This window comes from Vitis riparia, chromosome 5 (assembly GCF_004353265.1).
Source record: "Vitis riparia cultivar Riparia Gloire de Montpellier isolate 1030 chromosome 5, EGFV_Vit.rip_1.0, whole genome shotgun sequence".
In the NCBI taxonomy this organism is placed as follows: domain Eukaryota; kingdom Viridiplantae; phylum Streptophyta; class Magnoliopsida; order Vitales; family Vitaceae; genus Vitis; species Vitis riparia.
Genome location: NC_048435.1, coordinates 5,525,072 through 5,592,243, shown reverse-complemented (window position 1 = coordinate 5,592,243; position 67,172 = coordinate 5,525,072). Strand labels below are relative to the sequence as shown.

At 32.1% G+C, this 67,172-nt stretch overlaps 6 protein-coding genes across 6 annotated transcripts; 2 read left to right on the top strand and 4 right to left on the bottom strand.

The window, feature by feature from the left end:
* Window positions 1–4,453: 4,453 nt before the first annotated feature.
* LOC117915374 (thioredoxin-like protein YLS8) lies at window positions 4,454–11,111 on the bottom strand. The gene is made up of 2 exons (XM_034830941.1): window positions 10,892–11,111; window positions 4,454–5,037 (listed from the first exon to the last, which is right to left on the bottom strand). The coding sequence occupies exons 1-2, from the start codon at window positions 11,009–11,011 to the stop codon at window positions 4,729–4,731; spliced, it is 429 nt and encodes a 142-aa protein (XP_034686832.1). The 5' UTR covers window positions 11,012–11,111; the 3' UTR covers window positions 4,454–4,728.
* Window positions 11,112–25,486: 14,375 nt separating this feature from the next.
* On the bottom strand, window positions 25,487–36,654 carry LOC117914485 (putative calcium-transporting ATPase 13, plasma membrane-type). The gene is made up of 2 exons (XM_034829829.1): window positions 36,463–36,654; window positions 25,487–28,905 (listed from the first exon to the last, which is right to left on the bottom strand). The coding sequence occupies exons 1-2, from the start codon at window positions 36,652–36,654 to the stop codon at window positions 25,657–25,659; spliced, it is 3,441 nt and encodes a 1,146-aa protein (XP_034685720.1). The 3' UTR covers window positions 25,487–25,656.
* Window positions 36,655–43,976: 7,322 nt separating this feature from the next.
* On the top strand, window positions 43,977–47,514 carry LOC117914860 (putative calcium-transporting ATPase 13, plasma membrane-type). Its single transcript, XM_034830365.1, has one exon. The coding sequence runs from the start codon at window positions 44,201–44,203 to the stop codon at window positions 47,252–47,254; it is 3,054 nt and encodes a 1,017-aa protein (XP_034686256.1). The 5' UTR covers window positions 43,977–44,200; the 3' UTR covers window positions 47,255–47,514.
* Window positions 47,515–53,408: 5,894 nt separating this feature from the next.
* On the top strand, window positions 53,409–56,788 carry LOC117914163 (putative calcium-transporting ATPase 13, plasma membrane-type). The gene has a single exon (XM_034829388.1). It carries the CDS (start codon window positions 53,553–53,555, stop codon window positions 56,580–56,582), a length of 3,030 nt encoding a protein of 1,009 aa, XP_034685279.1. The 5' UTR covers window positions 53,409–53,552; the 3' UTR covers window positions 56,583–56,788.
* A 1,031-nt stretch (window positions 56,789–57,819) lies between these two features.
* LOC117914813 (ATP sulfurylase 1, chloroplastic) lies at window positions 57,820–62,108 on the bottom strand. Its single transcript, XM_034830298.1, has 5 exons — window positions 61,466–62,108; window positions 59,097–59,502; window positions 58,709–58,969; window positions 58,527–58,613; window positions 57,820–58,364 (listed from the first exon to the last, which is right to left on the bottom strand). Exons 1-5 carry the CDS (start codon window positions 61,975–61,977, stop codon window positions 58,227–58,229), a joined length of 1,404 nt encoding a protein of 467 aa, XP_034686189.1. The 5' UTR covers window positions 61,978–62,108; the 3' UTR covers window positions 57,820–58,226.
* Window positions 62,109–64,635: 2,527 nt separating this feature from the next.
* LOC117914201 (pentatricopeptide repeat-containing protein At5g43790) lies at window positions 64,636–66,748 on the bottom strand. Its single transcript, XM_034829429.1, has one exon. It carries the CDS (start codon window positions 66,746–66,748, stop codon window positions 64,976–64,978), a length of 1,773 nt encoding a protein of 590 aa, XP_034685320.1. The 3' UTR covers window positions 64,636–64,975.
* Between the last annotated feature and the right edge of the window lie 424 nt (window positions 66,749–67,172).

Here is a 67,172-nt window from a genome sequence, read left to right as displayed (position 1 = left end):
AGCATTTGGCCCATGCCAACATTGTAGCAGTAAAAAGGGTGCATAGTCCATCCTTGTGTCTGAACCACTAAGGTCAAAGTCCATTCGATGATCTTGTGATCTTTGCCCCCAAACAACTGAAGTGGGAAGTCATGTTGTGCTGCATCCACCTCTCTCTTCCCACATTCCCCTACTCTTGGTGGCATGTGCAACAGCAATGCAAGAGTAGGATTGAAAATGCAAGAAATTCAGGGATGGAGAGAACCATGCGGGATAATTATTTTAGTGTCACAGAGAGGAGTTGATGCATACTCTAGATAAAGTCAAGCTTTGGGATACTTTCCACCCAGTTTATGAATTTCAACTTCAAGAGTTCAAGAAGGTCGATATTTCAGACTTGACTTGGACTCACTCCAGGAACCGCCTAAACCAGATTTCATGGATGGTACATAATAAAAATTTACCTTTGGATTTCCTGTCTTTTATTGTTCTTTCTTGAAAACTAGAATTCCTTTCTCACTGTTGGATTTGTAGCCTAGCCATAAACCAGAATCCATATTAAGGTGTAACCAAGTCTAACAAACTCAAAGATCCCTTAAGGGGTGGACAGAGGGAGCTGGTTTATATCTTTTGTGTTAAAAATCTTAGAATTCAATTCCTTTTCTAATAGAAATAATTCTTAGCACGAAAACAGGGGCAAAATTAATAAATGGACACTTAGGTATCCTTTTATCTCTAGCATGATTTCCTAACACATGGAAGCATTCAAGAACCTTGTGCACTAAAATCTACAGACAAATTTCCTACTTTTGTGTTTCTTCTGCATTATTCAATCAGGAATGAGAAGAGAAATCTTGAAAATATGAACTTGTAATTGTAACAAACATGTAGTATGCCATAAAGAATATAATAAAGAGATTCAACCCCATTTGGATTTCGGCTGCTGGAAAATATGACCAAAAAAAAATTTCTGAGAAACTGATATTGTTTTTAACGTTCCCAAAACCAAATGGAGTGTTAAGAATTCAGAAAAATAAGAAAATTCAATAGGTTCTGATCCTATTGCTAATCATTAGGGAATCGACCTGGATGAACACAGGGGAAACCTCCTTGTCTGCCAAGACGGCTCAATTCTTCTGGTGCTTCACCAGGAACCAAGAAAGGTAAAACCGATATAAAGAGCAACCATCTCTTACGATGCCTGCAAGGGTGACCATCTGGGGTACTGGTAGGGGGTGTTATTGGGCAGTTCCAATTTTACATGGAATGATAAGCCCCAGCCAGTTTTTGGGTTTCAAATTTGCTGCAATTAAAAACATGTTCCGGTCAGTAAAGAGTAAATCTGTGGTCGCATAAATCCATTTTTAACAAATGGTGGTTTGATGTACGACAGAATTTTTATATTTATTTATAGGATCACTTTTTCTTATGTGTAATCACTCTTCCATATATTCATGTGATAACAATAATCGTAATGTTTTGCAACCCCTCGTGTCTCTTTGATTTCTTCTATGTTCTCTTTTTTTATACCTTATATAAGAAAAATAATTGAAATAGAGTTAAGAGAACCGACACGGTTTGATGAGACATGTATTTTAAAATCGATATCATGTTTCTACGTTCGGTACCAACGGTAGTTGTTCCAAGAAACAATCTTAATCGACTTGCAACAATGTCTACTCTATGGACATATATCCATAAGAAGACAATGAATAATCCATCCACGATCTAATTGCTCAAAAAGTATGAAGACTCAAGAACAAAAATAACATTATGAAATTTTGAATACCATGAGATATGTGGAAGAAGAGAAAAAATGTGACTATCCTCGGAATCTCAATACCTTAAAACCATCAATTTCATAAAAGTTGTAAAATCTAAACCAATGATTGAAAAGGCAAAAGTCAATAATTATATTAGACTTATACAATACTAAAGGTATAATGTCCGAAAGCTAACTCTTCCATTTTTATAAAAGAAAGTTTTAAAGTTTTATATTTTATATTTATAATCCTACATTTCCCCCACAAAGGTTTTAAACTTCAAAAATAATAATAAAAGAGGTAAAGAAAAACGAATAGGCATCTTCATAATATACAATAGGTATAGTTGTGGTCCTGACTTGAACTTATACTTAGTATTGACAATTCCATTTGAGGATTTGTATTGAATTATGCTTTGATCTAAGCCCTTGTGCTAAACTTTAACATGTCACACATTTAGGAAACGTTTCTAATATTTTTAACACTTAAAAATTTTTATCTTTCAAGTATTAAAAAGGTTAAAAACACTTTCTAAAATCACTATCAAACACATTCTTCAAACCCGTTCGATAGTGATTTTAGGAAGCATTTTTAATACTTAAAAAAATTTATCATTAAAGTGCTAAAAATGTTAAAAACGTTTTATAAGATTACTCTCAAATACACTCTTAGTATTGAAATGAGACTAGGTTTAAAGTAAGATAGTACTATATTGCTATTAATGATTATACATTGGCATCTTGATTCTCATGAGAGTTAGTAGGAAACAATCTTATCCCATAGTCAAGCTCACAACTTTCAATTAGAATGAATCTTCAAGGGGTACATGTGACATGTATCTTGTAAGATTTCCTGTCTTAAGCTCATTCAAGGAATATCCTTCATAACATCACGTCAAAAGCACAATCATCATACAGATGAGGAGGAGACTCTCTTGAAAAGTAGTGCTACTAAGCCATGCAATATAGATAGTTTCCACCTATCAAATCACAGAGGTTATGTTATCTCCCTTAAGAACTTAAGTCTCATCCCCCACCCCCGATGATTCTAGGACAATATTCCTAAAATGACTCTTTAATCAATTGATCAAAAACTTGTTTTTCTTTTTTAAATCTTAACAAAATTTCAAAATATCACATTTTTACTCAAAATTTTTTTTACTAACTTGTATCTCACTTGTATGTTTTCATTCATCTTGTTGCTATACTAATTCACCAAACCTACTGTAGTTTTACTATGACAATGCACAAATATTACAAGTATGGACTTACTCACCAAAGGGATATCTAATAACAAATTTTTTTAATCATTTAGCCTTAATGCATATTGTATCTAGTGAAATTAATTGAGATTCCATTATGCTTTTTGTTATTATTATTTGTTTCTTAGATCCTCAAAAAATAGCAGTACCTCTTATTAGGAAAATGTATCATATAATGGATTTTACATCTAGATTATTAGTTATCCAATTTGCATCACTATATCATTGCACTACACTAGGGAATCCTTTATAACATAAAAAATAATTTGAAATTCCTCTAAGATATTTAAAAGACTCTTTAAATCAATCCAATGTTCTTTACTTAGGAGTATACTTGCTTAGTCTCCTAAGCACATATGTTATGTTAAGTCTAGTCTTATTTGTAATATACAATACAAACCCAATTATTTGAGAGTACTTCAATTGTGATATTGGTTCTCCAACTTTTTTTTTTTTGAATATATTATAAACATAGTGTAAATACTGGTTTATTATCAAAATAATTAAATTTTCTTAACATCTTTTCAGTGAGACTTGATTCATCGAAAGTTATACCCTCAATTGTTCTTTAAAATCTCATTCCTAATATTATGTCTTTCTTAAATCTTTTTTCTCAAAGTTCTCAAATAAATAATCTTTCATGTCATTCACTATTTTCATTTTAGTTCCAAAAATTATAATATCATCCACATAAAGAAAAAAGTATGTTACATTCTTTTTTATTCATCTTATAATATATTTATCATATCACTAAATCTTAAACCCATAATCTACAATCATCTTATCAAAGTTTTCATACTCCTATTTAGGAGCTTGCTTAAGACATGTAATAACTTCATTAGTTTAAAAACCTTAAATTATATTTTGTTCCAAGAAAGCACTCAAAAGAGAGAAGGGTGGGGGGGGGAATATTGTCTTATATCTGATTTGAATATGAAAAATATAAAAGAAAAATAGATAAAATGATTTTAAGTAACATATATAAATAATTAATTGACTTTGTATTTATTTTTTATCTCTCTCTATTTTTTTAAATTTTCAAATTTTGTGGAAACCAAATATCTTTGCAATAACTCTCCAGTGTTCTCGTGCTTTGATAGCCGGTACGTAAACCTTTTGAGTTGCAGCTCCTGGCTATGCTAGGAGTAGCCTCAGCAGAATAAAAAATCTTGCTTACTCTCTCACTCTCTCCTTGTCATCAGTCATCACCAACCACATCCCTTGTTTAAGTTTCCTTATAGAGCATGAAATTGAGAACATTTTGAAAAGGCAATTTGCCAAAGAAGAAATAGACAAATAAAATTTTGAAAATCACTGTAACTGCAAGAGTATGAGGCGCCTGAGTATTAGGCCAGGTTCAAAAATAAAGCTCCAAAAAAGCTTTTAAACCAGCCCATCGCTCAAACTCTTGGCTTGAGTAATACCATTCTTATGCAGTCAATGAGGAAAGTTATGAGACAACCACAAGGGACAAATATATATTAACACTCAAATGTGCTTCCATGTCCAAGATTTTAGGCAGTTTCCTTGTTTGACATTCATATATATAATGTATGTCAAACATGCACTACTGTGTCCAGACTGCACGCCATACCACATATCAGAAGCTACCTGAAACTCCTTGTGCATGATCACAATATTCTCAACAGTTCAAATGATTTATGTTCGTTACAACAGGTCTTGGAGATATCACCTTTAGTAAATCTCCAGCCAACTACAAGGGGTTTAGTATCGGTACTTGGTGGAGTAGTCTTTGGGTGCAATAACCAGACCACGACCCTTCCTCGCCCCACGGTAAACTGTCTCAACAATATCAATGAACTCTTGCTTGTCCTTGAGGGCCCAGTTGATCTTGTTGTTGTTTCCAGTGCCAAGATCAATCATAATGTGCTTGTTCCTGAAGAAGAACATGACTGTGGATGGGTCATAAAGCTCGTACATTGTGTTGAAATCAGGCACCTCTGTGATGTCTACCAGGTATATTACAGCAAAGTTCTTTATCGTCTCAGCAACTGAAGCCAGAACTTCATCCATCTGAATTTCCAAAACAAGATAGTTAATTTGCCAGCATAAGAACTAAACTAAGTCTCAAACAGTCAGCTTCCATATTAAGAGAGGAGAAAATTCAACAAAAAGTCATCAATAATCTATATAACCAAAACAGAGATGAACAATAGTGACTAGGCAAAGTTCTGTTCGGTTTAAAAGCATTTTCCACTAGCAAAGGAAAACCTGTGCCGAAACCTGGAAAGCTCCAATTAAAATATCGATATATTTCTCTCTCTCTCTCTCTCTCTCTCTCTCTATATATATATATATATATATATATATATATATATATATATACATGTACAAGCTTTTCTTTTATAAGAAAAAAATACTACCAAACAAGATTAATGATATTAACTAGCAGATAATAAAAATCATCAGCTTATCTAGCTGCCATTAGGGAAGGCATTCATAACATTAATGTACTTATAACCTGAAAAGAAATATTGAGAGCAAATCGCTGAACCTTTAGTAATAACAGTAAAGCTGATCATATGGTGCTACATAGTGGAGAACAACTTTGTAACTAAAACGAGAATTTAGGCTATGTTCAATTCATGGAAAATTTGAAGGAAAATACGAGGAAAAGAAAATAGAGAGAAAAAGTAGAAAAAAAAAGTGAACAAAAATAATAAATAGATTCAAAATCAATAAATTTCAAGATGCTATTTTAAACTCATTTCACTTATTTTAATACTTCTATATAAAAATTAAATAATTTAAAAATACATAAATATTTTACTAATTTTAAATTATATCTGCTTTTCTTTTATATTCTCCATAATACAATCAAACATGAGAAACTGATTTTTCTTAACATTTTTTTTCCTTAGTGCTTTTTGGGAACCAAATATAACTTTAACTTTCAATTCCTATCAACAACCTTCCCTCCTCACCCTCACAGTACTTCACCCCCACCCCCCAAAGTGGAAACCCACTAGCCCACTTCGCAAGGATTACAAAGAACCACAAACTCAACCTCACACCTGTTCTTGAGCAGGAGTACCTGCCAGATGGGTTGCCCATAGGGACAAAGCCTGAGCTTCAATTCCACTGACCCTAATAAGCCTAGAGGCTTTCTATATGTAAACATACTGTGTAAACTTAGTAGGAAATGGTTTGGCTAAATTACAAAACAAACTAAACTCATTTGCAGAGTAACATATGACTAAAATGAAAATGCTTCTCTTACCTCCTTCCTTTCATCACTTTCTTAGGTGGTAGGTGGTAATCAGATGGAATAAAAAAAAAACCTATCTATATCTCTGTGTGTGTGTGTATATATATCTATATATAAGCACCACTTGTCCCCTCATTAAGGTGGTAAAAAGGATGATAAAGTGGTGAAAAGATTAACAATGCACGTGACTAAAAATAAGTATTGGCCTCATCCACTCAAAAGTTCTGGTTAGACATCTCAAATGCAAACCAATTCTTAAAGCAAACATAAAGAAAACTTTACCAAGAATAAAATTTTAAATCATGCATGCCTTTTACCAATCTTTTTGCAAGGTAAATTGAATGGTAAGATCAATTGGCTTGATTTAACTATCACTATGCTCATTTTGCATGAACTTGTGAGTTCAAGCATCTGCAAGAACAAGGTCCATGCTATGTTAAAGGAGAGATAGGATCTAAATCACATAGACTGGGTAATTGACTTGTCTTTGAAACATTTTATGTGGATGAATTGGCCTATTGCATCCACTATCTGCTGGGGCCTAGATCAAGCTTATCCCATAACTCGGATAAAAGAATTAGTTGAACTTAATACTCAATTCTAGTGAGGTTCTGTATCCCTTCCTTTTTTTGGCTGTTAACTTAAACAACTGAGTTAGATACTCTTCAAGTAGTTCCAACCTTCCACACAGCTTCCTAAAGGCCTAATTAGCAACATATTCATGACAAAGTAAATCTGCTTCCCTTGAAAATTCTTAATTCATGAGTTGTATACTTATGTCACTACAAACAGTAACTCGAGCAAAAAATAGATTCAAGTAGTGTTTGCATTGTACTCCTAATAGTGCTGATTGATGAGGAAGGATCTTCTATTCATACCAGTATGCCACTCAATGTTAAACTTCAAGCCCAAAACAAGGTAGGAAACTTGACATGGGGAGTGCCAGGAAAAGGGAAAGGGGAAGACAAACTTGAAAGAAATTTAAGTTTAGCATAGGAGTTGTTCCTTACGAGGAACAGAAAAGATTGGACCATGAAATTCAAATTCATTTTCCAAATAGCTTCAAGGACAAAATGAGTGAGAAAGTACACAACAAATCAGTTTGCATGACCATAGCAAAAGAACCAAGGCTTGGGATGTCTATACACAGCCAAACAGCTAGTTGACATGAACCAGGACAATACTTTTGGCCAGTGTTTTAAAAGGCTAACCTCAAGGTGAGGCTATGCAAATTAGCCTTGTGGTTATAACCTTACTATAGGGTAATCGAGGCTAAAGTTTCAACTTGTTGAGGCTTACAATCTTGAGCTATAGCCTTGAAGCTATTGAGGCTTAGGCCAAATATTCAAAGGGTTTTGATTGGTTTAAGACCCCTATGGGCTATTCGTATATATTTTGTAAGAGGCTTAGGCCTCAATATTCAATAGTTTTGATGAGTTGTGCTTCGTGAGGTTTTGATATAGATTTATAAGTTGTCTTAAATCCAAGAGTAAGGTTAAACCTTTTACAAAGTAACAGCTTAGTTGGCTACCAATTAACATGTTGATAAGAGAGGGATAAAAGCTATTGAGAAAAGAAATAAATTTCCCACTGTAAGTCTATAATGACTAAGTTCACACAAGACATATACAATGAGCACCAAAGAGCGCAACCAAAAAAAGAGAACACAAAAAGCAACCCCCTCTCTTGACAAGAACCAACCATCTACAAAATTATTTAAAGACATATAGTCTTTATGTATCTACAGGTTTACCAACTAAAACAAATTTCTAAGAAAAGAGCTTTTCAAAGCTTGATCCAAATGCTCCTCGTTGTCAAATGCCTTTTGATTCCTTTCTTTCCATACAATCCAAAAGATGCACAATGGAGCCACTCTCTAAACCTTCTTGCATCATTTACCCACAAACGATCCATGCCACCTTAAGAGAGTTTAACGATAGAAGCTTGCACTCAAAGAACTCCAACCTAAGCAAAAAGCAACTGCCAAAGGACCCTAACCTTGGCATGATGAAGAAAGATGTGATCTATGGATTCTTTCCCAACTTACAAAGAAAACATCTCTTGACAAGAGACCACCCTCTAAGAAGCTATATAGGGTCAACACCTTTCCCTAACTAGCCTCCCAAGTGAAAAAAATGCTTTACAAGACACCCATCTTCTCCAACCTACAACCTCATCCAAATTTAACTCCGACAAAGCACCAAACACCTCTAAGAACAAATCCTCAAACTTTTCTATGTCCTACCCCTCTAAAACTTTAAAATCTAGACCATTGATGCTAGGTCTCCACTTTTTTGGATGAAACAATAGAATGTGGTAGGCCTTTGCCACCCCTTCATTTATCTTATTCTCCTCAAAGAGCCAAGCCCCATTAATTTTAATCCTAGCCATATAATTCCTTCTTCTATGAGCATTAGCCATTTTATTGAAGAACTAAGTATTTTTGCCCCCTCCTTAAACCATATCTTCCTAGATTTCGACCTCCACAAGGTTTCTTCAAAAAGAGCCCACTTGCTCTATTCCTCTATAGTTGTCCTTCTCGCCTCATTCACCTTGTGAGAAAGGCCACCCTCCCTCTCCTTTGAATCCCAAAATCCTATCTCATTGAAAGTCGTCTCCTTCCATGGTGAGACATTACCAAACACATCTTTATTCCAAATTTCCAAATCAGATTTCAACACCTCCAGTTTCACAGCCACAATGAAGCTATAAGAACCTCTAAAGTTGTAACCCATCCACCACCCTTATAAAGATCTTTGAAATCCTCCACCTTCAGCCACATATTTTCGAATCTAAAAGGGCTAGTGTCATTTCTTAGTTGTAACAGTTGAGCTCTTCTATACTAATTATTTTACTACTAATAGATAAATGAAAACACTACTATAATTGATCGATGAAGAAGAAGAATGGATACACATTAACACTGATGAGAAGGATAATAAAGTAATTAGATGTGTTCATGATTCCTAGGATGATCCTAAATATAATAGTGGCATCTAGTGCTAAAGATTATTTGTTGAAGCCATAAGACAAAATTGGATTTTAGAAGAGAACAAAAGGAACTAAATTAGAAAATATTGACAATGACAAACAATTATTCTGGTTATCGCAAATTGTATGATTTTCTTATTGTTCAATTTTTATTATTATTCAATTTTCATGTCATTTTATTAGTTTTTTCCTTTTTTAAAAATATTTTTCTTTCCTTCTTCATCATTTATTTATTTATTTGTTTAAGTTGAGGCTTACACCTTGTTGCACCTCAAGGCTTATGCCTCACCTCATTTGAGCAAACAGCCTCAAAGGTATCTGACAAGTACCCAAGAGTAAATGTATGTACACTTCATGCCTAGACCAAATGTAAAGTGTAAGGAGAAATGGTCATACTATGTAAGACATCTTTCATGCTAAGAAACCATCCAATGGCTGAATAATATGATTTTGCTTAATGAACCAAGTTGATCCAAAAGGTATGAAAACTTTGAAATAGAGAATGGAACTCAGCATACATGGACTTCCTGGACAATAATTACGTCTCTTACTACCGTCAAGGAACTCTTATAGCAGAGATGTGGGCATCAATATGATGGAGCATTGGCATTAGCAACAAGAACATGGCAATAAGTGACACAATATCTCAGAGCTGCAATTAGTTATAGAATGGCTTGTATATCTTCCATGTTACGCAAGAAAAATGAGCAATCACTCATAAATGGCATAACACGTAAGCAGCCATAGATTATCTAGGAGGCAAAACCATAGATAATGATATGTATTATAGAGAAAATATAAACAGTAAACAAAATGAGAAATATGTTTTTTTTTTATAATGACTATGGAATTAATTTTTCTTGTTTGGAGGATGCTAAGTCTCACCAAAGCCTGGGTTAAAATTAGAAGGACTGAAAATATCAGTTCAGTCAAAGTCTCTCATAGGGAGGTTGCTTTTGCATCTCCATCACTCTTTCCAGAGGATTGATCACAGAAAAAAGAGAGTGACTAGTCCCTAATTGATTTGAGAAATTAGGCAAATGCAGACACTTCTGCTCAGGAATGGGAAGGTCTCCGTATCAGGCCAGCGATTTTCCATGTTGCCAAGAAAGGAAATTCAGCCAACAAAAAGGCCAAAATTTTGCCAACCAAATTGCAAACTGAACCATAATTTCCAGAACACGTTACTCGAATTTGATCCCAACGATCCTAAATACTATCAGAACTACGAAACAGAGGAGCGTATCAATTTGCCACATCACAGGTGTTGGGCCAAAGTCCTGAATTTAGCTCAAACTAGACTACATATCAAAGCTAGAAGCAAACCCAAAACATTAGGCCCAGAAAAATTGAAACTTACCATATAAAACCAATCAAAGATCCAAAACGCCAAAACAAATATTGTAACATTTTTACACCAAAATCCCCCATCTTCTACCCATGTTTCTAAAACTAGTTACCATTTTAAGAAAACCAGGCCAACCATGCTTCAAGATTCTCAACCCTAATTTTAATTCCGCATGCAAAAACAACCAGATTGCCATGGAGAAACATCAGAATAGCAATTAAAAGAGTTTGTTTGGTTAGAATATAGGCATGCATCAAAATCCCTAAGAAAATTGGAAAAAGAAGAAGAGATGGAAAAATTTGAAGGAGGCATAGCATTACCTGCATGCAAGTTTCGTCCCAATCGTGGCCGAATCGAATAACAACGAGGCGTTCTTCTTCGGCCAGAATGGCCTGATCGACGGCCCATCCAGAGTGAAGGTGCGGTAGCAGATACGACATCTCTCAGCTGATCCTCGACTCTCCTCTGCTTTCTCTCTTCACGCCTGAAACCTAGACCTAAAACCCCCAATTCGTAATATTCGAATGAAGAAGTCTCGAGATGACTAGAACCTCCCACGCTTTGTGGTTAAAATTAAATTTATTTATTTCTTAATATTTAGACAAACTTCGTGGATATAATAAGATTTTGAGTGGGAAAAGGATTGTAATCGAGGTAATAATAATAATAATAATAATAATAATAATAATAATAATAATAATAATATATATTATTATTATTATTATATATATTAAAGACTAAAATGTTTGTTGATTTTTTTCACTTATCGTGATAACGATAAAATTGATTTAAATCATATTTTTTAAAAATTATATATATATATATATATATATATATGAAATTTTTATTTTTAAAGTTTAATTAAATAACAATTGTAAAGTCATGTTTTTCTTAATTTTTCACTAATTTAACTTTGATTTTTTTTTTTTGGAAATTTAATTCTTCTTAATTTATTTTTTATTAATTTAATATTAGATTTTTTTTATATATAATTTAATTAAATAACAACGGTGCAAAACCTAAAAATTTGTAAATCATGAATTTATGTATATGATTTTTTTTAATTTCTTTATTTATTTTCATATCAAATTATTAGAAAATTTATTTACACATCTACCTAAATTTCAAATATAAAATTTTTCAAGATAGCCATTTTCACATTTTTATTAAAACGAGGAAAAGGAATCGGATCTAGTCCACTTGCATGCTCAAAATAAAAAAACCAAACACCATCCAAATTTATAATATAAAATAGAGAGATGCCAATGTAGTCGAGTTTCTCCCATCACCATTGGTACCTTTGTCAGATGAAGATGATAGGGATGTCGTCGTGTTAGATTATTTGTTTATATTTATATTTATTTTAGGTCTATTGGGCTTTGGATATTTTTTGGGCCGGATAGGCAGGTTGTGATAGGTTATTGGTTTTAACTTTTGGGCTTCGATGGACTAATGGTTTGTTAGGCTATATATGGTTTTGGATTGGGCCATCCTGTATTGGATTGTTTAGTTGAATAAGGGTAATTTTGAGATTATTTAGTTGAGTAAGGGTATTTGGGAGAATTTATTTTTTAAACAAACATCTCACAGCTACATACTACTTTTCTTGGGAATTTAATTAAGTCACAATCTTCCAAATTCAACAAACTTAATACTTGGTGGTACACTAAATTTTGGCAAGGCCTTCAAATTCCTCAGTGGATTTTCATATTCAGAGTAGTTAGAAATCAGAATTGACCGAAGGAAATTCCACTAACACACATTTGATCAACTAATTCAATAAACTATAATTTTTTTGTAAATGGGATGAAAACCTTCAACAATAAAAACTTTTCATCGGGATATATCTTTAGTAATGAAATGTTTTGGTCAGAAAATATATTCACAATTTTCATTCTTTATATTATAATTATACAATTTTTCATATTATCTAAACATGATTACAACATTATAAAGAAAAATTTTACTCTCAAACTTATTTATAAAATTCAAAATAAATATCACATAACTTCATTGACAATATATGTAAAACCCCAATAAGTAATCATAACAAGAAATATGTGTACTAGTAATTACTTAACAAAATAAAATATTAGTCTAACAAAATGTCAATCAAAAAATAACCACATCAGCATGGACAAATGGATAAGAAAGATCCATTATATGCATATTATAAAGGATCGTTAGGACCCTTAGCTTAATCATAGATGACATAAGATCTCTTCAAAAATTATTGTTGATGTTGTTAATCTTGCAGCTATAGTAGGACCTCCAAATAGTCGATTCCCTCTTATCGAGTACATGCAACTATTGTTGAGTCTCCGTAAGTAGCTAAGTCTCAATTAATCCATGCTCCAACTCTACCTCAAGATGAGAAAATAATGGTTTGAATATAGTTAATGAAACTAGGTAAGAGTTAAAACCAAGAGTCTTGGCATATCCTCCTCTTTGCCTCAAAACTTTCTCACAAAATTTTGCCTCAATTATGCCATAATGTCCTCTACTATTGGTTGGGGTTGGACCTCTAGCGTCTTCACCTACACTTGAAAAAGAAAAAAATAGAAAAAAAAAACATAATAACTGAGTAAATTAAAACTCCTAAACTTAATTTTAAGGAAGAAGCATGGTCAGAATTAGCCAGTTAATAAATTAAAATTCATATAGAAATTTTAGCATATTTCTTTAAATTTTTAGTCATTTCCAAAATTTTATGAATTATATATTCAATTTTCATCACATTGTAAATAATATTAAAATGCAATACTTTAAAATCACTTAAAATCTCAATCTCACTCAAACAAAATATCTAATGACAAGATTAGTAATGTTAGGAAATCATGGTTTATCACTACACCAAGTTAGAAAATATGGATTACAAAAAAGGTCTTACATTTACAAGCAGCAAAACTTTGTCCAATAAAGAATTTCACCAAGGAAAGTAAAAAAAAAATACCAAAACCAATGAAAGCCAACTCAACAAAAAGAAAATCAATATTATTCAAATTACAAGTAAATCCTAACTTTCTAAGTCAATATAAAGTGGGCAATTGATAACCAATTGTTGACCCGCGTTTGTCACGTGCATCCCCACTCGACAAGATTTTTTGAAAAATATTTTGAGTCGCCACTTATTTTAGTTTTTTTTAAAGAGAAAACAAAATAAGAAAGAAAATTTTATGTGATTCTTTATTTGGAAAATATATGTCTGTAAAAATCGAATCTAGATCTGAGAATCAAATTACTTATTAGGAATGTACGATGGTAAGTCATGGTACCCCCGTATATGTATGACTCTACTAAACAAATTAAAGGAATTATGACAATTAATTAATTAGTCATGTATATCAAGAAAAATAATAACACAAACAAGTATGTACAAATCATGATAAAAAATCAAATTACAAGAATAGACAAAATAAATAATAAGAGAATTATGCTAAATGATTTATTGAACTAAATAAAAAAATATATTAAATAAATTAGTTTTCAATAAATTTCAAATGATTTTATTAAAAATGATTTTGAATTAATGATTTCAATTTTTTTTATTTACAAAAAAAAAAAGTCAATTTATTTTCTCAATTTCATATGTATTCAGTTTTCAGAAAAGTTATTTACACTTATTGTATCAAAAGAATTTATTATAAAATTTCAATTTAGATATGAAAATTATTTTTACTTGCTTTTACTAAAAATGAAAGAATTTTTATAATTTTATTTAAAAAAATATTTCAATTTATTCTCATTTAAGAAAAATGACTTATACAAATTATTAAAAATATATATATAACTTGATTTGCAAAAAAAACTTAATTAAAAAGAAAAAATTTAAATCCCCCATTTCTAAAAATTACTTTTAATCCCCTTTTAATTAAGGAAAAAAATTTATTTTTAAAAAATATTTTTTGGACAATTTTATTAAAAATTAATTTTTGTGATAACTTTATTTACAAAACAATTTTTGGACATTTTTTATTAAACAAATAAATTGTTGGACAATTATTATTAAAAACAATTTTCTAGATTTTCCTAAAAACATTTTTCTAAATTTTTATAAAATAAAATGAAACTTTTTTTTATTAAGAAAAAAAATGTTTTAGAATTATTATTTTATTAAAATATGTTTACTGAATTATTCATTTTATTTAAAAGGAATTTTTGATTTATTCGATATTCAATTCTATACATAACAAATAAACATATAAAAACGAATTTTTACAGAAACTAATAAAAATAAAACTCAATAGTAGTGAGAAATAAAACTTGTATTCCAAACAAGCTTAGTTCGATGTCTTCCTTCAACTTTTTTATTATCACTTTCTTTCATAAAATTTCGTGTTTCACTTGTCATAAATCCATACTTGGCCAATAGAATTGTAAAATAGTCTCATGCAAAAACAAAAATAGCTCAAATTTCATATTAATTCACCAAAGTTCAAAATATGAAAAATCAAGATAAATTCAATTAGACTTAAATTTAATATTTCATATTCCAACTCTAATTTAATACACAAACACAAATCCACAATTGAAATCAAATCAAATTTAATATGTAGAGCCCATATGTAATAAAAAAAAAAACTAATAAATTTAATTAAACTCAACTAGATATCCAATATGCATATCCAAATCTCAAAGTCCAAACATATGACCCATAAACAAATATAAATGTACAAGTTCAATTTCAACAATAATTATTATTAAAATAAAAAGGAAATAAAATAAAAATAAAAATAAAAACTTACAAAGTTTCGAATTTTGGAAAGATGAGAAAGTGGTAGCGGAGATGGTTGGGAATGTGATAATGGAAAATGAGAATGAAATGAAGGGAAAAATAAGGTAATAAAAATGATAAAGTGGAAAAATAATAATAAAGTGGAAAAAATGGAAAATGAGAGAAAGAAAGAATAACATAATATAATAATAATAATATAAAATAATATATAAAATAATAAAAATTAAGAATTAAATGATGAGTAAATTAAAAATATTAAATGTAATAAGGATTTAATTTTAAGGGTAAAATTGGATTAAAAAATACTATAAAATAATATTATGGTAAATTTTGGGATCTACAAAAACAAATGAATAAATATTATCAAATTTATAAAAATTTTGAGACACAATAGAGAATTTATTAATTAGGTTTAAAAATTCATGACATAAAATATATTGTCATATATTTGGTAGTTTTCATTTAATCTCCGTCTGTGATCAAAATATTTGGAAAATCTATTTTCAAACAAAGAACATCAAAGAGAAAATGTTGTAGTGAACTTGAAATATTTTATTTTATTCAAAATAAAGACTATAAACATCAACTTTATTGCAATGATGAAGTATATGTGTACTAATTAATGCCTTTTAGCAATGATGACCACCAACATTTGGCTCATATGTAGAGTTCACTTAGGTCAACAAAATATTGGTCCATTCATGACCATGCAAGCCAGTTAAATCAATATCAAGTAGACTATTATGCATTTGAGAACTCCCCACTTTTTGTGTTTTTCTTTTTTAAAGTGATGTGAAGTGAGGAAGAAGTAGAGGTAAACCTTATTTTTCCTTGTTTGTCATCATTTTATTGGGTTACTTCCATAAACCTCAATAAGCAAATGTAAGTTGTAGGGTGTTTTCTTGTTCAAAAGGTTCAATAGCTCCTCCACTGCATGTCAATAAAACATTAAATATTGTAAACTTGTTCTACAATTTTATGTAGAAAATTATTTGAAATGTAAAAAGGAATTTTTTTTTTTTACAAAACAATTTTATGTAAGATAATGAAATTGAAGTGGTTACAAAGAATTTCATTTGACAAAAAAAAAAAGGATGATAATACAATTTTCTTAAAATATAAGTGATTAAAAAACATTTGTTATAATTTTTTTTCTAATTTTTTTTAAGGGTCATAATATCATACATTGTTTCTGAAATTAACAATAGATGCCTTTAAGTCAATAAATTATCCTATGAAATAAGATTTCTTCTTTCTTGTAATGTTCACAACCAACTACAATTTATATTTTATATATTTTTAATATCTCAATTATATAATAGTGTGGACCCATGTTTTTCACGTGTGTTTCCATTCGATGAAGAAACTTGCTTTTAATTTGATGAAAAATATGATTTTTAGAAAAGAATTGAAGTCGTCACTTATTTTTATTTTATTTTTAAAGGGAAAAATAAAATAAGAAAAAAAAAACTTTAAGTGTGACTTCTAAACAAAAAACAAGTCTATGAAAAATCAAGTCTATGTTCGAGGGTCAGGTTACCTATTGGAAAGGTATGGTAGTGAGCCGTAGCACACCTCTAAGCCCATATACATACGATCTCTACTAAACGAATCAAAAGGAATTGTGACAATTAATTAATTAATTAATTATGAATACCAAGAAAAATAATCATATAAATAAGTATGTACAAGTCATGATGAAAATCAATATATATAAAAATAATGATGAAATTTAATTACAAAAATACACAAAATAAATTATAAAAGGATTATGTAAATTGATTTATTGAACTAATTAAAAAATATTAAAAATTGATTTTTTTTTTTAAATTCAAAGATTTTATTAAAAATAATTTTAAATTTATGATTTTAATTTAATTATTAAAAAAATTCAATTTTTTTGTTTTTTTTTTTAAAAAGAGAAAAATCTTACACGGTTTCAAATTTTGGAAATATGAGAAAGTAGTCGTGGAGATGGTTGGAAATGAGAGAATGAAAAATGAAAATGAAAATGAAGGGAAAATAAAAAGGTAAAATAAAATGGGTAAGGTGAAAAATTGAGAGAAAGTTAGGGAATGGAAGAATAAGAGAGAGGGAAAAGAGAGCCGCTGGTGCAGTGGCTCACCAATGGTCCTACCACTGACGGTGAGAGGTCGATGGGTTTTTGGGAAAATAATAATAATAATAATAAAAATAAAATAAAGTAAAAAAAAAATGAAGAATGAGAAGAAGAAGATGAGGTAAAAAGAGAGAAGGAAAGGAAGTGGGAAATGGAGGGGATAGGCGGGTAGGGGGTACGTGTGGGTGAGGTGGGAGAAGGAAAGGAAGTGGGAAGGTATAGGAAGGTAGGGGGTACGTCGTACGTGTGGGTGAGGTAGTGTAGTTGGAAGCTGGGTGGTCCTACTATAAGCAAGGAGGAAAATGTCAGGATATATTGCCGATATAGTGTATCAAGAGGGATCGACACAATATTTTGTGGAGAAAAATCGGAGGGGAGATATTTCCCTAAAAATCGCCAAAATATCGGCTCAGGGAGATATATCGGCGATTTTTTGAAAAAAAAAGCCTCTGGTGGCAAAATATCGATATATCGGAGATAAATTGCCGATTTTTTGGTGATATTTCCTTTCCTTCATGCAATGTGATCTGACGACCCAGATCATGCCCGTGTTGATCCAACGGCGTAGATGTGATTCCAATGGTAATATGGCAATCCAACGGCCAGATTGCTCCTAATTTTTTATCCAACGGCCAAAATTGATTTTCAACGGTAAATTAATATTCCAACGGCTATTTTGGCCCAAATTTCTTCTATAAATAACCCAAATTTCATCTATTTCATCCATTTTTGCTTTCATTCTTCATTTGCTCTCTCATTACTCCAATTTTTATTAAGGTTGCTCAATTATTTAATCATTTTAAGGTATATTTGTTTTAAATTATAATTAATTTTGTTTGCGATTGTAATTAATTCATGTGTTTTCAATTAATTAGTATGTTTGCAATATGGATGATTTAATGCTATTTTTACATTCAATTGTAATTAATTTTTATATTTTTATTGAATTAACTTAGGTTATTTTGATTATTTAATTATAAATTGATATGTTTATTTTAGATGATTATTTATGATTTATTTTCACATTTAGAATTAAATTAAACTAGTTAACTTAGCTAAATTATTTAATTAATGTAACTAACATGAACTAGTATATTTTGAATATGAAATATGTTTATTTAATGAATTTAATGTGTACCAATCATTGATATTTAATGAAATGAAGTATTTTATGTAACTTTATAATGAGAACAGTTACAAAATTAACATTTCTTATAGATTTACATCTAATATCGGAAATTATATCATATGTATATCAAATTTTTCAATAAAACAACTTTAAAATGTTCATTATACTTCTAATTATATTATTATGAGGTTTTCCTTATATTTCCATGAATTTTTAATAATTTTAATATTTTTTTCCCAAAATATCCACTAATATATCTCCGATATATCTGTAAAATCGAAATACCGATATATCCGTAATTACCGATATTTTCATCGTTTGTGGTAAGTGGTTGATGGGTTTTAGAGAAAATAATAATAATAATAATAATAAAGAAAAGAAAGTAAAGTGAAAAAAAATGGAGAATGAGAGTAAGAAGATGAGATGAAAGGGGAGAAGGAAAGGCAGTCGGTGGGGGATGGGTGTAGATATGGGTGAGGTGGTGTAGCTGGAAGTTGGGAGGAGTCGTGGAGTGTGCGGGAGAAAGAGCAAGCACAGAGAGGAAGCAAAAATGGAGGAGGAAAATGAAGAAAAAGTGGGTAGGAAAAGAAGAAATGAAAAAAAATGTAAAAAAAAAAAAAAAAAAAGTGGGGAAATGAGAGGAAGTGGTGGTCTTGGAGAGGTACGGGAAGAGAGAGAACGGAGGAGTAGGTGGGGGTAAGTGGAAAGAGAGAGGGGAGAGAAGAAAAAAATATAAAATATAAAATATAATAATAAAATAATATAATATGATATAATATATAAAATAATAAAAATTAAATAATGAATGAATAAAAAATATCATATGTAATTAGGATTTAATTTTTTAAAAAAATTTTGATTAAAAAATATAATGTAAAATTATATTAAGATAAATTTTCGGGTTTATAAATAGTTAATTAAATTTTATAAAAATAAAATGTTAGTAAAAAGAAACAATAGTTTGGAATAGCTCAGACAAAATATAATATGAAAATAAATATTTTACCATCAAAATTGAATTATTTTTAAGAAGAAAAAGATACCAATTTCCAAAATTCTTATTCCATCTCCAAATTTTGAATAATAAAATTTATTTATTTTTAAAAAATTAATCATTATTTAAAATTTTAAAAATGAATTATGTTTTTACCAAAGTTAACACTTTTAAAAATTCATATTTCAATCCCAATTTTGAAAAATACGTGAATGTTGTCATGTGATGTGGCATTGTGCCCACTTTGATTTTGGTTACTTTAATTAATTTTGATTGAAAAAAATATTCATTAATTTTTCAAAATCGATTTTCAGTTATTTGATAATATTAATTTTTTAAAATAATCACTTATTTTATTTTATTTTTATTCCCTAAGCAGTAAAGATCTATGTGATCTTAAATGTATCCCAGAGAAAATAGTCTATAAAATGAGATTAGATGTTGGAGTCCGTTACTTAGTGCAAAAATTTTAAACACTCGTTGAGCCCAAAATAAATGTACACTCAAAATGGAATTTCACATTTTAGATTAAAAAAATTCAAATGATATGATTGTACAAGAATTACAACATAGAAAACGAAAGACATTTGAGATTCTTTGTCATAGAAATTTCTTTATAGACGCTAGGTAATTTGTTTAATAAAATTTATTATTAATAATTATTTAGAAACTATATATTAATTAAAGAAATTATAATTAGGTTAAATTAGGTAATTAAAAGTTACTAGACGATTTAATGAAAATTTTTACTTCTGAAGTAAATAAGCATGATATAGAATGACACCAAATCATAAGATTATAGCTTACCATAACCGAAATAAATTTAATTCACTTATACGACCTTTATCCAATAAAACAAAAATAGTATAGTATTCTTTATTTTTGGATAATAACATAGTGGCATTTGAATAAACTTATATTATAGTATTTAATCCTACCTATCTTTAATTACTCTTATTATTTATATAAAATAATACAAATAAAATATTATAATATAGATACCAATTACTAAAATAATATATTATTTTATTTTACAATACTATTACTATTATATAAAAAAATAAGGATATATTAATTAATAATTAAATAAATCATCTAATTTTCATCACAAAAAAGTTTATCTTAGATCCTAAAATTTATTCAAATTTTAATTTTATATTGATTTTAGTCTAATTTTATCTTTAAATTTCAAATTAAGATTTTTTTTGTCCCCCTATCATTTAATTCTCAAATTTTATTATTTTGTTTTATTTATGTATTATTATTATTATTATTATTATTATTATTATTATTTTCTTTTTCCTGTCCTCTCTCCTCTCTCCTATACGGCTATACAGCCTATACCTATCACCATACCCCCACGTCCCAAAACCACCTGCTCCTCTCTCTCTCTCTCTTTTCTCATTTTTCATTTGCTTTTCCCACTCTTTTCCCCATTCTTCTTCCCTTTTTTCCTCCTTTCCACGCTGTCTTCTCCAGGAGACACTGGAACGCCCCTTTTGTCTTCCTCCTCTTCTCCCATCTTCCTCTCATTTCTTTTTTCTTTTTTAACTCTTTATTTTCTTTTCTTTGTTTTATTAATTATTTCCCCAAAGAACCCCCCATCAACCCCTCATCGCCGCCAGCAGGATCACCGGCTAATCGCCACCAGCGAGTCACTGCCGGCGGCGACGTCTTCCCTTTTCCCTCAATTTCCCTCTATTTCTCATCTCACCCATTTCCCTATTTTATTATAATTATTATTATTTTTCCTCTTTCCCTCCTCGATCCCACTTTTTTTTAATTCTCCTATGTCATCAAAAACTATGTAAGTTTTTTATTTTTTTCTTTCAAGTTAATTTATTTTTTTTTATTTCAATATTAACTATTTGTGGAATTTGTTAGTGTTGAATTAATATGAAATTTGAGTTTATTAATTAGGGATAATTGTGTTTTCAATAGATATAGGTTTGATAATTAAGATAAGGTCCTTCAACCACCCATAATTAATTATAAGAATATGAGATAGTAATCGACAAAAAAAGTCCACCTAACTCATTTTTGTCTTTATTCTACTACTCTTTACATGCCACTATTATTTCTTATTTAACCATTTTTGAATTTTTTATTATTTTTTTAAACTCTTTTATAAATAATTGAAAAATCAACATTATTTTTTATTTTTAAATTATAAATAAATAAAAATTATATTAATGATTCAAATACTATTTTGGAAAATATTTTCTAAAAAATATTAATTTAAATAAATAAAAATTATCTTTTACATTTATTTTTATCTTTTATATTTTAGAAGTAAATAATTTAATGATTAAAATACTATTTAAAATAAATATATTCACTATTTTAATTTTTTTATACTAAAAAGTATTTTAAAGTTTTTTTTTTACTATTATAAAATAAAAAGTTTAATTTTTTTTAAATCTTCTTTCTTCCTTATTTTAATAACTTTTTTAACATGACTTTTAGTAATAAGTTATATGAAATATTACAAATTTGTTTATTAAGGATTTGTTTTAATGATTTGAATTAATTGAAAATTTATTAAAATAAGAAAAAGAAAAAGAAAGAAAGAGAATGGATGGAGAGTTTTTATTTTAAGTACTCAATTAAAATGTTTTCATATGACTTAACTTTAGAAGTGGATTATATCAATACATAATAGGGATTGAATTTTTCTTATATAAAAGGGTTGAAATGTATATTTACTTATTTTACATGAAAACAAGTAGTTAAAAATTATATAGATTATATTTGAGTTTGGTTTTAAAATATTTTTCTAGTTTTTATTTTTTATTTTCTATATTCTCTCTTTTGAAAATATGTTTAATTAAAAAATGAAAATTATTTTTTAAAATGAAAATTAAAGACCTTGTTTAATACCATTTTTTTATATGAAAATATAAAAAATAATAAATTTTATTTATTCATTTATTGCGTCATTGTACAATTGTATTATACTAACTGCACAAGGGAAATGTATTAAGTGTACAAAAGTGTACAAGGCTACCCTTTGTAAAATATTATAATCGATTATGAGTCATTCCTTTATTTTTCTTATCACTCATGAATTGTATACATATGTCATGCACTTTATTTAATTCCAACATGAAAATTCCAATATTTTCCCCAATAATAATAATATTTGAAGAAAAAATTTTTTGACATTAAATCATCTACCATCTTCTCAACTAAATAATTGGAAATATGGTTAAACACTTTTACGTGGATACATAACTTAGGAGAGATATAAAATTTGTGTCATTGTATAGAGTATTACACTAAATGTACTAATTGTACAAAAGTGTACAAGATTACCCTTTGTGAATGATTTGAATTAATTCTAAACTACTTTTTTATTTTCCTTGCCACCCAAGGATTGTATACTTATGTCATGTACTTTATTTAACTTTCACATGAAAATTCCAATATTTTTCCCAATAATGATATTTTAGGAAAAAAAATTAACCCTAAGTCATTCACCAATTTCACAACCAAACCATTGAAAATATTTTTAATACACCTACATGGACATATAACTTAGGAGAGATATGAAATTTGTGTCATTATACAAGGGTATTACACTAATTGTACAAGAGAAATGTGCTAAATGTACAAGGGTATATAAGACTTCTAATAAGTTTTATATGATTTTTAAACAACTTGATTTTAATATTAAAACGATTATTGATAGTTTTCTTTTTCTTTTTTTACCAAACTATGTCATTAAGACATTCCCTACAAAAATTAACATATAGGAAATAAAATTAAAATCAATCATGTTTGAATTGTTCATTATAAGTAAACTAAATGAAATATATATTTTTACTATTTTGCCTTTATAAATATAATTTCATTGTTATCAATAAAGATTAAAAAAAATCATATTTAAATGGAATTAAAAATAAACAAAAATTATTTTTATAAAACTTTTATTTTTTTAAATCATTAATTTAAAAGTATGAAATTAGTTTTAAAATTAAAAATATTTGTTGTAATTATAGTTTTGAAAATTTCATGATTTTCATCTTATTACTTTGAAAAAATTGCTTTAATAAGAAAGTATTTGTTTTAATGGTTTTAAATATTTAAATCTTTATTCAAAAATATTTAGGATTAGTGTGGGGAGCAATTAGGTAATTTTGGAATGGAAAAATTTTGAATATTTTTGAAGACTTTAATTTTGCCAATTACCCTATTTACACTTTCAAAATTATTGGAAGATTGGTAAATTAGTCTTAGAAATATTGTCTTCTTGATTAATATTATATATATGCATGCGAGTGTTTACATTATTTTCGAAAAAATAATAAACACCATATGTTTAATTTGAAAGTTAGAAAATAATAATAATAATAATAATAATATTTTATGAGGTATTTAAAAAGTATTTATTATATGTTCTATAAATTTGAAAAAATATAATATTTGATGATATCTAATTTACAAGTTAGAGTAAACAAATAATACTAATATTTTATGAGGCGTTTAAAAATTATTTAATATATATGAGAAATAATATAAGTTTGAAATAAAGAATGATATTTATTATATATTATGTAAGTTTTCAATATATTTATTATATATTATGTAAGTTTGAAAAAACGAATAATATTTGATGAGGTATTTAAAAGTTATTCACTTTAAAAATATATTTGGTAATAATAATTTTTAACCATCTTTCATATTTGATGAAGAAAAATTATTCAAGTTGGTTCCACTATTAAATAGGTGAGAGAAGGGTAAAATAGTCAAAGAGATGATGAGAAATGTGAGATGATTGGTTAGTTTTTTTTCATTTAATAGTAAATGGTATTTTAGGAATTTTTTAAAGATAATATCTTTACTCTCAATTTCCACTCTTTCATTGGGTGTTGGGTTTAAATATGAAACTTATATGAACCATACATTAATTTTTGGGCCCAATTGGGCCCAAAACACAATTTTCCTATTAATTAATATGAAATTTGAGTTAGTTTATTGATGGTGAATTAATATGAAATTTGGACTAATGTATTGTTGGTGAATTAATATGAAATTTACTAATTTAGATTAGATTAGTTGATAATTTATATGATTGAGCTCATCCAAATTATTTAATTTCGACATTAATATTGTGACATATTTTAGATGTTATTTTCGACTTTGCATGTTGAATTTGACTTGATTTTGGTTGTGGATGTAGGCTTGAATATTAATTAGGTTGAAATTATGAGATATTAAATTTAGATTTAATAAAATTTATTTTAATTTATCAAATTTTAGGTTATTCGTTATTTTAATTTATCAAATTTTAGGTTTGGTTGATTGTACATGTATTTTTTGGTCCTTAATTCAAAATTTTTGGACCAGGACTTGTAACATGTGGAATATTTGTGTTGGATTATATTTACTAATTTGAGTTACATACACTCACTTTACTCGTGAACTCTATTGAAAAGAAACATAAAATTTCGATGGCAAATTTTCAATTTTCATCACAAAAGTGTTTGCTTCAAACCAAGGGTGTTTTCTGCCACGTGTTTTAGTGACCAAAATTTGAAATTCGTAAGAAAAGTTCACAGAATTGTTATTGGGTAATTAAAAGTTACTAAATGATTTAATGAAAAAAATTTACTTCTTAAGTAAACAAACATCATGTTGGATGGCACCAAATCATAGGATTATAGCTTACCCATAATCTAAATAAATTCAATCCACCTATGTTATAGACAACCTTTATCCAATAAAACAAAAATAATACAAATATTATATAACAAATATACAGTTGAATGACATCCAACTGTGTTTCCAATGTTGTTGATGCTTCACTGTCGTATCTCTTCCCTACCATCCTGTCCTGACTTTCTTTCTACCAAAAAGAAGGGATAAAGTTCAGATTTCCAATCACAGGAAAATATTTCTTCACAATGTACGTCTCTATGATTGAAAAAAGCTAAACAAAAAAACAAAAAATCACAAAATTTTATCATTTTAACGATACTTGCATCAAATATTCCAAGACGAGAAATGACAAAATTTAATACAGGAGTGCGTGACTAACTAAGTACCCTTTAGAGGGAAGTAGGCGAATAAAATACAAGAATAATATACATCGATGGATTGATGTTCCTACCACTTCAGACAATCGAGAACTGGTTTATCTGGAACAGGTATGCACTTGACAAGCCAGCCGATTGGCCAAGATGCAGCTGCAACTCCAATGCATGCACCCCATTGTCCCCAATCCAACCTCTCTGTATCTGCAAATTTCTTCAAAGACTCCACCATAACCACCTGAAGGATAATGGTTATCCCAATGATCCCCAAAAACAACTTGTTCTTATGGATCCCCTCAAATACGTTCTTTTTCTCCAGCTCCCTTGCATTGAATTCATTGAAGACTTGGCATAGAAAGGAAGTGTTGAATATCAGGGTGTCTTTCACCTTCTTATTCACGCCAAATATTGATTCTCCTTTGAATTGTAGGGTCAAGAGTACGACTATCTGATACAGAGCTTGGGCTAATAGATTCCTCCACATGATGTTGGTGATGAGTGGCTCAGCTCGACCCACAGGTGGCTTCTCCATGAGTTCCTTGGTGGGCCGCTCTGTTACGAGAGCCAGAGCACCTAATGTGTCCATGATCAAGTTCATCCATAGTAAGTGGAATGCTGTCAGTGGGACCCGACTAGCTGAAGCTGCTGTTACACAGTTGATTACAAGGGTTGCAACATTCACTGTGAGCTGGAACTGGATGAATTTCTGAATGTTGTTATAAACACACCTTCCCCACCTCAAAACCGTGGCTACAGAAGCAAAATTATCATCCAAGATGATGATATCTGAGCTCTCCTTTGCCACTTCTGTGCCCTGAATCCCCATAGAAAGTCCTATGTCAGCTGCTTTTAATGCTGGTGCATCATTTGTGCCATCACCTGTGACTGCTACAACATGGCCTTTTTGTTTCAAGCACTGTACCATGAGAAGTTTATCAAAGGGAGAGGATCTAGCCATCACACGGATTTTATCAATTTTCTCCATTCTCTCTTCTGGGGTGTACTGCCGGTATACCTCACCTTCTACCACTGCTTCACTGTCCATTTCTTGACCTGGTCTTAATATTCCACATTCCATGGCTATGGCTCTCGCAGTGAAAATATTGTCGCCAGTGATCATTTTAACATTCACTCCAGCATATTGGCAATCCTCCACAGCTTTTCTCACCCCTGGTCTACATGGGTCCTTTATTCCGACCAGTGCTATAAGGGTCAAGCTGTCTTCTTTTAGCTTTTGCAGGCCTTCCCCAATTTCCTGCTCTTCCTTTGGAATTTGTTTATGGGCAAAAGCCATGCAGCGGAGGCTGCTAGCTGCCATGCCTTGAATTGTTTGCTCAAATGTCATCCTTTCACCATCATCCAGATCTTTCATGCTTCCAGAGGCGTCATAGTAACTGGAACACATTGCTAGTATCATCTCTGCCGCTCCCTTCCAGTGCGCGTGGATTGTGTTGTCAGCCTTCTTCCTTATTAAAATACCGCTCATTTTCTTCTCCGAATTGAAAGCTTCAACATGAAGAATGGTGTAATTCTTCTTCATTCTCTCCATGTCCATACCAAGTTCCAGGACAGCCCAAGAAAGTATTGCTTTTTCAGTGGGACTACCAGAGAACTCGAATTTAGATGAGGAAGGCTCCCTGTAAATGCTACCAGTCGTGTTCAAAGCAACTCCATGTCGAATCAATTCGAGAAGATCTGTGGCAATTGAAGAGGCAGCTTCAATAGGTTGTTTGCCAAGCCAAAACTTTGTCACCTTCATCTGGTTCAGAGTGAGGGTACCTGTTTTGTCAGTACAAATGGTGGTGCCGAAGCCCAGGGTCTCACAGGCAGAGAGCTTCCGAACCATAACCTGGTCAGCCATCATTCTTTTCATTGAATAACCAAGAGTGAGTGTGACAGCCAACGGCAAGCCTTCTGGAATGGCAACAACCACAATGGTAATTGCGGCAGCAATGATTCCGACCACAGCATTCACTATGTCACCAGCCTTTGTCTTGCTGGCATTGAACTCTTGATTTCCATTCTCGTCTTTTGTATTCCCTGTGAAGTAGCGAACCAGCAACAATACAAGAACTAGAAAAGCAGCTGCCAGACCAAACTTACCAATTGATGAAGTTAGCTTGTTAAGCCGAGCTTGTAAGGGTGTCTGTTCATTAGCGTCGTGGCTGATTGTGCTCATCATCTCACCCCACGTTGTGTTCATCCCAACAGACGTCACAAGCATTCGAGCATATCCATCAGCCACTTTGGTTCCAGAAAACAAAAATGGATTCAGGCTGGTGTTGACTTCCACATGATCATTCTCCCCTGTCATGCTTGATTCATCCACTTGTAATGAATGCCCATCCAAGAACAATCCATCAGCAGGAACTTGATCTCCAATCTTCAAGCAAACAACATCTCCAACAACAATCTCAAATATAGAGATCTGCTGATGTCGCCCATGCCGGACAACAGCAACCTGTATATTGTTGCTGACCTTTGACAACTTATCAAATTGTCTGTTTTGTTTGAAGTTAATTACAGCAGAGACAGAAATGACTATAAAGATAGCAAGAAATATGCTCCCACCATCATACCACCCTTCCTTCACTCCATGCTCTTTAATCCCAAAACCGAGAGAGAGAGTAGCACAAGCAAGAAGTACGAGAATGGTAAGATCCTTAAATGCTTCCACCACAAAGTGGAGGAAGCTTTTCGTAGGGGGCTTCTGGTATGTGTTTGAACCGAACTCCTCCTTCCTGCGAGCAACATCTTTAACGTCACCATGGATGCCATTTTTGATATCCGCTTTTAGAGCTTCAGCCACACCTTCAACTCCTCTAAGTTCAAGAAGCTGGTCCAAGTTTTTCTCCTTCACTAAAGCAGTGAGGCTTGTTTGATCAATGTCTGAGAAGCCAGAAGAGGGCTTAACATCGAGGACCACAAAAGGAGGAGTATTAAGCAGGAGTTTCCTGCTCTTGTTTTTGTTGTTGGAGAGAGGATCGTTGAGAAGAGAGTGTAGGGCTCTGGAACAATATATAGTAGCAAAAGCCAAGTGCCATCTCTTGCTGGCTTTGCTGAGGGTGCTTGGCACATCGAGGACCACAAAAGGAGGACTATTAAGCAGGAGTTTCCTGCTCTTGTTTTTGTTGTTGGAGAGAGGATCGTTGAGAAGAGAGTGTAGGGCCCTGAAACAATATATAGTAACAAAAGCCAAGTGCCATCTCTTGCTGGGTTTGCTGAGGGTGCTTTGCACATCTAGTGAAGAGCCTATGCTACCTAAGTTGACAGGCAAAATATTGGGCATGATGTTCTCAAAAGACAAAAACGGGTAGCAAGACTGAAAGAAAATTGAAACAAGAGATGAATTTTGTTGTCAAAGCAGCACTAAGGCAAGACGGGACGCTAATCAAGGCAAGAAAAAAAATGAAAAATGGAGCTCTAGTAATGGAGATTGCTTTGTTGTTGAAGAACAATAAAGTGACAACAGCTTGAATGCGTTCATATTTATATAGGCAAAGATTCGACTGCTCTCATACTCTTCTGCAAGATTCGATTAAAATTTTGGTTTGAAATTTCGGTTATCGGGGGACAGACGCGATATTTTATTTCACACCGTATATTTTGGCGTTTTCAACGGAGGGATTTTTAGGGGATTTTTTTCTACCGCGACGCGCCCGAGGGGATTTTTTTTGGGATTTGAACCCAAGCAAAAAGCTTAGGATTGAAGCTTGCTACCACCGGGTCAAGTTTAATATACATGCACAATAAATATTTTAAAGTTCATTCCATAAGGAATAAATAAATAAATTCTAATTATTTTATTTTAAATTTTATTTAATTAATGAATAAAAATATATAAGTCATTATAATAATTTTCTTAACAAATCTTTTTTTTTATATATGATAATTAAATTTAACAAATCATACATATATATCATCATTTATTTTATATTAGTTATTATATCTTAATTAAATAAATTATAGTTTTAATATTAAATGTATCATCATCTATCTCATTAATCCTATTTTAAAAAATTATTATTATTTCACTTTTAAATTTTTTAAATTTATCCTTTTAATTTTGAATGTTTTTATTTTAAAATATTAAAAATATAAATTTATTCAAAAAAATACTCAAATATAAAAATAATGATAATAAAGTTATAATATTTTATAAATTAAAATTAATTTGATATGATAAATAATGAATTATATATTAAAACCAATATATCCATACTTATTAATATTTTTCTCATTAACTATACCTTTGTCGATTATACTTACAAAATATTTTTAATATGTGTATTTTTTTACCAATATATTCATATTTACCGATATTTCAAACGTCCCACTTAATTCTTTTATTGTATTGGTTTATAAGGCATCAAACGTTGGAATGTAATTTGGCAACACCTTCCCAAAAATTAACTCGGGTTCTCATGAGAGGGCCTTGAAATATTTTATTCCCAAGAAAGACAGCGTGAACGCGATTGTATGAAAAAATATTTGAAGAAAATAAATTTGAAAAGATAATTAAAAAAATATTTATTTATTTCTACCTGTCCAAAATTATTATGTTTTTTAAATTACCGTAATCTTGTAAAATATACTAGGATATTTACGTGGACAGGAAAGGGTGCTAGTTATTCCTTATTGGGCTCAAATTCCAACGACTTTTTAAAAGTAATCGTACGAGGATCTGTGTGGAAGGAAAGGGGGGCTAATTATTCCAACCTCCATTTTAAAAGTAAATTTCAACTCTACTTTATAGGGCAACGACGATGAAGGTTTTATCATTAATCCTTTTTTTTTTTTTTATCCACAAATGTCAGGTCAATCTAATCCAAACAATCAGTATACTGTACATGTGAGAAAATGTAAAAAAAAAAAAAAAAAAAAAAAAAAAAAAAACTTATATTTGTAAACAATGTTTTCAAATATATTACAAATAAATAAAAAAGAAAAAAGAAAAACACGTAAAAATCTATTCAGAGTTATATATATTTTTAATAGTTTAATAATGAGAAAATTAAGAAGAAAAAAAAAATGTAAATAGACAAGTGGCAACGGCCAAAGAGTGTTTTTTACCTAAATTTTCATGTGCTTCACATGCATCTATGTTGAGGAAATAAAAAATGCATGAAAATAAAAGCAATTGTATTGAGTTGGTCCACCTTCTAGTCTGAGTCGGAAATGTTATAGTATTTTTCCTTTTTCGGTATCTTTCTTTAAAGCTGGGCAAGTAGCTAGAGCATATAACACAAGAGGGAAGCAAACAAATTAGTCAAGAAAATACCGTCGACTGACCGTATAGTAAGGAAAGAAACCTGTACTTAAGTTTAGAAACAAATGAAAAGTCCATTAGCAGGCACCATTTGCCGACCGAATAAGCGATGGACCAATGAAACTACCTGTGACAGTTGGAAGTGAGCTTTTGGCGCCTGTCTTGGGATCCCCGTAAACGTGTAAACTCGAGTTTTGACCCAAAACAAAAAATATTCATAAAATGAACTTGTTTTCAAAATAATTTTCAATCTAATCTAACGTGTTTTGCCACGTAAACGACCCTGGAGAGATAATTAGAATTATTTAGAAACAAATGAAAAGTCCATTTGTCGACCCACTAAAAAGGAGGGCAAAGCGATGGACCAATGAAATTACCTGTGATCGTTGGAAATGGAAGTTGAATTCTTTAGAATTAAAAGAACATATGGGCCCTCAAAAATCAGCACACGCCGAGCTTTTGGCGCCTGTTTTGGGACCCTCGTAAACGCGTAAACGCCACTTTTCACCCAAAATTTTACATGAAAACTCAAAATAAACTTTTTTCTAAAATAATTTTCAATCTAACGATTTCTTTTCCACACAAACTATCATATCATAAAACCTTAATTGATAGCTATTGTTGATGTCTTGCGTCCCAATGATCCACGTAGCTGCCAAATGGACGCACGCTTTCAACCAAGATTGAGTTCTGGTTCAGTCTTCCCTGTAAAAAGATGTCCAGACACACCCTCCGATGATTTTGTCAGTCATGGCTCAAGAGATTAAGCTATTAGGCTTTTTCAGGGATAGTCAGTTTACCTTCCTCCTTGTGTTAAGGCTCTTTTATATAGTGTCAGAAGCTCTATCTCCCTCTTTAATGGTGGGAAGACTTTTTGGCTCGTCATGATGCCTCTAGGTGATGACAGGGTCATCATCATCCTATAAACGGCTGTCAGAGATCGTGGGAGGCGACTTGCCATCATTTCTGTCATTTCGCTCTGTAGGCGGCGAACGTGGGCTGTGGCAGGCTATCGGAATGACGTAGCAAGGCTTGCTCACTTTAGTTAATGATCCGGACAACATATCCGGATAAGATATGCTATCGTCCGGGTGTGATGTTCGCAAGTGCCCGTGTGCTTCTCCTCGAGGGAATCCGGATAGGGGAGCGCGTCACATGTCCTCTTGGGGAATCCGGATGGAGTTGCTCCGGATAACGATGTGCGCCACGTGTCTTCAGGAGAAAGGGTCCCTACAGCTATGATTTTATTTTTCCATAATGATTAAAAATTATAGTCATCAACCATTACTTTAACTTTAAGTTTAACTTTAAGTTTAAAGTCACGGTATTAACTATGATTTTATATACCACTTACATAAAGCATATAAAAAATTATTAATTAATATAATAATTTATATTATTTGTTTTTTCAAATAGACTTTCATAATTTATTTGTTTCAAATAATTATAATTCATTATATTTTATTTATATTTAAATATAATTAACTAATTATATTTGTAACAAATATATTGCCTATTGTTTTAATAAAATTTTAAAAAATATTTTTATATCAAATTAAAAATATCAATTATTTAATTTAATATATTATTATTTTTAAATAATGAGATAAGTTTATTTAAAATTAAAATAATATAATATTTTTATTTAAAAAAATTAAAGTTAAATATTTCAAATAAACAACATTAATCAAAGTACCGTTTTATGAAATGACAACTTATGTGACACACTAAATTGAGCATTATTTTGAGTTCAAAAGCCCTTTTAAATAATTTTTACTGCTGTCGGGTTTGAACCTAGGCCAAAAGGCTTGGCATGGGATGAATAGCAACCACCACCTGGGCTGAATCACCCTTATTACATGCATACAAAAGTTATCTTAAAAACCATTATTAAAAAAGCATTTTAATAAATTAATTAATTCTACATATTTTATTTTAAATTTTATTTAATTGATTACTAAAAGTATTAAAAAACATCGTTTATATGATAATTAAATATTAAAAATCATATATAATTTTGAATGTTTTTATTTTAAAATATAAATTTATTCAAAATTTGCTAAAATATAAAAAAATAAAAATGAAGTTTTAATATTTTATATATAAATTAAAATTAATTTGTTAAGATAAACTATTAATATAATTTTAAATTATTTAAATAAATTAATATTAATAGAAAAAATTGTCACCATAGATTTGTAATAAAATTTTAGAAATTAAATTTTAAATGAAATATTTTATATAAATCAATTTAATTTTTTATTTAAAATGTAATAAAACATGTTTTAATAAAAGTATTTTTTAAATTTTGAAATAAATAAATATAAATATATTAAAGGAATTTAAACTAATTTGTTTATAAAAAATTGATAAATATTTTTTTAATTATACTTATCTCAATTACACTTATAAAATAACTTTAATATATATTTTTTTACTTATTTTATTATTTATTTTTTTAGCTTTTTAAGCATTTTCATGAATTTTAAACCATTTCTATTTAATCAATATTTTTATCAAAATATTCACCGATATATCTCCGTAAAATCCAAGTACTAAGATATCCGTATTTATCGATATTTCAAACCTTGGTCATCACCAACCATATCCTTGGTTTAAATTTCCTACTAGAGCATGAAATAGAGTACATTTAACCATCCCAACCATACGAGAGAATTAAGAAGGCAATTTCTAAGAAGAAATGAACAAATAAATTTTGAAAATCACTGTAACTGCAAGAGTATGAGGCGCCTGAATATGAAGCGTTTGAGTATTAGGCTTGGGATGTCTATACACAGCCAAACAGCTAGTTGACATGAACCAAGACAATACTTTTGGCCAGTGTTTTAAAAGGCTAACCTCAAGGTGAGGCTATGCAAATTAGCATTGAGGTTATAACCTCACTATAGGGTAATTGAGGCTTAAGTTTCAACCTATTGAGTCTTACAATCTTAAGCTATAGCCTTGAGGCTATTGAGGCTTAGGCCTCAAATATTCAAAAGGTTTTGATTGGTTTAAGACCCCTATGGGCTTTTTGTATATATTTTATAAGAGATTTAGGCCTCAATATTCAATGGTTTTGATGAGTTTTGTGAGGTTTTGATATAGATTTAGAACTTTTGTCTTGAGTCCAAGAGTAAGGTTAAACCTTTTACAAAGTAAGAGCTTAGTTGACTACCATTAACATTTCAATTGAAGAGGAATAAAAGCTATCAAGAAAAAGAAATAAAAGAATTGTTCGCCACTATTTGTAATGACTAAGTTCTTTATCTTGTTTCATAAGCAAGTGCTAAAGAGATGACACACCAAAGCACACAAGACATATACAATGAACGCTAAAGGGCACAATAAAAAAAAAAAAGGAAACAAAAAGCAACCTCTTCTCTTAATGGGAACCAACCAATCTACAAAATCATTAACAAATTAAAAAATAGAGTCTCTAATGTACAACTTTACCAACAAAAACAAATTTCAAAGAAAAGAGCTTTTCAAAGCTTGATCCAATTGCTTCTCATTGTCAAATGCCTTTTAATTCCTTTCTTTCCATACAATCTAAAAGGTGCACAATTGAGCCACTCTCTAAACATTCTTGCATCATTTACCCACAAAGCATTCATGCCACCTTAATAGAGTTTAACTATAGAAGCTTGCACCCTAAGAACTCCAAATTGAGCAAAAAGCAACTGCCAAAGGACCCTTACCTTGGCACAATGAAGAGAGATATGATACGTGGATTCTTCCCTGACTTACAAAGAAAACATCTATTGACAAGAGACCACCCTCCTTTATGAAGCTACTATAGGGTCAACACCTTTCCCCAACTAGCCTCCCAAGTGAAAAAACGAACTTTACAAGACACCCATGAATTCTAAATTACACTCGTTGGAAAAGGAATGGATTCTCAAGGTTCCAAGGCAACATATACAACTTAATTGAAAAGTTATTTTTTTCTTAAGTTCATCCACACCACCTTGTCTTTTGCCTCACTATTTACTATTATTCCTTGCAACCTTGAAAATAATTCCTCGACATATCCAAATCCCAATCATTTAAAAATCTATGGAAACAAAGGTTCTAATGATCCCTCTTTCCTATCTGATTTTGTAAATAAACTACCTAAGCCTCGTTTGAAATGGCTAAAGCATATAAAGGAAGGAAACACAGAAAGGTGCATTCCTACGCTATTTATCCTTCCAAAACTTTCACCCTCCACCCTCATCCCACTACAAAGGAAGATCTATTAAGAAGTTGTTCCAATCCTTCGTGATAGATTTCTAAAGGTTGATCCCATACCCATCTCTCACTCTACAAAACTGTCAACCTCCCTCTTCCTCCCCATATTCTATTAATGACTTGATTCCAAAATGCTCCTCTTTCAATTATATATCATTAATTCCATTTGCACTAAATCACTTTATTCAACAAAGAAATACGTCTAATGGCAACAACCCTTGCCCTTTACTCTTCTTTGTGCACACTATAGCTACTTCCATAAGATGCATCTTTTCTCTAATGCCTCACCTCCTCAAAGGAAATTCCTTTAAATTTTCTCTAACCACAATTTTCCTTACAATACTAAATAAATATAAAAAGTATATGGGAAGGCTAGATAATGTGCACTTAAACAACAAGTGGGACACCTCCTCCCCCTTACCGTAACTCCCGTAAGGCAACGAGCCCTTTTGCCTCAAACTGCAAGAGCTTTAAAAGAAACTAGATAAAGTACAATAACAATCACAAAAAACCTTGTAGAAGATATACATCATTTAATCCATCTTACCCATTTCCAGTCAAAATTCATATTTTCAATAAATGAGATCAAGAAATTCTAATTGACGTGATTGTATGCCTTTTCGATATCTAACTTATGCAAGACTTTGCAAACATTGCTTTTCAACATATAGTCTACGACCTCATTTTCTATTATCACTGCACCAAGAATTTGTCTACTCTTTACAAACGCATCCTGGGAATTGAAGCTCACCTTGCCCACCACCTTCTTTAGTCTCTTTGCTAAAATTGTCAATAGGACTTTATAAAAATTGTCACTAGGCTAATAGGCCTGAAGTCTATTAGATCCTCCACAACCCCTTTATGTAGGATTAAAACCAGAATCATAGCATTGAGACTTTCTCAAACCTCTCTCCGTCATAAAACTCTTTGAAAAATCTCATCACCTTATCCTTCACAAAATCTCAATTAAATTGTCAAAAAGCCATGGAGAACCCATCTAGACTTACAACCTTATCCCCATTTAACTCCGACAAAGCATTAAACACCTCTAAGAACAAATCCTCATACTTTTTTGTCCTACCCCTCTAAAACTTAAAAATCTAGACCATTGCTAGGCCTCCACTCTTTTGGATTAAAGAACAAAATGTGGTAGGCCTTTGCCCTCCTTTCCTTTATCTTATTCTCCTTAAAGAACCAAGCCCCATTAATTTTAATTCTTGCCATACAATTCCTTCTTCTATAAGTATTAGTCATTTTATGGAAGAACTAAGTATTTTTGTCCCCCTTTCTAAGCCATATCCTTTTAGATTTCAACTCCACCAAGTTTCTTCAAAAAGAGCCCACTTACTCTATTCCCTCTCTAATTGTCCTTCTCACCTCATTCTCCTTGTGAGAAGGGCCACCTTCCCTCTCTTTCAAATCCCAAAATGTTATCTCACTGAAGTTCATCTCCTTCCATACGGAGACATTACCAAACACCTCTTTATTCCAAATTTCCAAATCGGATTTCAATGCCTTCAGTTTTGCAGCCACGATGAAGCTATAAGAACCTCTAAAGTTGTAACCCATCCACCACCATTGATAAAGATCTTTGAAATCCTCCACCTTCAGTCACATATTTTCGAATCTAAAGGAGATAGTGTCATTTCTTAGTTGTAATGGTTGAGTTCTTATATAATCATTATTTTACTACTAATAAATAAATGAAAAGAGTCCTATAACTGATCGATGAAGAACAAGAAGAATGGATAGACATTACCATTGATAAGGAGGATAATAGAGTAATTAGATGTGTTCATGATTCCTAGGAGGATTTGAAATATAATAATGATGCTAGTAGTGCTAAAGATTGTTTGTTAAAGCCATGAAACAAAATTGGATTTTAGAATAGAACAAAAGAAACTAAATTAGAAAATATTGATAATGACAAACAATTATTCTGGTTATCACAAATTGTATGATTTTCTTATTATTCAATTTTTTTTATTATTCAATGTTCATGTGATTTATTTTTCCACTTTCTTTCCTTTCAACTTATTAGTTTTTTTTTCCATTTTTTTATATTTTTCTTTCCTTTCCTTTTCTTTTTCATCACTTATTTATTTAAGTTGAGGGCTCATGCCTTGTTGTGCCTCAAGGTTTATGGCTCACCTCATTCGAGCAAAAAGCCTCAAGTTTGTCATTAGCCTTTCAAAACATTGCTTTGGCAGCAAAGGAAAGAAGGATGCCAAAAAAATCCTGGTTTTTGGCATTTCAAGCAAGAAAAATGGACCTCGTGAAAACTAGATCGTGCCCAGACTTTTTACAAGTCCCTCAGCAGCCCCTAAAGGTATCTGACAAGTACCCGAAAGTGAATATATGTACATGTCATGCCTAGACCAAGTGTAAAGTGTGACAAATGGTCATACTATGTAAGACATCTTTCATGCTAAGAAGCTATCCACTGGCTGAATGATATGATTTTGCTAAATGAACCAAGTTGATACAAAAGGTATGAACACTTCGAAATAGAGAATGGAACTCAGCATACATGGACTTCCTGGACAATAATTACGTCTCTTGCTATCATTAAGGAACTCTTATAGCAGAGATGTGGTCATCAATATGATGGAGCATTGACATTAGCAACAAGAACATAACAATAAGTGACACAAAATCCTAGACCAGTTAATTAGCTATAGAATGGCTCGTATATCTTCTTTGTTAAGTGAGAATAATGAGCAAACACTCATAAATGGCATAACATGTAAGCAGTCATAGATTATTTAGGAGGCCAAACCATAGATAATGTCATGCATTATAAAGAAAACTTAAACAGTAAACAATATGAAAAATAAGTTTTTTTTATAATGCCCATGGAATCAATTTTTCTTGTTTGGAGGATGCTAAGTCTCACCAAAGCCTGAGTTAAAATTAGGACTGAAAATATCAGTTCGGTCAAATTCTCTCATATGGAGTCTTCTTTAGCAAAGGTGTTGGGTCAAAGTTTTGAATTTAGCTGAAACAAGACTAAATAGCAAAGCCAGAAACAAACCCAAAATATTAGGCCCAGGAAATTTGAAACTTACCATATAAAACCAATCAAAGATCCAAAACGCCAAAACAAATATTGAAACATTTTTACACCAAAATCTCCCATCTTCTACCCACATTTTTAAAACTAGCTAACATTTTAAGGAACCCAGGCCCATGCTTCAAGATTAACAACCCTAACTTTAATTCCGCATGCAAAAACAACCAGATTGCCATGGAGAAACATCAGAACATAAATTAAAAGAGTTTGTTTGATTAGAATATGGGATTGCATCAAAATCAATAAGAAAATTGGAAAAAGAGACACATTCAATAAATTCAAAAGACACTTGGAATATAAATTAAAATTTATGAAATTATGGAAGATATTTCTTAAAGCAACACTTTTAATATAAATTCAATTTTTTTGGAATTGCAAAAGGTGTTTTTCAAATTCAAGAGATACTTATAATACAAATTAACATTTGTGAAATTGTGGAAGGTTTCTCTTGGAAAGATACCTTTAGTATATATAAGCTTTTATGGAATTGTAGAAGGTGTCTCCTTAAAAAACATGTTTAATATAAATCCAATTGTTTTGGAATTGTAGAAGGTGTCTCTTGAAGAGACACCTTCAACATAATATCAAATTCAAGAGACACTTGTAATATAAATTAAAATTTATAAAATTATGCAATGTGTCTTTTCAAAAGACATATTTAGTATAAATTTAATTTTTTTAATTATAAAATGTGTCTCTTGAATAGACACCTTTAGTTTAAATTCAATTGTTTTAAGCATATATCATGAATTTGAAAATTGTAGAAAGTGTATCTTCAAAATACACCTTCGATGTGGCAAAAAGTGTTGTAAATCTATCAATATTTTTTGAACTACCATTTTTTTAAAATTATTTTTTAAAGTTGTTGTAGAATTTAAAACCCTTCGCCTCAATTCGTAATATTCGTATTAAGAAGTCCTCGAGATGCCTAGAACCTCCCATGCTTTGTGGTTAAAATATAATAATAATTATTATAATTATTATTATTAAAGACTAATATGTTTATCTTAATTTTTTTAATTTAACTTTGACTATTTTTCTTTTTTTGAAATTCTTTTATTTTTAGAATTTAATTAAATAACAATTGTACAAGACATAAAAATTTGTAAATCATGAATTTATATATATATGTTTTTTTTCATTTTCTTTATTTAATTATTTTCCATATCAAATTACTAGAAAAATTATTTACACACCTACATAAATTTCAAATATAAATTTTTTCAGGACAATTATCCTATATATAGAAGACATTTTCACATTTTTATTAAAATGGGAAAAGGATTTGGATCTAGTCCACTTGCATGCTAAAAAAATCAAACAATTTATAATATAATTCAAAGCAAAAAATAAAAAGAATTAGTACTTTATAATGAATTAGTACTAAATAAAAAATAAAAATGCGGTCCAATCCAAAAAAAAAAAAAATGAAAGTAGTAGATAGGAAGTGAAGAGACCGTGAAAGCTAGAAGGGGAAGAACTAAAAAACCAGTAATGAAGAGAATGAAAAAAAGTAGAGGAAGGACCGAAAGATGAAGAAAACTATACATATGGATGCAATTATAAATGTTATATGATAAGTGAGTGAAATTTTTAGAAAACCAAATAATTGAAAATTGATAGAATTTAATTTGGCTATAAATAATCAATTCAAAAGATTGAGTGGAATGTACTTGAAATCGAAGTAGACTCAATTAGTAGATGGAACTTGTTGGTTTATTTATATTTATATTCATTTTAGGTCTATTGCGCTTTGGATATTTTTTTGGGCCAGATGGGTAGGTTGTGATAGGTTGTTGGTTTTAATTTTTGGGCTTGGATGGAGTCTACAAGGGGCTTTGGATTGGGCCATCCTTTAATGGATTGTTTACATAAACAAGGGTAGTTTTGAGATTATTTAGTTGAGTAAGGGTATTAGGGAGAATTTATTTTTAAACAAACATCTCACAGCAACTTAGTACTTTTCTTGGGAACATCATTGAAACACTTGTCTACTAAGATGGGGAGCATAAACTCTTCCATTTTAATTAAGTCACCATCTTCCAAATTCAACAAACTTTAATACTTGGTGGTACACTAAATTTTGGGAAGGCCTTCAATTCAAATTCCTCAGAGGTTTTTCATATTCAAAGTAGTCAGAATTGACTGAAGGAAAATCCACTAACACACATTTGATCAACTTATTCAATAAAAGGATATGTTCCTCCCTGTTTGCCTTCTTCAAAGCAACAACTACAATGGCAATTCTGCCTTTCTTTGAAGTGTAGTAAACTCTTCCATGAGAGTCTATCTACATAAAGTCAATGAAATTTAGACTCAGCAATTACTTCAAAAATTAAAGTTTAAGCTAATGAGCTTTTATTACGTACACATATTTAGTACTTAATTATCAACATAATTTTTTAAAATGTTTTGGTAAACTCGTTAATAAATTCAATATAAAGTATATTCGATTTGAAATTTATTTTTGGAGTGAGCAATTTTATAAAAAATATAATTATGTACAATAAAGAAATAATCAATTTTAATCTATAAATTTACAGTATTAATGAGTTTATTATCTAAGTTTCAAATTATTTTAAAAAAATATTATACTCGTTAATAAATCCAGCGCATTAAATTTTATTTAATTTGAAGTTCATTTGCCTAATGAAAAAAAAACCTGGAAAATAATGATTCTGCATTGAAGAGAAGCAATAGAGTCGATCAAATTTTTTTCCATAAATTTCTAGTATTAGTTGAATCATTTTTTGAGTTTTAAGTTATTTTAAAAAATTACTATACTCGTTGATAAATCCATCACATTAAGTATTGCTTAATTTAAAGTTTATTTGCCCAATGAAAAAAAATCGTAAAATTATAATATATGTAAAAAAGAAACTAACTAAGTCAATTAAAATAAATTTTAATCTATAATTTTCTAATGTTATTGAGTTTCACGACTGTTTAGTACTAATTAAATCAATTTCAATATTTTTTAAATTAAAAGTTTTTATGAATCAAGTATAATTTGATTTAAAATTTATCTACGCAATGAAAAATTTTAGAAAAGTGAAAAGAAATTCAAAAAAGCAAATAAAATTTAAAGGAAAATCATATTTAAAGATTTTTGGCATGTGTATTAGATTGTGACATTTATTTATTTATTTTTAATTTATTTGTGTTTTTATTTTGTTTTTAAAAATTAGTCAAAATAATTTGTACTTAATTTTTAAAAATTATTTTATATATTATTTTATTTTAAAAATTAGATAACAACAGTTAAGTAATATTATAAATTTTTTTCTTTCAAAAAAAAATTATTTTTTAATCACACGATAATACAGACTCTAAAATTTATTTATAGTCATATGCTTTAACCAACCAATCACACAAAGGAAATATCCCAACAATTTTGGTTGAGGAAAATATCCCGACTTTCGACATTTTCGTGGCTACTTCCACCTTTCGAATAATAGACTTGCAGAGTGTCTTCCAGGATATATGAAGGAATTGATTCAATTCTTCTTTGGAGATGGAATCATAACCTCTTTTCCCATACGTAACCCCCGGGAAGGCCCAGAGAAGACCAAGGCAGGGCCACGGATTCCATCAATTCCTTTGTTCCATTTTTCACTTTATTCTGGATTTGGTCTCGGCACAGTGGCACACCATCCTAAAGCATGATATACTGCCTTGAGAAAAAGGGACAATGCATCCTTCACGTCTCGTAAAGCACTAATGTGTGCTTATAGTTATATATTCACTCAAAGCCTTTATACACTAAAAACCACGCGTATCCTAAACCTCAGGAAGTTTCTAATTCACTATTGGAAACAGAGATTCAGGCATTATTAGCCACTTCTGCATGTAAATTGGAAGCTTGTCTTAATGCCTTCACAATGAAAAAAGAAAGAAAAGAAAAAGAATAGGTTGATCATATTGAAAAAGATGGGAGTTAAACAAAGAAGTAAAAGAGCATCTTAACCGGTGAAAAACGCCGAACTCACAAGATTACATATTAAAATTTAATTCATCATTTTTTAATGATAGTATAAGCTCTTCGTTATATTACACTTAAGTAGTGTTTGTTTTTTTACTTTATAGTAAAAATTAAAATATTTAATTTTTTTCTTAAAAATTAAAAGTAACTTTTTTATATCAATTAATATAACTAAAATAAACTTATTAATAATAAGTTCATTTTAATTATGTTGATTGATATCAACCAATTGTTTTTAACTGAATAGAAATTAAAAGTCAAACATTTAAATTGTTTTTACTTTTTTAATTCAATAAAAAAAAAAAACAAATACCACCTTAATTTAGATATACTTTTTGTTTTTTTGTTTTTTAAAATTAATTTTTTTATATAAAAATATAACATTTTAAGTTTATATATATATATATATATATGTATTTTCAAGGATTTAAAATTTGAGCTAATAAAAGTTTTTGGATATTCCAATTTTTTTTAAAAAAAAAACTAAAACTATTACTTTTCAATGTAAAAATGTAAGAGTTGTTGTATCTTATATAAAAATTATTTTTTTTTTTTAAATTGAAAACTTTTATAATATAAAAGTAGAACATGTTGTACAAAATTATAAATTTACATTATGTCTTTAAAAATCATTTTTATAATTTTAAATTTTGGGGTAATAATTTTTTTTCATATCTCAATTTTTTTTAAATAATTTTTAAAATCATTATTTCCACAACACAAGCTTGTACTGTTCTTATATCTCGTATAAAAGTTACTTACTATTTTTTTATTTTAAAAATGAAAGATAGAAAACTCATCCTTGACCCGCATCTAATAATTCAATTAGTACTTTTTGTTTTTTTTTGTGTATAAATGAGAAAAACGATATCTAAGACAACCCCACCTCAATGACCCACCAAGAGCAGTCTTTGTTTACTCATGGAAGTATGCATCTCAATAATTGTAAAGGGAATATTGGGCACTTCTATTTCTCAAAAGGTCAGAAGAAAATTTTGAACTCTCAAGAAATAAGTTCGACAAATAATGTAAAGGAAAAACCCAACTAACCTTTCCCTTTTCAAGGATGCTTCAGAATTAATATTTGTGTACAGAATTCAACAAACTGCAATCAGTATTTTTCTTACTTAAAAGCAAGATTGATTTTTCAGTTCTATGTTTGAACTAGATGGACCCTTGCATTTGTGGATTTGTTCTTAAAAATAGTGTTGAATTAAGAAGTAGGTTGGAAATTGAGCCCAGTAAGCAGTTAGCTCCCTTTAACTGTCTATTACTGATCATCTTCAACATAGCGGCATGGATAAAGATATGGGCCATGCCTCTCCAGAATATTGGAGCTTCCTCATATTTTAAACATGAAGCTCCATTAACGCGGTTTATGGGGAATCCAAGAACAGGTCAGGACAGTAGAGAAATGATTGATGGCCTGTTGTGTGGTTCATCATTCATTTTCTGAAGGAAAATTATGATCCAATATACGCGGAGTCGAAGCCCCACTTCAAAGCAAAGGAATCCAGATAGCTTGAGTTGTACTTTGCTGCTTTTCTTCCTGGAATTCGACTGCAACAAACAGTGGAGGAGGACCTTCCTTGAAATTTCCATCTCTGTCTACCCATACCGTCAGTTTCCATATTTTGTTTTTTCATAAACTGTAAGTTTTTTTTTTTCTTGGGAATAAAAAATTTCGAGGGCCTGACATGACGAACCGGATTAATTTTTGGGAAGGTGTCGTCAATTTACATTCCAACGTTTGATGCCTTACGAACCAACATGATGAGTCAAGTGGGTCCAAAGGAAGATAATGAAGAGTATGAGGGCAATCGAATCTTTGCCTATATAAGATGAACACATCCAGGCTTCTCCATCCATTCAGAAAGCTGTTGTCACTTTATTGTTCTTCAACAACAAAGCATCTCCATTACTAGAGCTCCAATTTTCCTTTTTTTTTCTTGCCTTGATGGCATCCTGTCTTGCCTTTGTGCCTCTTTGACCACAAAATTCATCTCTTGTTTCAATTTTTCTTTCAGTCTTGCTACCCTTTTTTGTCTTTTGAAAACATCATGTCCAATATTTTGCATGTCAACTTAAGTAGCATAGGGTCATTACTCGATGTGCCAAGCACCCTCAGCAAACCCAGCAAGAGATGGCACTTGGCTTTTGCTACTATATATTGTTCCAGGGCCCTACACTCTCTTCTCAACGATCCTCTCTCCAACAACAAAAACAAGAGCAGGAAACTCCTGCTTAACACTCCTCCTTTTGTGGCCCTCGATGTTAAGCCCTGTTCTGGCTTCTCAGACATTGATCAAACAAGCCTCACTGATTTAGTGAAGGCGAAAAACTTAGACCAGCTTCTTGAACTCGGAGGAGTTGAAGGTGTGGCTGAAGCTCTAAAAGCAGATTTCAAAAATGGCATCCACGGTGACGTTCAAGATGTTGCTCGCAGGAAGGAGGAGTTCGGTTCAAACACATACCAGAAGCCACCTCCGAAAAGCATCCTCCACTTTGTGGTGGAAGCATTTGAGGATCTTACAATTCTCGTACTTCTTGCTTGTGCTACACTCTCTCTCGGTTTTGGGATTAAAGAGCATGGAGTGAAGGAAGGGTGGTACGATGGTGGAAGCATCTTTCTTGCTGTCTTTCTAGTCATTTCTGTCTCTGCTGTAAGTAATTTCAAACAAAACAGACAATTTGATAAGTTGTCAAAGGTCAGCAACAATATTCAGGTTGATGTTGTCCGGCAAGGGCGACGTCAGCAGATTTCTATATTTGAGATTGTTGTTGGAGATGTTGTTTGCTTGAAGATTGGAGATCAAGTTCCTGCTGATGGATTGTTCTTGGATGGGCATTCATTACAAGTGGATGAATCAAGCATGACAGGGGAGAGTGATCATGTGGAAGTCAACACTAGCCTGAATCCATTTTTGTTTTCTGGAACCAAAGTGGCTGATGGATATGGTCGAATGCTTGTGACGTCTGTTGGGATGAACACAACATGGGGTGAGATGATGAGTACAATCAGCCGCGAAACTAATGAACAGACACCCTTACAAGCTCGGCTTAACAAGCTAACTTCATCAATTGGTAAAGTTGGTTTGGCAGTTGCTTTTCTAGTTCTTGTAGTGTTGCTGGTTCGCTACTTCACAGGGAATACAGAAGATGAGAATGGAAATCAGAAGTTCAATGGCAGCAAAACAAAGGCTGATGATATAGTGAATGCTGTGGTGGGAATCATTGCTGCTGCAGTTACCATTGTGGTCGTTGCCATTCCAGAAGGTTTGCCATTGGCTGTCACACTCACTCTTGCTTATTCAATGAAGAGAATGATGGCTGACCAGGCTATGGTTCGGAAGCTCTCTGCCTGTGAGACCATGGGCTCTGCCACCACCATTTGTACTGACAAAACAGGTACCCTCACTCTGAACCAGATGAAGGTGACGAAGTTTTGGCTTGGCAAACAAACTATTGAAGCTTCCTCTTCAATTGCCACAAATCTTCTCAAACTGATTCAACAAGGAGTTGCTTTGAACACTACCGGTAGCATTTACAGGGAGCCTTCCTCATTTAAATTCGAGTTTTCTGGTAGTCCCACTGAAAAAGCAATACTTTCTTGGGCTGTCCTGGAACTTGATATGGACATGGAGAGAATGAAGAAGAATTATAACATTCTTCATGTTGAAGCTTTCAATTCGGAGAAGAAGAGGAGCGGGATTTTAATAAGGAAGAAGGCTGACAACACAATCCACGTGCACTGGAAGGGAGCGGCAGAGATGATACTAGCAATGTGTTCCAGTTACTATGACGTCTCTGGAAGCATGAAAGATATGGATGATGATGAAAGGATGATATTTGAGCAAATAATTCAAGGTATGGCAGCTAGCAGCCTCCGCTGCATTGCTTTGGCCCATAAACAGATACCAGAGGAAGAGCATGAAATTGGGGAAGGCCCACAAAAGCTAAAAGAAGACAGCTTGACCCTTATAGCACTGGTGGGGATAAAGGACCCATGTAGGCCAGGGGTGAGAAAAGCTGTGGAAGATTGCCAATATGCTGGAGTGAATGTTAAAATGATCACTGGCGACAATATTTTCACTGCGAGAGCCATAGCCACTGAATGTGGAATATTAAGACCAGGTCAAGAAATGAACAGTGAAGCAGTGGTTGAAGGTGAGGTATTTCGACAGTACACCCAGGAAGAGAGAATGGAGAAAGTCGATAAAATCCATGTGATGGCTAGATCCTCTCCCTTTGATAAACTTCTTATGGTACAGTGCTTGAAACAGAAAGGCCATGTGGTCGCAGTCACAGGCGATGGCACAAATGATGCACCGGCATTAAAAGAAGCTGACATAGGACTTTCTATGGGGATACAGGGCACTGAAGTTGCAAAGGAGAGCTCAGATATCATCATTTTAGATGACAATTTTGCTTCTGTAGCCACGGTTTTGAGGTGGGGAAGGTGTGTTTATAACAACATCCAGAAATTCATCCAGTTCCAGCTCACAGTGAATGTTGCAGCCCTTATAATCAACTTTGTGGCAGCAGCTTCAGCTGGTGAGGTCCCACTGACAGCAGTCCAGTTACTATGGGTGAACTTGATCATGGACACATTAGGTGCTCTGGCTCTCGCAACAGAGCGGCCCACCAAGGAACTCATGGAGAAGCCACCTGTGGGTCGAGGTGAGCCCCTCATCACCAACATCATGTGGAGGAATCTATTAGCCCAAGCTCTGTATCAGATAGTCGTACTCTTGACCCTACAATTCAATGGAGAATCAATCTTTGGCGTGAATCAGAAGGTGAAAGACACCCTGTTATTCAACACTTTCGTTCTATGCCAAGTCTTCAATGAATTCAATGCAAGGGAGCTGGAGAAAAAGAACGTGTTCGAGGGGATACATAAGAACAAGTTGTTTTTGGGGATCATTGGGATAACCATTATCCTTCAGGTGGTTATGGTGGAGTTTTTGAAGAAATTTGCAGATACAGAGAGGTTGGATTGGGGACATTGGGGTGCATGCATTGGAGTTGCAGCTGCATCTTGGCCAATCGCCTGGCTTGTCAAGTGCATTCCTGTTTCAGATAAACCAGTTCTCGACTATCTGAAGTGGTAGGAACATCAGTCCATCGATGCATATTATTCTTGTATTTTATTCGCCTACCACCCTCTAAAGGGTACTAGTTAGTCACGCACTCCTTTATTAAATTTTGTCATTTCTCGTCTTGGAATATTTGATGCAAGTATTGTTAAAATAATAAAATTTTATGTTTTTTTTGTTTTTTTCAATCATAGAGACGAACGTTGTGAAGAAATACTTCGTCTTCATTCACATAAATGTAATGTGTGGTTGGAAATCTGAACAACTTTATCCCTTCTTGTTGGTAGAAAGTTATGGCAGGATGGTGGGGAAGAGATATGATAGTGACGCATCAGCAATATTGGAAACACAAAGGGACAATAGAAGAAATTATGTAATAACCATTAGTCTGTAGCTTCGTGGGAAGCCGCTTATAACATAATGTCGGAATAATATTCAAACCAACCCATGAAGCCAGAAAAAGGGGAAATATTTTTCTTATAAAATTAAATTTTCGATAAACTTTTAAAAATAAAAAAAAATAAAAAAATCGTGTTATTTGATTAAAAGGGATTAAAGCCTCTCTATTTGTAAATCTAATCCTCCGTCCTTTTTAATAATAAAAATATTGATTTTAGATAAAAATATCCTTCTATTTTTATGAAAACACATAAATAATCAATAAGTTGAAAGATATTTATATAAAAAATAAGTTATTTTTTAAAAAGAAAAAATAAGTAAATTAGAGATAAATATGATATCTTTTTATCCATTTTAATCAATTATGTCTTAAAGTAATATACCAAAAACATTATTTATGTACTTTTTTTAATTTATATTGACATAATTAATTTTCGATAAAAATGTTTTTTTCTTAACTCTTACAAACTCAATGAGGATTCCCTTATGAGTGTGTTTGGTTTGTAAGAATCTGTCAGAAATAAATAAGTACCTTCCACGTGTTTGGTTTGTAGGAATATTGACACGGAGAAATTCGATATCATTCAATAGGAGATTCTCAAAAGTGGGAAAGATTTGTTGTACATTTGAGAATTGATCTTTTTTTATTCCCATCTTTAGAGAATAAAAAATAAAATAAAAATTGGACAGCTAGTTTTCTTTTTTTCTTTTTTTCTTTTTTTTTTTTCTATTTATAACTAAATCTAATTTTTGTAAATATTATTTAAAAAAAAAACCATTATATAAATTTGTATTAATTTTTTTTATGAATTGGGTTGAATTTTGAAGAAATGTGGAGGTACAGTGAGATTGAATTGACGATGATGTATGCATTTGGATTGCAACAGTAAAATTGATCAAATTGAATCAAATTAGTTCAAACTAATTAATTTTTAAAATATTTTTTAAATTTTGATTTTTTAAATATAAAACCAAATTATAATTTATGATTTAAAATATATTATAACAATGTAATTTAAACCGATGATAAAATAACTTGTTATAAAGGTATTATTTAAGCATTTTGGTTCACAATGTCCAATTTATAGGTCTTTTAATTTTGGTTCAAACTAACAAAAAATATAAATTTTTATTATTAAATCAATTTAATCCAAACAAGATGAAGTAAAACGTCTTTGGTTTTTGTTATACTAAACTACATTGATTGATTTCTTCCTTAAATTTAAATATTCAATAGAAAATCCAGCATGTTGTACCTTCCACGCCCTTAATTAAGATTATAACTTGGATAGATCGAGTTGTGTTGATAATTAATCAAAATTTAACCTAAATTAAAAAATATTTAACTTGAGCAACCTAATTTCAAACTCGAATTAGTCATCTAAACCCAATCTTACCTTATTTTTTAAGCTCGGACTGAGTTACAGTGGATTGAATTAGACTCCATTGATGAGGTTGTAGAAATCAAAATCTCATTCACAATGTTTCTTTAAAAGAAAAAAGAAAAAAAAAACTTTATATATATATATATATATATATATATACACGAAATTTAAATAGTAAATGTGACAAAATTCCAAGATAATAAAATTAAATTTATAAATCTTTCTAAAAAAGGAAAAAGTATATAATATAATTATAGTTTAATATTTTCCTTAAAATATTTAAAAGAAAATGAATATTATAATATATGATAATATATATTATAATTTTTATAAAAATATTAAATTGAGTTAGGATTAGACTTAGGTGATGTTTGTTTTTTTACTTAATTTTAAATAGAACCTTAATAGTGATAAATATTAGGTTATTTGTTTCTGTAGTATTTTATTTCTATTAAGTATTAAAAAGTAAAGAAAACTCAATATGTTATTTTTTTTTCTATTTAGAAAAAGCTACATATTTTGGTTTTTTTCGATTTAGTAAAAAGTTTATAATAAATTATAAAAAAAAATAGAAAAACAAACAATTTAAATTCTGAAAACAAATTAATTTAAAAAAAAAACCAAAAAAATAAACACTACCTTATATTGATCAAAGCCTGAATGATGTCCAACCCAAATTAAGTTGAATTTGAAAAAACTAAATTCAAACTCAATTGAGTGTTAAAAATATTCAGCTAAGTTTGCCTATGTTGAGTAGGGCTAGGGTTGGATAGGCTAACTTGGCATAAATTGCACCCTAATCCTTAAGGTTTGACAAAAATACCTGTGGAACAAAAATGATTCAAAATTCATAAAAATAGTTGGAAAAACTTCAAAAAAATGATAAATTATGTCATAATACACATATTAAAGTTTTTTGATAAATGAAATTAACATAAGTATGATCAAGAATAATATTTATCAATTTTTTTTATAGAAAAAGTTAGTTTAAATTCTTTTAATATATTTATATTTATTTATTTTTGAAATTAAAAAATATTTTTATTAAAACATGTTTTATTACATATTAAATAAAAATTAAATCGATTTATATAAAATATTTTATTTGAGATTTAATTTCTAAAATTTTATTATAAATTTGTGGTGACAACTTTTTACTATTAACATGAATTTATTTAAATAATTAAAATTATTAAAAATTATATTAATAAATTATCTTATCAAATTAATTTTAATTTATAAAATATTAATTTTTTTATATTTTAGTAAATTTTGAATATTTTAAAATAAAATACTTAAATTAAATAAAATTAAAAGGATAAATGTAAAAAATTAAAAGCAAAGTGAAGGTAATTTTTAAAAATATCATTAATGGGATAAATATGAAAAATAATTAAAAATAAAAGGGTTATATAAATTTAAAATAAAAGATAAATTATAAAAAAAAAATTAAAAACAAAAAAAGATAAACATTAAAAAATTCGATTAATCATCATTGATTTATTCATCTTATTTAATATTTACAAACTCGTAACATTTTTTCTTCATAACAAAAAATATTTATAAAACTATTTCTGATCATTTTTCTTATTTTATGAGAAAAGGGATATACATTTATAGAAAATATTTTGTATAATATTTTTTATTAAAAAGAATTATACTAATTAAAATTTTGGTAACACTTCATCTCAAACCTCGAGCCCGGGACGTCTTTCTTTGCCCTTTGGGATGAACCTTCCGGTTGTCGCAGACGACGAGTGGAGAGCAAAGCAGTCGGGTCGGTCGGCTGACTCGGCTCCACTGTTCCGTATGCCTTTACTTTATTCTCGATTTGAATGCAGACGAAGCTAGCCAAGATCTTTCACAGGAGATACTGAGGAATAACATATCACCTTCAAACAATACCGTCACATGTCTATTAAGATTAATAATCGAATCACATGTGCCATCATTGATAGAATTTTTGTTGCTTTTCAATAATATAGCGAGAGAAACTTCCACGAAAGCACTCCAAACCCACAATAATTTGTGTCCGACAAGACCTCTGGTCTTGATGCCATCATGCATGCTGTCTACAAGACCTTGGATTTTTAATAATTCAAAGCCTCAGGAAATTTCTCAGATTGTATTGCCATTGCCAACTATGGAGAGAAAGACTTTAGTAAATTGAAGGCAATTGCTTCTTTAACTCATCGGAAATGCCAACTATACACATGTATTAGAATTTAATTCACCTTTTTTTATCTTAAATTTAGTGTTTGGATGAATGTTTTTTAAAAATAGAAACATTATTTTTTTGTTTTTAAAAATAAAAAATAGTAATAAAAAAAACTATTTAAAAAAAATTAAAGTAATTTTTAAGGAGATAAAGTATGAGAGTGTTTGATAAATTAATTTAATGACTTAATAGGACTTTATAACTTAATTTAAATCATTGAGTGAATTATTTATATTTAATAAAATAATTTAATATCATAATTTAAAATTAAAAATAACTTTAAGGTTAAGTTTAAGTAAATAATTTATTTCTAATAATTTTTCTTTTTTTGGGTCCTATTTGTCGGTATCATTATATATTTTATAATCATGACTCCACATTTACAACTCATCTTTTGTGGTAAATGTTTTATGATTATCTTATATGTGTTAAAATATTTTAAATATAATTTTTGAATAAATAAGTTTATTATTTAAATTTTATAAAAATATATAAATATTTTAATTTCATAATTTAGAATAAATTTTAATTTAATTTACTAAATAACCTTAATTCCTTCAATTAAAATTTTTTTGAAAACAAAGTTAAAGTTTTTAATAATAAACATTAATTATAATTAATGAGGATAAATATATCAATTTAATAATTTATAATAAATTTTAAATTATTTTTATTAAACAATCTTAATACTTAAAACAAAAAATAAGTAATAAGTTTTAAATTAACTTAAAAATAATTTAACTAAAAATCAACTTAAGTGATTAAGTAATAACATTCACTAAGAGGGTATTTGGTAAAACTTAATCTTTATTACTTAATAATTTAAGTTTACTTTAAATTAAATTATACTTAAATTATTAATTTAAAACTTATGATTTAATTCTTATTTTAAGAATTAAGGTTGTTTGATAAAATTAACTTAAAATTAATTCTAAATCATCAAATTGGTATATTTATCATTGTAAATTATAATTAGGGTAAAGGAGATTAAATAATAGTAAAAGTTGTAGAATAACAAAGAAGATCATTAAGATAATTAGGACAAATAAAAGTAAAATAAATATTTAGACTTAAGAATAAAATAATTGTTTTTATTTATTACTTCAAATTAATTTTTACTTTAAGTCATACTATTATAAGTTACTTTACCAAACATATTTAATTTATTTAATGACTTAAATTAAGTTATTAAATTACTTTAAATTATTAAATTGATTTATTAAACACCCACTAAATCCGATGAGGTTCACTGTCCTTTGCATTTGTTATTCATTCACTCTATGGACCAATCTTCTTAAGAATGTTGGACCTTCCTCGTATGGCGAGAATGAAGACAGACAAAACCATATACAACTACAAGACGATTTGTTGGCAATCAAATTACTACCGGACAGCACAATGATGAATATTATGAGGATGAAGACATACATTTATATATATAAAAAAGACGATTTGTTAGAAACTGAATAATTATTTTCTGGACAACATAATTATAAATACTTATGAGCTATGTCCATGTTCGAGGCAACCCAAGCATGCCAGGGCCAGATAGCTCGAGTTTGTACTTGAACCTCTTCCTTCCTGGAACTCACCCGTGAGGAAGAATGAGCTTTCCTTGAAATTTCCTGTCCTGAGCCCTGACGATGTTCTTCACTGTTTTGAGGCAAGGAACCTGAATAAAAAGAATTGCAATGAACTCTTTAGGAAGTTCATTGCCAATTTTGATTCCATACAAATCAAGGGTATCGACCAGAACCTAATCAACAAGTAACGTTTGGAGCATTAGACATACTTCTTCCTGACAAAAATTGAACCTTTAAATTAATTTCAAAAATTACTTCTAAAAATTTAAAGAATCACATTTATGTTTCTATCAAATTCACTTGAATCTTATTCGGGGTATAACCAAAAAAACATAATCCAAAGTATTTTATTGGTTCATATCAGTACACATATATACCCATTTATTCTTTCATAAAAGTATGTTTAAAAATGGTAGCACTTTTTAATGGAAGCGTTACCCATCTAAATAGTTCAATATAAAATCACCATTTTACCATAATCATATTCAAAGGAGGGGTCAGTCTGAGGACAATTGAATGTCATAAGAAATCAAGACATTATCTTCCTTTATATATCTCGCATGTATAAGGATCAATTCGTCTAGGTTCCTCCACACTCAGCAGGCTGCTATCCTTTTCTTCTTCATTTTCTTGCCTGCGGTGTTGCCTGGACAATAAAACGCATCTCTTGTTTCGGACCTAATGGTATCCTTTTTTGCCATTTGGAAAAAGAATGTCCGGTATTTTGCATGTTGAGTTGCATGGCGTCCTTAGAAAACGTGCCAACTATCCTTAGAAAACCCATCAAGAGATGGCGCTTGGCCTTTGCTACTATCTATTTTTCCAGGACGCTACGCTCTCTTCTCCATCACCCTCTGTCCAATAACAACAGCAGCTGCAGTAAACTCCCCTCCAGTGCTCCTCCTTTTTTGGTCCTCGACGTTAAGGCGGACGCTGACTTCTCAAACGTTGATCAAACAAGCCTCACTGCATTAGTGAAGGAGAAAAACTTAGACCAGCTTCTTGGATTTGGAGGAGTTGAAGGTGTGGCTGTTGCTCTACGATCAGATATCAAAAATGGCATCCATGGTGCTGCAAAGGACGTTGCTTGGAGGCAGGAGGCGTTCGGTTCAAACACATACCCGAGGCCACCTACGAAGAGCTTCTTCCACTTTGTGGTGGAAGCTTTTAAGGATCTTACAATTCTCGTACTTCTAGTCTGTGCCACACTCTCTCTTTGTTTTGGAATTAAAGAGCATGGGCTGAAGGAAGGGTGGTACGACGGTGGAAGCATACTTGTCGCCGTTTTTCTCGTCATTTCTGTGTCTGCTGTAAGTAACTACAGACAGAACAGACAATTTGACAAGTTGTCAAAAGTCAGCAACAATATTCAGGTTAATGTCGTCCGGAATGATATATGTCAGCAGATTTCTATATTTGAGATTGTTGTTGGGGATGTGGTTTGCTTAAGGATTGGAGATCAAGTTCCGGCTGATGGACTGTTCTTGGATGGGCATTCTTTGCAAGTGGATGAATCAAGCATAACAGGGGAGAGTGACAACGTGGAAGTCAACACCAGCCAGAATCCATTTTTGTTTTCTGGAACCAAGGTAGCTGATGGATATGCTCTAATGCTTGTGACATCTGTTGGCATGAACACAACATGGGGCCAGATGATGAGCACAATCAGCCGCGACACCAATGAACAGACACCCTTACAAGCTCGGCTTAACGAGCTAACTTCATCAATTGGTAAGGTTGGTTTGACAGTTGCATTTCTAGTTCTTGTAGTGTTGCTGGTTCGCTACTTCACAGGAAATACAAAAGATGATAATGGAAATAAGGAGTTCAATGGCAGGAAGACAAAGTCTGATGATGTAGTGAATGCGGTAGTCGGAATCATTGCCTCTGCAGTTAGCATTTTGGTTATGTCAATTCCGGAAGGCTTGCCATTGGCTGTAACACTCACTCTTGCTTATTCAATGAAGAGAATGATGGCTGACCAGGCCCTGGTTCGGAAGCTCTCTGCCTGTGAGACCATGGGCTCTGCTACCACCATTTGTACCGACAAAACAGGTACCCTCACTCTGAACCAGATGAAGGTGACAAAGTTTTGGCTTGGCAAACAGCCTATTGAAGCTTCCTCTTCAATTGCCACAAATATCCTCAAATTGATTCAACATGGAGTTGCTTTGAACACAACTGGTAGCATTTACAGGGACACTACAGCTAAACTTGAGTTTTCTGGTAGTCCCACTGAAAAAGCAATACTTTCCTGGTCTGTCCAGGAACTTGGCATGGACATGGAGGTACTGAAGAAGAATTGTACAATTCTTCATGTTGAAGCCTTCAATTCAGAGAAGAAAAGAAGCGGGATTCTAATGAGAAAGAAGACTGACAACACAATCCACGTGCATTGGAAGGGAGCAGCAGAGATGATATTAGCAATGTGTTCAAGTTACTATGATGCTTCTGGAAAGATGAAAGATCTGAATGTTACTGAAAGGATGACATTTGCGCAAATAATTCAAGGTATGGCTGCTAGCAGCCTCCGATGCATTGCTTTTGCCCATAAACAAATTCCAGAGGAAGAGCATGAAATTAAAGAAAGCCGGCAAAAGATAAAAGAAGACAGCTTGACCCTTATAGGATTGATGGGGATAAAGGACCCATGTAGACCAGGGGTGAGAAAAGCCGTGGAAGATTGCCAACACGCTGGAGTGAACGTCAAAATGATCACTGGTGACAATATCTTCACTGCGAGAGCTATAGCTACTGAATGTGGAATACTGAAAGCTGATCAAAACATGAACAGTGAAGTGGTGATAGAAGGTGAGGCATTCCGGAAGTACACCCCAGAAGAGAGAATGGAGAAAGTCGATAAAATCTGCGTGATGGCCAGGTCCTCTCCCTTTGATAAACTTCTCATGATACGGTGCTTGAAACAGAAGGGTCATGTGGTTGCAGTGACAGGTGATGGCACAAATGATGCACCAGCATTAAAAGAAGCGGACATAGGACTTTCTATGGGGATACAGGGCACTGAAGTTGCAAAGGAGAGCTCAGATATCATCATCTTGGATGATAATTTTGCTTCGGTGGCAATGGTTTTGAGGTGGGGAAGATGTGTTTATAACAATATTCAAAAATTCATCCAGTTCCAGCTCACAGTGAATCTTGCAGCCCTCGCAATCAACTTTGTGGCAGTAGTTTCAGCTGGTGAAGTCCCATTGACAGCAGTGCAACTATTGTGGGTGAACCTGATCATGGACACATTAGGTGCTCTGGCTCTGGCAACAGAGCAACCTACCAAGGAGCTCATGGAGAAGCAACCTGTGGGTAAGGCAGAGCCACTCATCACCAACATCATGTGGAGAAATCTGTTAGCCCAAGCTTTGTATCAGATAGCTGTCCTCTTGACCCTACAGTTCAAAGGAGGATCAATCTTTGGTGTGAAAGACAAGATAAAGAACACCCTGATATTCAATACTTTTGTGCTATGCCAAGTCTTCAACGAATTCAATGCAAGGAAGCTGGAGAAGAAGAATATCTTTAAGGGGATACACAAAAACAAGTTATTTTTGGGGGTCATTGGGATAACCGTTATCCTTCAGGTTGTCATGGTTGAATTTTTGAACAAATTTGCAGATACGGAGAGGTTGGATCGGGGACAATGGGAGGCCTGCATTGCCATTGCAGCCATGTCTTGGCCAATTGGCTTTGTTGTCAAGTGCATACCTGTTTCAGAAAAACCATTTCTTAGATATCTAAAGTGGTAGCTACATTTACTTCAAAAAGAAAAAATTATGCATTACATTGTATTAACCGACTCATTATAGAGCTTATAATATATGCAGCTATTGTCAACGGTCATAAAATTGTATGATCTTTTTGTTGGGTCAAATTCCTCGCTATAAATAGAATATTTTCTTGTAGCTTAAGTTCAAAATGTAGACCGGAGGAGGAGTGAGACCCATCTGATAGAACAAAAGGAGTCAAGTAGAGATACAAAAAACGGGTAAACACGAGTATTTTGATATTAAATAGTTATATCAATTTTTATCTTTTATAATATTCTCTATTATATAATAAAATGCTTTCACTTATTCTTAAAAGTAGTCATAATTAGTCGAACCTGATTAAAACATTGTGTAACTTTATATGTGTGAATGTCTTCCATTGATATGTTTGCAGTATTAGAGTTTTCCCATTAGAGCCTCTGCATAACACTTGTAATTATTGAGGACAGTTTCTACAAATTTCAGTGAATTTCACGAGTTTGCTTGACTGTAACTTGGGTGGAAACTCTGTACAAATCAGCACTTCTTGTTGGCATGAAGGCAAGCAGGGTTAGCAGGAGAGAGGTAATTGGGCCTCCACTTATGAAGTTTGGCACGCTTGGAACTATGAACTGTAGCATGGTAAAACGAAAACAATGGTGAGACTGAGAAAAGAGCTGCTCTCTTCTCAGATATGACCACTCCTGTGACATGTTGCACGTTCCTAATTCAAAATTAGATTTTTTAAATTTAGATGAATTTAAGAACAAAATAAATAAAATATTTTATAAACTCTATCTCATTCATACTTATCTTTCCTTTTTTTGCCTTTTTATTCTACCATTATCTTTTCTTTTTCTTATACAACCACTGTCCTCCATTTTAATAAATTTTAAGGACAAATTTTTTGTCTTATTATGTTTTTAATGATGAACATATCATAGCCCATTATGGCCTCCTCTAGCCCCCGATGACAATAGCTTTTGATTCCTATTCTTTTGCCATAATCCGAATATACAAAAGAAATGGATATGCCATATTGTAAAGGTCTTTATAATGTCTGAGAGCTTATGGAGTCCAACCAAAAGTGGGGCATGTGCAAGCCAGGTCATAATATCCAGAGAACATTCCAAATTAACAATTGGGTGGGTAACTTCAGGCAAATTTAAGCCACTGCCTAAATGATGGTTCGGGCATGCATTCAAGGTAAGTTGTGGCTTTTTGGTGTTTCCATATATAAGCAAACTGATTGAGCTGCCTTCTTTCTATTTTCTCTTTGATGCATGACTGAAAAATTACAATTATTATCATCTAAAAGCCATAAAACCTATGTCCTTTATAAAAGCCCATTGACAAAGTAGTGTAGTGCAGTGCAGTGCAGGCAGTTGCCCCAGGTCCACCAATTCAAGATGTAACCATGGGCACTCTAATTTACAGACAGAGGCATATGTCTGCCTCTGTGGCACTGCCTCTCGTGGTTTTATTACAGGATCTGCACACACCATTCTTACCAAACTTCACCAATCACACACACAAGACAAATAGGTTTTTAAAGTTTCTCCCAAATCAGATGGCAACATAGTTTGATGCAGACTGGAGATAAATAGATTTAAGGTTTCTCCCAATCAGATGGCAGCAATCCATTTAAGCTGGAACAGTTTCCGGGACTTTGCCGTTGTTGCTGGGCACCAAACTGTCATAATATTCCACCAACACTTCCCAACCACCCGGGCACATAAATCCGTCTGGAGGGTTCTCTTTGTTCTTCGCTAGAGTTCTCATCTGCAAAATGTAGCGGCCTTGTTCAGAAACATCATCCATCAAATATTTCCATGTTGAAAAAAATGCATGCCCAGTCTGAATAATTTTCAGCCATTTTGGGATTATCATTAGATATGAAATTAAAAAAGCGGTCTGCATTTTTTTCCTATGCAAAAAATATACCTTTGTGCCAGATATGAAGAGGAAGTCTTGAGCCCTTGAGGGATCAAAGAATGCCATTTTATTCTGAGTTTTATCATATGCAGCAACCTGCAATTATACCTCAACTTGTGAATCCTACAGATTTCATAAATTAAACAGGAAAGCAATTTTGAGTTTCATAAGAGCCACAGTAGTTTATATACCTTGAAAGGAAGGATGTTTAGCCGTTCCAGTCCAGGAGCCATGCTCAATACCTTCTTCCCATGGTCAGCATCATATAAATCTCTCTTCTCAACTGGGTGGCCCATGCCTGCTGGATCCCGACCAACAATGTAAAAGTTAGCCCCTGCATTAATGCGAGCCTTTGCATGCCACTGCACCTCAGTTGGACCAGCATAGTGCATGGGAGATGGGAAAATAGAAACTACAGTTGTCTCTGGATCAAGAACCCCATCTTCAAGCACCTGAGGAACATTTTCAATATTAATCAGAATTAGAACTGAAGGTAAGGCGATTACATAATGGGCCCTTCTGGCAGAGGGATAACTGATTTTCAAATTGAGCAATACATCAAAGGATCAGTTCACGAACCTTCTCATGTTGCTTCATTCTCCAACCAAGCGGAACGTCATCTGCCTTTGTATAGCCTCCTAATGGATGAAGTAAGAGGACAGGGTTCTTGTAGCCCATCTCAAGAAGCCGACGCCGTGTGTCAGTCATCAGCAAAGCATGACCATTGTGCACAGGATTCCTGAGCTGGAAAGCAAACACTGCATCAGCATTGCGCCTGGTGAATTCTTCACGGAGTTCCGCAGGGGATAGTCGAAATCGATCAAGACCATCATTGTACTTGACTGGCTCAACAACCTCCAAGTCACCTCCAATCAGCCAGTTTCCAGAATTGGTTATCACTTGATCCACATACGGCAAACCAGGGGCAGTAGTCCCCCAAGTTCTGGCTATCCTTTCTTCTTTGTGGTGCTTGTAGATCTCAATACTGAAATTACCAAATCAATGGATCAATAAGGGATGAATAATCACCATATATAGTTGAATGGAACAATCCAAAATTACATTATTCTTCACTAGTACACAATTTTATGGATGACAAAGCCCTCCCTAGGAACCCTATATAACTGTTTCACATTAAAGAAGTGAATCCAATTTGCAGAGTGTTTTCATATTTCCTAAAAGTGACTTTACTACATCAATATGGAAGTAACAACCTGGACAAGCAAGTTCGATTAAATAGGCACTCCCAGAATTGGAAATTTGGGTTCATGGGCAGATTGCCAAATTATTAGAAACTCAGAAGGCCCCATGAGAGCAAAGTTCCAGTTGTTTTAATCCACGAAAAAACAAAAAGGTCAGTAAATTATGCTGACAAACTTAAATAACAAGTACTTGCAAACAGTTATCTTTGCCTGCTTAAGGACATGCTAGGCAGGCCAGGTAGGTGATGTAGCACCTAGGCATACGGTTGATCATACAGGATGAATTATGGCATGCTCCCTTGAAATGCTGGTTATCCATTAAGAAGATTCAAGTTTTATCACCCACAGTTATCATGGATTAAAAAGATCTGGGTTTAGCCAGAAATTGACTAGATTTTCATTTTTTCAATCCAAGAAATTGAACAGATTATATGTCATTGAGGAAACATTATAAACCATATCATTACTTTTGCTCCCACCAGGATAAATTTGATCTCTTCCCCTGTTCCTGCCTACATATATGGGATATTTTAAGAAGTGAATAACTTTCTTAGCAGTGGGATTGGAATAAAGAACAGGAAACCCCACTATAAATACTTTTTTACCAGAACCAGAACCAGAACCTATCACAAGAGAGTAATTTATCACCAAAATAATCCATGTCATTGAGGACTTTTCAGGCTTAGCATCTAATCATTTTCTCCTGTGAATTTCTCCTAGCATGATCATGAAACCATGCATCAACAATGTACATTTACTGGAAGAAAGGATTTTGTATTCAAAGAACTCAAAAGGATATACTAAGAATAGAAAATTAAACAGTGAGAAACCTACGCATCAGCTATCTACAGATCCCAACACCTCACTTTGCATTCTCACCTATAATTTTAAACATGATTGTCATTTTACAAGCCATTGACATTTCCAAATACCAGCACAGATGTATGGATGAACATATAAAACAGTTTGACCACTAAAAAAGACATTGAGAGTGACCACAAAATGAGAACAACCCCTGTTAACCGAAGAAGAAGAAGAAGAAGAAAACATCTAAAGTACAATAGATGGAAATAATACCGTACTAATTCCACATAAGATTTAGTAAATTTCTATAACAATGCCACAATTAAGGTCATTCCAACACCAGTGCAAGAGGGTTTCTGATAAACAAATCAAACTAGAAGCAAATGACAATTAGCATCCTCTAGCAGGTATCAAAGGTCGGCTTAGCTTCATCTCATCAACGAGTTTTAAGCTCAAAGCGGCACAAAACCATGGACAATCTCAATCCATACCCAAAAAAAGTGGCATAGTGGATATTGTCAATGTTTAATACTCTTACAGAATCAAACCTTTAGAATTTATCCTACACAGTGAAGATTACCAATACAATTATATAAAAAAAATTACCAAATTTGACAAAATGACTGAAAAAAATTGACAATATAGCTACCTGTATTACCAACATGACTAGATGTTAATGAATACCAGGGGATGAGGGTATTATCCTCAGAACCAGTCTAATACATTAACAAAACACCATACCGGAACCCAAACCATCTACTCTATAAATCCATCACAATACAAAAGTGAACAAAATTTACGTTATGCTTAAAAGAAAAAAAAAAGACTAAATTATCAAAACCCCATACGCATGTATAGTATAATAAAGCCTATGGTTGTAACTTATATTCAAACATGGTGATTAACATAATTTCCAAAAAGAGAAGAAGAAAATGATCATACCTGCTTAAAATCGCAATCGTATTGTCCTTGGAGTCAACGAGAGCGACCTTGGTGGAGTCACCAATCTGATGCTTCTCCGCATCATCAATGGCCAACACAATCGGCACCGACATGTTGACGAAGGAGCCGTCGTCGAGTCGGAGCGAATTGAAATGAAGAGTTTGGAGGAACTCGGATTCTCTCATGAACCCGCGAAGAGGGCTGGCCCATCCTTCGCTCAATACATGAACCCACTCAAGATCGATCCTTGAGAGCTTGATTCTGGGCATCCGCAAGGCTTCTCTCTTCTTCACATCCCTCAGAGACTCCTCCACGAAGAGCTCTACGAGCTTGCCACCGTCCGGCTCGATCAAAGCGGACGAAACCCGTAACTTCTGGTGGGTTCTCGTCTTGGAATGGAGAGGAATGGGGAGCCTGAAGGCGGGGGTAAAATGGGACTTGGGGGTTCTGGGGAGACATAGAGATGGAGATGGGTTCGGGGTTTTGGTGAAGAGTGTGGAAATGGACGCCATTGGAAGCGGAGGCCAAGCTCTGGTTCTGCGCCTGGCCTGTTTGGAAGCTAATAATGGAGAGAGGAGAGGGAGAAAAAAAGAGGGGAATTTGGGGAATATAGATAGAAAAATGAATTTTTATTGACGAGACGTGGACTGAATCGTGCTCAATTTTGGATTGATTTTATAGGGAATATTGGGTAAAAATGTAAAAGCATGTGTAAATTGGGAGGATGAATGTAGACACTTTTTCTCTTGCTTTGTCTTCTCCTTCTCTCTTCTTTATCCATTATTCCTAAATCCCTATTCACAGTGAACATGGGGCACCCACCCCTTTTCTCTTGGAGCAACACAAAGTAGGATGTATCATGTATGGCATAAAGGAGAAGGACACTTATCAAAAAGTGGAGTGGACATAAACACACAAACACCAATTCCATGATGGAGGCCGGCGGGCCTTTTTGTACAGCTCAGCTTCCTTGAATCTTCTTGTTTTTGAATTCAAAGATGCACCAACGCCTGTTCGTATATTTTTCATAAATAAATTGCATGTTGGTGAGTGGAAAGTGCTTGCCTTTTTTCCAAATTGAACATACCCAACATCGTGGCCACATACATCATCTTCCATTACGGGTGTTACAATCAAATTTCCCCTTCTTTCTTTACTATTTCCTCCTTCCACTAACGTGGCGTTTCTTTCAGACACGTGGCACGCTTTATAAATCACGACGACCTCCACTGCTACAAAACCCTTTAAAAATTTCTCGTCTTCTTGTTGGTGGACACGTCAGACAAAGATGCCCAAAATAATTAAAACTCTTATGCCCGACCGAAGTAAAATTCTTTTTATCACTTTTTAATTATTAATTATTTAAAAAAGGGGGTTAAATACTTATTATAAATACAATTTCCATCAAGATTTTTAATATATTAAATCACCACTAGATTGGCGTGATATGTCGCATTAACACATGACATACATTAAAAATATGACATATGACAAAATTTGAAACATCATAAATTTTAGTTTTATAAATAAAATACAATTTTTCCATTATATTACAAAAAAATAAAATGTTATCTCATTGATGAATTTTTAAAGGAAATAAATATTTCTATCAAAGTTGAAAGAGAATTAAGAATAAATATTGTTATTAATAAGTTTTATCAATGAATGAGGCAAGTTATCAAAATCAAATGAACTAAATTCTTTAAATAAAACTATTTAATTTTGGATATCTTCCTAGTTCAAAAAATCTTGAAAATATTACTACACACTATTTTTTATCATTCAAAGAGTTCGTTCTAAATAAGAATATTCAAACGATTTTCTTATCATTTTTCAAATTGTAATCAAAGTGAAAAAAAAAATCAAAGAAAAAATATTAATTTTTCCCATAATTATTAATTTTAATAAAAAAAATTCACATATTTTTGTATTATTTTTTAATATAAATTATCACATTTATGTCAATTTTATTGGCCGGGAAAAGTATAGGGGATATCCCTTTCACGGTACGGCAGATTAGAATGCAAAAGGAATACTAGACTCTTTTACGCATACCATTGTCTGTACCGTGTAAACTGGCAAGCAATTGACCCACATAACAAATGTCACCTTGTAAACAAAATTGCTTTCATAATTATTAAAATGTTAACCTTATAATATACATTAAATTAGACTTCAAAACCATACTCTTTCTAATCTTTAGCGTCGGCTCATATGTATAATATATTATATACCCAACCATTCAGATAAATATCAATCTGTGCACCCTAAAGGACCCACGAGGAAATTTGAATTGATACTGGACTGTCAGGGTGATATGACGTTTTCAAACATGGTACGGTGTGAGTGAGGCTGCCGTCATACTGTCATAGGCCCATTTACTGTAAACGTGGGCTCTGTGTCCTCCACGTTCAGAGTATGGAGCCCGGTCACGATTGGTGGGTGGGGGGGTCGGCTCGCAAATTTACCTGTCCTTTTCGTTGGATCTTGTTTGGATTCTGTTTACCATGTATTTTGCCAGTCTGGATTCTGGAATCTGTCCTCCGTCCTGTCTGGAAACGAATTTTTGGATGCCTCGAGGGCCAGTGTCATTCACGTGCTTATAGATTTTTAAAAATAAATAAATGAAAAAGGATTTATTTACTTTAATTTTAATTTTCTTTTTTATTTATTCCTAATTTTCCTCTTGAAATTTATTCCTTTTTATGGTATTAACAATTAAGACAATAAGTTTTTTATTCTCTAAAATAAAAATTAATTTCTTATTCTTAAAAATAGAAGATATAATATTTTCATAGAATTTTTTATTTTTTATTTTTTTTTTAAATTGTGTTTAAAAAATTATTATATAAATATAAAAAATAATTAAAAATAAATGATAAAATTATTTTTGAAATAAATTTAAATATAATAGAAAACAAGTTAAAAGAATTTTAAAAAATTGTTTCAAAAACTATTCTCAAAAATGATTTTTTTAAACTGTTTCGAAAACATTTCCTAAACATGTAGTAGGTACATATCTTAGTTTTTTCTTTTTATACGATGTGGGATAGTTTATTTCGGATTTATAAATTAAGTTGTTAATTGATGGAGAATCGGCCACATCAACATTATCATAGAGAAAGATGCTTTATTAATCATTTATGAAAGCAGCCCCTTATGATTGAAAGAAGATCATTCACGGATCATTAGGTCGATCAAGATGCCTACAATACAACAACTAGGGTTAGGTTGGATTAGGCTGCTTCAGATCTCAAGAGAAACCCAATCCAAACAGTAGGTCAACTAAGGAATTTTTATTGTCTTTAATGCAGACTCAACCTCAACCCATTGCCAAAATCTTCTGCCTGAATTATGATCCAGTGGGGTTTTAAAAAAGGCCCCCAAAACTTCATACAGAACCCATGTTGCAGAATTACCAAAAGACAATTAAATTATACTTCACTAAACCTTTGTAAGTCTAATTTTGTTATGCAATCCTGAGAATCACATTATGAAGCAAGCAAGCGTTTACCAGTAATCCGAACAAGAACAAGCCCCTTCTTTGAAATGATGAAACCGATTCCGATCTCTAACGATAATTTCTCTTTCGTATATCTTTGAAATAAGCTTACTACTTGTATGGCAGTCACCACAAACCCTAAGGTTCTTTATGATTCGAATAGGAGCATAGGGATGAGATGCTATGAGAGCAAAGGCAATTGCTAATCTTTCACTATGATAAGAGAGGGCATCTTCCTTCTCCTCCTCTTCAATGTCAAACAACACTTCTAGGGTTCTGGGTTTATGGCCATACTCGTGTAGCCGTCTGCTCATCTCTTCAAGCTTCAAGTAAATCTCTTTTGAACGTGGGTGTGTCTTGTCCCCCATCAGGAACTCATGCATGGCACCGCCAACCTCTACCAAGCTGCTTCCAGGCACTTTGTTAATGCCATGATCCTTCATCAGTTTCCTCACTCTCTTCACATTATCCCATCTGTTGATGCTTGCATACATATTAGACAAAAGCACATAGTTTCCACTGGTCTCTGGCTCTAACTGTATCAAGTGTTTGAGTACAACTTCTCCTATCTCTAGATTCCCATGAACCCTTGCTGCCCCGAGTAAAGACCTCCATAAGACAGCATTTGGCTTCATGGGCATATTAAGAACCCTTTCCTCTGCTTCCCTGAGCCGCCCAGCTCGACCTAGAAGATCCACAAGGCATCCATAATGCTCTAGTTTCGGCTCAACCCCATAAACCTCTTTCATGGACTCAAAAACCTCGCATCCTTCCTCCACCAATCCCACATGAGAGCAACTACACATTGTGACTACTAGAGTTACATCGTCAGGAGCCAAACCCTCAAGTGTCATTTTCTTGAAAAGGTCAAGTGCTTGATGCCCATAACCATGAATTGCAAACCCTCCGATCATCGCATTGTAACATAACGTGTCCCTGTGGGGTAATTGATCAAACAGTTGACATGCTAAATCTAGACACCCGCATTTTGAATACATATCAATTAAAGCAGTCCCTACAAAGTGATTTAGCTTAAGATTGTGCTTTAATACGTAGACATGTACCCATGCACCTTGACTGAGTGCACCCAATTCAGCACAGGCGCTAATCAAAGCTACCAGAGTGACTTCATTAGCCTTGATAAGAGATTTTTGCATCTCAATGAATAAAGTCAACACCTCTAATGACAAACTAACGTCCTCACAAATAGCACCAGAATTATGCACATAAGCGCTTAAAATGGAGTTCCAAGAAGCCAAATCTGGTTTGCTGATTTGATTAAAAAGATATCTACAGGCACCCACCTTGCCACACTTGGCATAGTAATTGAGCAAGGCAGCTTGAACAAAGGGGTCACAGGTGGGCTCGAGGAATTTCAAGACATGGGTGTGGAGGGCTCTACCATGGCGGAGCCATGGCTGAGATCCACAAGCCTTGAAGAGAGAAGGGAAGGTGAAGCCGTTGGGTTTAAGGGTTGTGTGAGTTAGAACTCTAGAGTAGAGAGAGAAGGCGATGTGGGTGTGGGGCTTGATGTTGGCAAGTGAGGAAATGAGGGTGTTGTAGAGGAAGATGGTTGGGTTTGGGATATGGTTAAAGATGGAGAGTGCATGGGTGAAGACTAAGGTGGAGGAGATCAGGAGGATTCTACTGAGAGGGTAGGTGTGAAAAATGAGGCCGGTTGTGATCATATGAGCATGGACTTGCTTTAGGGTGTCCAAGGTTTTGCATTTTTCCAAGAGTTGAAGAGTTGGGTGATTGGAGCTTGGGTTTGGGCCTTTCATTGACAAGTGAGTTAGCTTCTGGAATTATGTTGTGATATTATATGTATATGAGAGGGAGGATAGGAAGGGAGACAGCACAGTACAACGCATTCTCTCATATTTTGAGGCGTTACCTCCAATGGGCCAGGCTTAGATATCAACACAAGATCATCTTGTGTAGAGGTGGTTTAGTGTCCAATGGGCCAACTACAATCAGCCCCATTTCTTCCAGAGTTTTGGGTGGGGTTGGGTTAGAAGTTAGAACCCCAGCAAGGATGTAGGAGGAAACTAGAGTGTGGAATAGGTTTCGATTGGCCCTTGTCGGCAGTTGTCAATTCAAGCCCAAGCAAATGTTCTTCCTCTCTCACCAAACAGGTTATTGTTTTGTAGACAAATAAAACGTTAAGCCTCCAAGCTTAATGTTTAAACCTTTACCACGATTTGG

Coding starts and splice junctions, on each gene's coding strand:
- LOC117914485 (XM_034829829.1), bottom strand. CDS start 36,654: ATGGGTTACAACTTTAGAGGTTCTTATAGCTTCATCGTGGCTGCAAAA. Junction 28,906..36,462: donor CTTCTCACAAGGAGAATGAG/GTGAGAAGGACA, acceptor ATTTTCTTTCAG/TCTTGCTACCCGTTTTTGTC.
- LOC117914163 (XM_034829388.1), top strand. CDS start 53,553: ATGTTGAGTTGCATGGCGTCCTTAGAAAACGTGCCAACTATCCTTAGA.
- LOC117914813 (XM_034830298.1), bottom strand. CDS start 61,977: ATGGCGTCCATTTCCACACTCTTCACCAAAACCCCGAACCCATCTCCA. Junction 59,503..61,465: donor ACGATTGCGATTTTAAGCAG/GTATGATCATTT, acceptor TGGTAATTTCAG/TATTGAGATCTACAAGCACC. Junction 58,365..58,526: donor TCTTCATATCTGGCACAAAG/GTATATTTTTTG, acceptor TACATTTTGCAG/ATGAGAACTCTAGCGAAGAA.
- LOC117914201 (XM_034829429.1), bottom strand. CDS start 66,748: ATGAAAGGCCCAAACCCAAGCTCCAATCACCCAACTCTTCAACTCTTG.
- LOC117915374 (XM_034830941.1), bottom strand. CDS start 11,011: ATGTCGTATCTGCTACCGCACCTTCACTCTGGATGGGCCGTCGATCAG. Junction 5,038..10,891: donor GGGACGAAACTTGCATGCAG/GTAATGCTATGC, acceptor TTGGAAATTCAG/ATGGATGAAGTTCTGGCTTC.
- LOC117914860 (XM_034830365.1), top strand. CDS start 44,201: ATGTCCAATATTTTGCATGTCAACTTAAGTAGCATAGGGTCATTACTC.